This window comes from Cervus elaphus, chromosome 20 (assembly GCF_910594005.1).
Source record: "Cervus elaphus chromosome 20, mCerEla1.1, whole genome shotgun sequence".
Lineage (NCBI taxonomy): Eukaryota > Metazoa > Chordata > Mammalia > Artiodactyla > Cervidae > Cervus > Cervus elaphus.
In genome coordinates, this window is record NC_057834.1 from 45,155,066 (window position 1) to 45,227,154 (window position 72,089).

The 72,089-nt window shown below is 42.2% G+C and overlaps 1 protein-coding gene and 3 non-coding genes across 5 annotated transcripts; 2 read left to right on the forward strand and 2 right to left on the reverse strand.

Moving 5' to 3' along the window:
• Positions 1-809: 809 nt before the first annotated feature.
• PRKAB2 (protein kinase AMP-activated non-catalytic subunit beta 2) lies at positions 810-17,218 on the forward strand. 2 transcript variants are annotated; one of them, XM_043877213.1, is made up of 8 exons: positions 810-969; positions 1,233-1,415; positions 5,436-5,602; positions 6,430-6,523; positions 6,741-6,861; positions 9,864-9,997; positions 10,653-10,721; positions 12,642-17,218. In XM_043877213.1, the coding sequence occupies exons 2-8, from the start codon at positions 1,260-1,262 to the stop codon at positions 12,717-12,719; spliced, it is 819 nt and encodes a 272-aa protein (XP_043733148.1). In that variant the 5' UTR covers positions 810-969; positions 1,233-1,259; the 3' UTR covers positions 12,720-17,218. The 2 variants fall into 2 exon arrangements, with proteins under 2 accessions (XP_043733148.1, XP_043733149.1); XM_043877214.1 differs by lacking the exon at positions 5,436-5,602.
• Positions 17,219-29,688: 12,470 nt separating this feature from the next.
• Positions 29,689-29,812, reverse strand: LOC122678524. The gene has a single exon (XR_006336186.1). It is a non-coding gene; the product is annotated as a small nucleolar RNA SNORD22 (small nucleolar RNA).
• Positions 29,813-39,615: 9,803 nt separating this feature from the next.
• TRNAQ-CUG lies at positions 39,616-39,687 on the reverse strand. Its single transcript has one exon. It is a non-coding gene; the product is annotated as a tRNA-Gln (tRNA).
• Positions 39,688-41,240: 1,553 nt separating this feature from the next.
• On the forward strand, positions 41,241-41,398 carry LOC122678396. Its single transcript, XR_006336083.1, has one exon. It is a non-coding gene; the product is annotated as a U1 spliceosomal RNA (small nuclear RNA).
• The last annotated feature ends 30,691 nt before the right edge of the window (positions 41,399-72,089 follow it).

Consider the following 72,089-nt stretch of genomic DNA (forward strand, 5'->3'; position numbering starts at 1 on the left):
AGATGGAGAAACAGTGGAAACAGTGGCAGACTTTATTTTGGGGGGCTTCAAAATCACTGCAGATGGTGACTGCAGCCATGAATTAAAAAGACGCTTACTCCTTGGAAGAAAAGTTATGACCAACCTAGATAGCATATTAAAAAGCAGAGACATTGCTTTGCCAACAAAGTTCCGTCTCGTCGAGGCTATGGTTTTTCCAGTGGTCATGTGTCATGTGTGTTGGACTATAAACAGAGGTGAGCACCGAAGAATTGATGCTTTTGAACTGTGGTGTTGGAGAAGACTCTTGAGAGTCCCTTGGACTGCAAGGAGATCCAACCAGTTCATCATAAAGGAGATCAGTCCTGGGTGTTCACTGGAAGGAGTGATGTTGAAGCTGAAACTCCAATACTTTGACCACCTGATGGGAAGGGAAGAGCTGATTCATTTGAAAGGACCCTGATGCTGGGAAAGATTGAAGGCGAGAGGAGAAGGGGACGACAGAGGATGATGGCATCACCAACTCAATGGACATGAGTTTGAGTAAACTCCGGGAGTTGGTGATGGACAGGGAGGCCTGGCGTGCTGCAGTCCATGGGATCGCAAAGAGTTGGACACGACTGAGCGACTGAACTGAACTGATCTGAACCTAAGATCCCGGCGCAGGCTTGCCAGGGACGCTGTCCTGGCCACGCACTCCGCTGCCTGCGGCACGAGCGCCCCCGCCTGGAGGTGGAGGCTGCGCGCGGCGGCCCACCACCGAGCCGGCGGCGGCTAGAGAGGCCGGCTGGCCCCGGGCGCCGTCGCGGCGCGGCCGCAGGGAACGCGCGCGGGGCGGGCCCCGCGCCACCGATCTTGTAGCCATTTTAGGAGGAAACCCGGCTCGCTAGCCCGGGGCGAGGCTTCAATTTCTATAACTTTATTGGTGGCTTTTTCCGCAGAACAGCCATCGCACCATTGGTCCCGGGAGGAGGGAGAGCATCGTGGGAGGTGATTGGGGTGGGGGCTCCCCTGGACCGTGAGCGCGGGGGGTGCGGGGGAGTTCCCGAAAGGAGGTTTCTTGAGCAGCCGGCCTCTAGAGGGTTTGGGGGTTCCGGGCGTTCTTGGAGGCCAGGGAGGAAGAGGTCCTCCAGTCGCGGCTTCCCTGGGGCGGGGATTCCCTCGCCTGGGTCCCCAGGCGCAGGGGCGGGGCCGGGGGCTCCCCTGACAAGACTGCCGGGGTGTCCCTTGCCCCATGCTGTTCCCTACGGCAGGTGGCCCCCGACTCGAGCTGCACCGCCATGGGAAACACCACCAGCGATCGAGTGGCCGGGGAGCGCCACGGCGCCAAGGCTGCGCGCGCCGAGGGCGCCGGCGGCCATGCTCCGGGTAAGGAACAGAAGATCATGGTGGGGAGCACGGACGACCCCAGCGTCTTCAGCCTGCCGGACTCCAAGGTGAGCGTCCCCACGCCCCCAGTTGGTGGCGGTCCTGCAGCAGGCTGGGTGTCAGGGCTCCTCCTCCCTCTTTTGCTTTTTTCTTACCACACTGACCCGAATTAAGGTTTTTAGAATTAAAGGTGTTTTTTTTTTTTTTTTTTCTCCTGGGGACGGAGATTCTGAGTGGTAATTCTTTTTGCGGTACTGCCTCAACATAGGATAGAGGCGGAGTTCTTGTTACTGGACTCCTCTGTTTGCCACATTTTTAGGATGAGGCCAACAAACCTCCCCACCCCCCCTCCCCCTTGGTTTTCTTGACCCGCACGGGTGCCCTCTTCTAGAGTATTGATGAATTTGTAGGTTGTGAAAAACTTCAGACTGTAGGTTACCTGAGTTGTGACCATAGGCGGCAGTTTCTCACATCTGCCCTAAGGTAGGCAGGTGACTTACTTTTCCCTGAACACTTCTACTTCTTTGTATTAGTCTCATTTTTGCCCTTCTAAGAGATCAGCACTTCAGATCCTCTTCCCCTTTGGCATGACTGTGAGCAGCAACCCTTTGCTTATATGAATACTTTTTCCTAGTCTTGGGGATCAGTAAAAGACATTGTTTGGTTGACTGCTGTTTTCATCTCATACTTTATAGTTGTTGTGGCTGAGGTGCTTTTTTTCACGTCCAGCTACTACTTAAGTGGGAGAGCAGATAATTTTAGGATTTCTTCACTTCCCGATAGTACTTCATAATATTACCAAGCTGAAAACGGACAGCCCACAGTTTCCTTGAAGACCTGGTTGTCAGTCTAGGACTTTCCAGAAAGTGGCAACTTGTGTTCACCCTGCAGAAAGGATAGATGGAGCTGACCGCAATGAAATTACATCCGAATGTTTGTAATCACTTTTAGAGCTGTCCGCATTAAATACATTAATTCTACCTGGTAGTCTGACTGGGATGAAGTAGAAAAATGGAGGGATTGAGGAGATTGGGGTGTGTTTGACGTTATCACTCATCCCTTGCCACACATCTGAGGTTTTATTCTACTTACTCTTGTAAATGTGTGTGTGTGTGTTAGTCATTCATTCATCTCCGACCCTTTGCAACCCCATGAACAGGCTCCTCTCTCCATGGGATTCTCCAGGCAAGAATACTGAAGTGGGTTGCCATTCCCTTTCCAGGGGATTTTCCCGATCCAGGGATTGAACCTGGGTCTCCTGAATTGCAGGCAGATTCTTTACCATCTGAGCCACCAGGGTAAATAGAAAGTAATTTTGCTGGGTTGATAACACATGAAATGTGGATTCTGTTTTATTTTCTTGGATCCCAATTGAAAACATAATCACAAAGAGAAGTGAAGGTGATTTCTTGGGGTTTCTTCTCTGTTCCTTTCTTCCTTCTTCCACTTCAGGACTTCCTCAACGCTTGGGCTGTCTCCCCAGCCATCTGAATTTACTTCTTCAAAGCTTTCTCAAGGTGATTGTATTTTTATCCATTTCCTACACTGATGACTCAGGATTTAAGTACTGTGTACTTGTCAAACTGTGACTGCAGTAATCGGTGTCCTGAATAAAAGCCAGGTTGCTCGATCTGAAATGGAGCCTATTTTGGATCTTTCTTTCCCTTTCCTCAGTCTTGCCATTTGTGAAATAAGATTGGTTCAAATAATTCCCAAGGTCATTTCCAAATCTAAGATTTTACAATTGCTCAGTTTATTCTATTTCTTTCCTCAGTGTTTCACTTAAACAGTTTTCAATTGTAATTCTAATTGTTTTGCCTCTTTTCCTGATGATTTTGCTGAGTATTTAACTTGGAGTAAACAATCTTTCTGCTTGTCAGCTGCACTGATGCCTACCACAGAAATGTCATATCATACGTGGAAGGGCTTTCTTCCAAAGCTAGGCATATTAATAGTTTGTAGCTTTCGAATTCTAAAATAATAAAGCATATAAGTAAATGATAGAAACAGTGGCAGATGGGCCTGTATTGCTTCAAATGCCACCCTTCTTCAGTGGACTAGTTCAATGGTTTTCAGTCCTATTTGCACATTAGACTTAGCTGGGATTTATTTAAACATTTCATGGAAAATCTGAAACATTTGTCCATGTTTCAAAGTCAGGAGAACAGTGTAATGAATCCTATATAACTGTCATCCAGTTTAAACAAGGATCAAATCATGAATGAATTCATATCATCTATACCCCGATCCACTCTACCCCCACCAATTATTATTATTTTTTTTTTTAAAGTATTTTTTTTATTGGAGTATAATTGCTTTACAATGTTAAGTTCGGCTGTACAACATATATCAGACATGTCTACATATATCCCAAGCCTCTGAAGCTTCCCCCTCCCCCATCCCATCCCTCTAGCCACCAATTATTTTTAAGCAAATCTCAGACCATCATATCAAATACTACTTTATCTGTAAGTATTTTAGGATGTATCTCTAATGATGAGATTTCTTTCTTTATTTTCAACATTAAATTTTAGTATTATTGTCTGGGAAGCTTCTTAAAAATAGATTCCCAGGTTCTATATCTGAATCAGAATCTGAGGCATATGTAATTGTTAGGAATGTAAAAATTTCTATAATTCTAATCCAGACTGTCAGACGAGTTCATTGCTTTGAGAAAATGGAGATCAAGTTTTTCTCTTAAGTCACTTCCTTATATAATGTGAAAGTTCCTTCAGTTCTCTTTGTTTACTAAGGATTATGTTGCTAGTAACGTCTCATACTGTAGTTTTGAGGAATATTCAGAGACAGTATGGAAGGTAGACTGCCCCAGCCATTTTGAAAGTAAAGTGCAAGTGAATAAACTAGTCTTTTTTTTTTAATCCCACATTATTTTATTTGGTATTAATAATATTTTGACTTGATACCATAAAGACTTATTTACCAAAGTCATTTAAGCCACTCTAAAGGGTGGGTCAACAAACTTTTTCTGTAAAGGGCCAGATAGTAAATATTTTAGACTTTGTGGCAGACCATACAGTCTCTGTCACTGATATTCAGTTCTGCCATTGCAGCATGAAAGCAGCTATAGAAAATAAGTGAATGAATGTGGCTATTTTCCAATAAAACTTTATTTATAAAAGCATCTGGCTCACTGGCCATAGTTTGCCAGTTTCTGTTATAAAGGATGGTAATGAAAAGAAACTTGACTAAGGAGTCCGTTTTCTTCTGCAATCCTACATACCTCATTTGATATTGGAACCACTTTTTTAAAGGAAACTGTGTTTTTGATCTGATGCTTCTTATAGCTCCACAATTTTCATCCCTACTCCTGAAAATTACTAGTATAAGCCTGGCATAGATAAATAAGTAAGATTTCATAACTGTTTCTCAAAATTTAGGAAACCAATGATCTGATTTTTATATATTTAATGTCTTTTTATAACCTATTAACTAAAGAGGAGATTATGAATTATTTAAGAATTTTAGTATCTCTAATTTCTATTACAACTGATAGTTGAGATGCTTATATATACATATGAAAATTACATAGCTTAGGACTTCCTTGGGGGTCCAGTGATTAAAACTCTGTGCTTCCGCTGCAGGGGTGAGGGTTCGAATCCTTGGTTGGGGAACTAAGATCCTGCATGCTGCATGGCACAGCAAAAGAAAAAAAATAGATGACTAACTTAATTATTTTTTGTAGAATCATGCTTTATTTTCATATTTTTTCTCTTAAGAGAGAAGCATGTCATGATTGTCTGCCTATGAGTTAATCTGGTAACAGGAAGTAAGGTTTTTTGTTTGTTTGTATTTTAAGGGAAATCCTAAGGCTCTGAAAGGATGAGTGATTCATGCAGACTCAGAAATTAGGCTATGATTTGGGCAGACTTTGAGCATAAGCCATTTGACCATTTGGGTCCTAGATGAGTTTCTTTTCTATAGTTTTGTTCAAAATTTGATGTAGTTGCTCATTTCAAGGCTTATTAATCCTTATCAGAAATGTAGCACCCCTCTCTGCCCTAAGGAGGAGAGTGACCTTTTCAAAATTCCAGGGTCACAATTTAGGGATGACCTAATCCTTCTTACAGCTCCCTGGGGACAAAGAGTTTGTATCATGGCAGCAGGATTTGGAGGACTCCGTAAAGCCCACACAGCAGGCCCGGCCCACTGTTATCCGCTGGTCTGAAGGAGGCAAGGAGGTCTTCATCTCTGGGTCCTTCAACAATTGGAGCACCAAGATTCCACTGATTAAGAGGTGAAGACAAGTGTCTTGGTTGAGTCTACTGGGTCCGGTAGTAGAGACCCAATTTCCTTTCTCAGGAGAGAGACTTGGCTAGACTACTCCTCTCCACCTGCTAGGGACTCTCTCTAGAACATTTTTTGTGACCAGTAACTATATCTGTGACATTTTTTTTAACCTTATAGTGAGTCAGAGATGTTGTACCACTTAGAATGTCATTGCCTCAGAGGGACTTGTAACAGTTTTGTAGGTATATTCTTTAGGATTGTGTTAATAGAAGTCTTTCTGTGCTTGTGGGAAGTCTCCCGTAACTGCCTGAGTCCAGTTGCCCTGACTTCTGCACTAAACAAAACACACTGTAAAGTTCTAGGTAGTAATGTTATTTGTTGCTTGCAGAGCAACAGTGAATTATGTAACTGACTATGGCCCTTTGTATGTAGGTAATTTGCTAGAAAATGCTCACCAAAATGTGGAAAGAGTACCTTGAGGCACTTCTTATTCTGAACCTACTTGCTATCTTTTTTACACTCCTGAGGGATCTGTTCTGCTGAAGCAAAATAGTTGTACTAAGGTGAAACATTCTGGGGGATTAATATCTTTATTGTTCTTTTCCAGATATTAGTTACAAATTAAAGTTATTAGGAAGGCTAGCAAATACATGCTCAAGTGGATGTAGAAAAAGGAGAGTGGGTTTATAAATTATTTTTTTACTCCAGGGGGTGCAATCACTTAGGAATGTGGGAGATCACTGGTATGATACTGTGATTGCCTCATGGCTTTTACTTTATCTTCTGTCTTGTAATAAGAATTTAGTCTGTTTAACTTTCTGTTTTCTTCTGTAGCCATAATGACTTTGTTGCCATCCTGGACCTCCCTGAGGGAGAGCACCAGTACAAGTTTTTTGTGGATGGACAGTGGGTTCATGATCCATCAGAGGTAAGACCTTGACCTCCGAGGGTAACCACTGGCTTAACAGTCTCCTTTTAGCTATCATTCCCTCTGGGTGTCAAATATCATTGCTGTTGGATTTCCCTGTTGATAAAAGATGGTGGTGCCAAGTATAATCCCTTCTAAAAAGAGGAGAGTTGAATGGACGAGATGCATTTGAAATGGGGATTCATGAAATTTTTTTTTTTTCCATTCACTGTTTCAGCCTGTGGTTACCAGTCAGCTTGGCACAATTAACAATTTGATCCATGTCAAGAAATCTGATTTTGAGGTGTTTGATGCTTTAAAGCTAGATTCAATGGAAAGCTCAGAGACATCTTGTCGAGGTAATTTTGTAGTATTTGCTCTTTCTTGATCTTTCCTTTCTTATAATGCATGTTTCTTCCCAAGAGTGGTTTTTGTTTCTTTCATTTTCGACTTAGGAACCTTCCAAATTCTGTGTATATGTTTCTCCTATAAACATTTAGGTCATATTCTCTGAGAATGAAATCTGTGTAATGTATTTTATTTCACAGTAAGTGAAAGTAAATATATTTGATCTACATTAAATTTACATTGTAACCCAAAACACACATCACACAAACCAGTAACATGTCTTGCACTATAATGTTTGCCTTTATTACATGTGAAGTACTTTATTTTCTACTTTATTCTTCTTTTTATAAATGACTAATGTGCTGTGATCTATAGTTTAAGAAGCTATTTCTAATAATATTTCAGTTTTTTCATTGACCTTTGACAGTATCAACTAGCAGGGGCTACTTATGTCTCCTTTGCCTTGTTTAGCTGCCTCAACTTAATCCTGCCAGACTGATAGCTTAGTTGGCAGTTGTATATTTAATAGGCCCTACATATATGGCAATCTTTGGGGAAAAGAGTTATAAAAACCTCAAATTTCTTTTGTGTATATGTTAACTGAAATTTTTAAAGTTTTGGGTTAAAAAAAAAAATCCTCGATAGAGGAAAAGACCTATATCCTTTTGTTTCTCCCAGTATTTTTTCCAAGGCCTTCATCTCTACTTAAATTGGCTATAACACCAGAAAAGTGATTTGCCGTCCACATTCACAGTTACCAGTTTGGTTACTTTACGGTAAAGACTGTGAATGTCTAAAGAACTCTGTTCCCAGTAAGCAAACTTCTCCCTTGTGAGTTCAAAACCTGCCTCTGCTACTAACTAGCTTTCCCATTATGGGTGAATCCTTCAACATTTTTAGTTTTCAAAGTTTCTTATCAGTAAAATCAAAGGCTTAAACTCTCAGCTGAGGAGACACAGTGCCGGAAGTGAGACCTTAGAATCTCAGGACACAAGGGTAGCTTATGCAGAATAATTTCTAAGAGAATAATCAATAGTATAATAATTGCTTAGAAAAATTACAGATATTGTTTTCATTACATAAGGTCAGAAAGTAGGCTGGATATTGTTCTTAACTGGTGGGGCAGAGATTAAAAAGAGATTAAAAAAATACCAAATTAAATATCAAGGCGACTATGACTAAATTTTTGCATTATATGATTCTAACAAAGCAACCAGTGAATGATAGACATATAATCATAATTATATAGAGAGAAGACTAGCATACTGTTGATATTCCTCCTTTCCTTCTTTCACCCAATTTCCTGATCCTCTGAGGAAAGGTTTAGAATACATTTTATTAGTAATCTTGAGTTTTAATCTGCACTCTGTGACCATCTTGCCATGTATGTGACTTTAGCTAAATGACTTTACCATTTTTTTTTTTAATGAAAAGGGAAGAAACACTGTTCTGTGTACTTACCAAGAGTATTTTTGTAGTTCATGTGGCAAAATAACAGAGTACTTTGAAAAGTGTCAAGTTGTATATGTTTTTAAGATATTGTTTAATATAACAGTATTTTTGCTACTCTTCTTTTGCCCCACATATAATTGAATTCTGAGTTCTTATGTTGAACTGGTTTAAAAATCCTTCTTACTAGGAACCGTAAAAAATATTAAGCAAAAAATCATAGTTCTTCTCCTTTTTGTGTATTTTTGTTCTTATCTGCATATACTTTTCCCATTTTTTAAAGATTTAATTTCACATGCCATAAAATTCACTCTTTTAAGGTGTACAATTAGATAATTTTTAGTGTATTCACAGAGTTGTGCAACCATTATCATTATCTAATTCCAGACCATTTTAATCACCCCCAAACGAAACTCCATTCCCATTAGCAGTTACTTCGCAGTCCTTGCTTCTCGCCACCTCTGGCATCCCTAAATTACTTTGTGTCTCTATGGATTTTCCTCTTTTGGACATTTCGTATAAATGGGATTATACACTTTGTGGTCTTTTGTGTCTGGCTTCTTTAACTTAGCATAACGTTTTGAGGGCTCATCCATGTTTTAATATGTATAAGTACTTCATTCCTTACAACTGAATTAAATTCCATTGTATGGGTATACCATTTTGTTGATCCAGTCATTTAGCTGATGGATACTTGGACTGTTTCCACTTTTTGTATGTTACAAGTGATGATGTTATAAACATTTATGTTCAAGTTCTTTTGTGGACGTCTGTTTTCATTTATCTTGGGTAAGTGGCCCAGGAATATAAATGCAGGTCATATGGTAACTTTGCTTAACTTCTGGAGGAACTGCTGTTTTCCAGAGTGGCTTCACCATTTTACATTCCAACCAGCAATGGGAACAGCACAGAGGTTCTCGTTTCTCCACAGCATCGCCAATAATTATTATTGTCTGTCTTTTTTTATTATAGCCGAATTAATGAGTGTGATGTGGTATCTTACCATGGTTTTAAGTTGTATTTCCCTAATGATTACTACATTGTTAGTCATTTTTCCTCGTTATTACACTCATTGTAGTATCAGTAGTCCTAGAATTTATAACCTTTATTGTTGCTTGAGTGGGAAGAAGAAAAATCTAATATTTTCATGTTGTTTAATAGTTTTTAAGCCATTGTCACATCTGTTGTCTCATTTGATTCCTATAAAAACACTGTGAAATAGGGCAGAAATTGTTGTTTTCATTTTATGAATGAAGAAACTGACTATAGTAGAGAGATTTGTCCCAAGTCATACAGTTGATAAATGGAGTAGCTCTCCCCTGAACCTACATCCTTATCTCTTCCCCTATCCTCCAATCGTGTTGCCATGTTGAAGAACCTCATGGTTTATGTTCAGGATGACCCAGACTTTTTCTTTGCCTTATAGTTGTAGACCCAACAAGTCACAAGTTTATGATTCCTGACTTCTACCATATTTAATATTACCCACCATGTATTGACAGTTTTTTCCTGCATCTTTACTAGCTGTCCAACTTGCCTTTATATTTGAATCAATATCTTCCAGACCTTTCCAGCTCACCCCCAGGGCCTTATGGTCAAGAAATGTATGTGTTTCGATCAGAGGAGAGATTTAAATCCCCACCCATCCTGCCTCCTCACCTTCTCCAAGTTATTCTTAACAAGGACACTAACATATCTGTGAGTATTCTAAAAATATTGCTGGGGCATCTGAGGGTTACTAGAATCATTTGAGCCAAAGTCTAGTAATCTTAGAGGTTGGGATTATTACAGAGGTCTGTTGAATATGAATCATGTATGTATCAGTAGCATTACAGGTTCCTTTTTCCAGGGCTGAGTTGTGACTTTTCCAAGTACTGATATCAAAATTCATAGTTTTCTTCTGGTCCTAATGTATCAGCTCAGAGCTATGGATTGCTAGAAACAGTTTCTAAGACTTTTATTCCAACATAAGAAGTATTTATCATTTGGCGATATCCAAAAGAAGCATATTTTGCATATAATTTATATTTCTAGTCAATTCACTTGATTCCCACTAAGATTATTTTTGCCTCTTAACACAAACCTTCCATATGTGTTATGGGTAAGGTCTATTAAAAAGAGGATGAAATAGGTACTGAAGCTTAGAGTTTCTGCCCGGGACTCAGAATTTTTGTGATTTTTCTGTGATGAGAATATATTATTGATGTATACTAGAATAAGTGAATTATTTAAAAGAAATAATACCTTCTAGTTTTGAGTTTCTCAACAGTTCCAAAGATCTTTGAGGAAGAATAAACTGTTTGGTTTAAGACTGTACATTTAACCCCATTTAGTCTTTTTTTTTTTTAAACAGTGTGACCCAGCCTTGCTCCCCGAGCCCAATCATGTCATGCTGAACCATCTCTATGCATTGTCCATTAAGGTAAGTGGTGGGCCTGCTTTTTCACATAGCTCCCAGAAACAGGAGGGCAAGAGTTGAACACATGTTCTCTAGTGGTTTGCTGAAGCTGGCAGTAATGGTCCAATTATAGGAGAAGAACTTTCTTTTTTTTAACCAAAGGGTGAGTTTGTTTATTCTAAATCTTAGTCTTGATATCTGAGTTCTGGCTAGCTGAATTGCCCTGTGATTAAATTGACTTTTTTGTTTCTTGGTTTCTTTCTGGGTAGCTATAACCTTTGCACCACCTACTTAATTAAGTGTGAGTTCATAGTAAGTACTAGGATTTCATTTGCAGAAAAAGCAAGTTTACTTTCCAGTTCAAAGAATGTTTAAATCTGATATTAAAACCTCCGGTTTTTAAAGGTGCACATGACCTGCTTTCAGGTGCCTGAGTCATATATACCCCAGTGCTTGCATCTTTCCTATATACTACTTAAAGGAGAAATGTGACCAGACTTGCCCTGTGCACCGCCAACCCTGCCCCTACCCCCACCCCGCCACTCCCCAGCTCTTAGAATGCTTCTTGGTTTCTTAGAATGCTTCTTGATTTCTCTGCTGCTTTAGATTCTGGATTGAAAATATCTGTTCAGTCCTGTAATGTCTTTGTGGTCTGGCTATTGAGATATTTTATATAGTTCTGTAGTTACCAAACTAAGCTGAGCATCAACAGAATTACTTGGGGGAAGTTTGTGAAAATAACAGATTCAGAAGCCCTATCCCCAGGGATTCTGAATAAGTGCATCTAGGATGGGCCTCACTAATTTTTTTAAGTTGCTTATGTTTCTTAGATATGCAGCCAGATTAGGGAAATCACTGATACAGCTGTCTGTAACAGATTATGAGGTACTTATAAACATATATTATTGAATTTAATTTTCCTAATAAGCTTGTGAGATTAAGTATTATTTTTAACTCCTGTTTTAGAGATAAAGAAACTAAGGCTCAGAGAAGGTCACATTGCCAGTTAGGACCAGAGAGAGGACTGAGGTCCTGTCCTCCCATCGTCATTCCATGTTCTTTCCTAGAGATTATGGTGCTGGTTTTTCGAAGTAGGTCTTTTTGTCACCTGCTCCTCATTTCTACCAAACTCTTTCTGGAGTTAAATTTTTTACCTGCCTGGCTTCTGTCATGTTTAGGCTGTGATCTGTATACTGTGGTCACAGAATGTCAATCTGGTAAGTATTCATTGTGGATGATACCTATCCCTGGTTCTCTCAAGATTGTTTAAGCTGTTTGGAATTGCTTCATTGGATGGAGTGTCTTTCCAAGGAGGATTTTAGGGTCTACTTTGTTCAAGGATAGAAGATGATTGCTGAGTCCCCTCTTGATCAGTGAGGATGTTTTTTAAGTCCAACCCCAGATACTCAATGGAAATTAGACCTGTTTTGGGGTTTGGAAATGGTTTTTCAAAAGGATCACTGCTGTTTCTTCTCATTGCTTTTACGACTTCCTTCTAGAAACGGATGTCACAATATTTCTTTTTTTCCGTGATAATTTTAAGCCGAATATTTGAATTTGAGGTGGAAAAGGAAGTGAGGTAGAACACTAATATTTCTTTAGCACCTATTTTCTGTCAGATTCTGTGTCGGATATTTTCATCTAATCATTGGAGCCATCTTAATGGTTGGTATTATCCTTTTTAATGAAGAAAAAAGACTTGGAGACAGGAGTCGGATACAGCTTAGCAACTGAACAACAACAACAAAGTAATTACTCAAGGTCACAGAGTGTAACAGTAGGTGTCAGGATCAAAACAAATTGATTTGACTCCCAAACCACCTTTTTTTGATAATATCAAAGTGACTCTGTTTAAAGTGAGCAACTGTGAGGGATAAATGGCTGGGAACAGCTGTCTCCATCCTCAACTAATGAATTAACTGCATGTGTTTATTTCCCTTGCAGGACAGTGTGATGGTCCTTAGTGCAACCCATCGCTACAAGAAGAAGTATGTCACTACTCTTCTGTACAAGCCCATCTGAGGGATCCCTTCCTGCCTCCCAGGATTCAGGAGAAGCATCTCCCTTGCCTTTCTGGACTGGACCAGTCTTAGCTGGGACTGGAAGGCTGATTTGCTTTGAGGCTAATATGTGTGTTTCAGTGCCTCTGAGTAGGATGCTCTGCTTTTGCATTTGATTGCAGATGAGAGCTTTATGAGTTTATGGAATTTATTTTAACACAATATATATATATATATACATATGAAGGGAAAGTTAATGGAAGCCTCCTAGCTAGATGTATTGTCCCTGCCTATGGGAACTCACCAAGACTTGTTTGGGAGAGCTTCAGGAAGAGCCATTACAGGAATCTTTTTTCCTAACATGAATGAAGAACACACTTTCAGGATCCTTGTTGGGTGGGGATTCTATCACTGCTACTACCTTGGCTCTCCAAGGAATGGACTTGTGCCAGACTGCTGCCCTACTTACAGCTGCCTCCTTGCAGGAGCAGCTTTTCTTGCATGGGTTCTCTGTATTCCCAGAGAATGTGGCACAATCTGTGCTTTTTAAAATGATACCAGATGGCCCATAAGAACCCTTTTCCCTTTCATTTCACATTCTTGCTTTGTTAGCCTCCTTCAAATCCTATACCTGACCCTTCCCTAGCACAGAACTTGGTGGGTAAGTGACCCCTTTCAAAGGCTTTGTGAGACCTGACCCACCTCATAGACTAGGGCTGCCAGGATGTCTCCTTTTTAAGCCAGCACAGGCCCATGACACTTTGTTACCACTTACTTTAACTTCTACTGAAGAAACTCTGGCTTAGTATGACATGAAAGGCAGAATGCGGAAGGTCTCCTTTCTTGTTCTGGTTTGGTGCCACGGTTAAGGCTGTATTGGCACATTCCCATGCTTTTTCCCACCTGGTTTGGCCCTGCTTCCATGTTTTCTTTCACAGAGTAGACAGCTTTGAAGGTGAGAGTAAAACTAGTGAAAACTTTCATGTCTTTTGTCCTTGGAAGATTTTTATGTGCCTATATTTTTCTTTTCTCCAAAAAATGCCCTTTCATTGGTCTAAAGAGACTGCTTTTGGAGAACTTCAAGCTTTTGATAAATAGCTCACTATATTTTCTTCTCTAGTCTAGCCCTCTACAATCATACATTAATGAGGCTGACTCTGTGTACATCATTACAGTAAACATTGTTCTAGATACAGGCCCATTCAGGCTCATTTTGTGCACCTAAAAGTTTCCTTCAACTTAACGATTCATTACGCCAAGAAGCAAGAAATTACCCTTGGTAGTCTCAGCAATGAAAAGTATTGCTTTCATGTGCTAAATGCTAACAGTCATCTTGTTCTTCTGTATCTTTTCCCAAAAAGTGTTTGATGATGAAGAGGGGTCAGTGATTTCCATTTGTGGAGTAAAACGTTTCTATTCAATCCACTCTTGAGATTGAGAGATAAGATATTTTTCCCTAAGTTTCTGTGGCTCTTACATTACAAATAAATGCAAGCCAAACATTCAGTACTGAAGGAGGCCAGATTTGATGCTTGAGAGACTCCTTGAGATGAGCCCAGTCCCACTGAAAGGGTACCCACATGTCAATTAGCTACCTCCTCTCTTTCCCATGTAAACTTGATGACATAGTTGTCTTTGGGTATGTAGAACTCTTAGATCATCTGTGTGAGCAGTATGGTATGGGATTGTTGTCTTGCTGAGAATGTAAATTACTAAGTGCTTTGGTGGTTAATTGCTGAGAGTAAATACTGCTTTAGTCACTTGAGGCCACTCTACAGCAAAATGCTTTTGTGGAGAACGTTTTATGGTTCTAGTCACTTTTAGAATGGTGTGCCATTCTAAAATTCTGTTAGAATCAACTGTCAGGATCTATACTGTCTTCAGTTATACTAGAATTTTGTATTTTTCTAATACCCAGTAAACAAGTGAATCACTTAGGATTTAAAATCTTGCTTGCTACATGGAAGATTTTGTTGTACTTATATGTCTTCTCAACGGTATTATCATGTAATCATCCATGTGTTCATGTATTAAAATTTCTATTCTGCACAGATATATCATTAGCGTGGGGTAGGAAAAGAGATTCCTCCCAGTTTTCTCAGATGCTTCTATGAAATGAATAGGTCTGTCTTCAGCAACAGCAGGTTTTGGTGTTGGTGACCTTCCAATCTTTCTAATCTGGAAATGTGCAGAAGGTGTCAGTTTTCCAAATTCTGAGGTAATCAATCTTTCAGCCAGATATGAAATTGGAGCCTACCAGCAGTTTTGGAAAGGGACAAATAAGAGGAATTGGATGGACTTACGCAGCCCTGTCCCTTCTCTGTGCTGTTGATAACATCCCATGGCCTTGATAATTCCTATCATACTGTCCTCAGTCTGTCTCCAAGAAACTGTTCTGGAAGGCTGAAAGGGAAGGAGGAAAGTACCCCAAAGTACAGCTCACTCATTCTTTTATATTGGTTAAAAGGATAGTTTATTTTCTGCAGAAGAATTTGACAGAGTTTGAAAATGAATAAAGAGTAAAAAATTGGGGTTTTTTTTTGTTTGTTTGGTTGGTTGGTTAGCTTTTGCCTATAAGAGTTTCACAGACTTAAAAAATAAGAATGTAACTCTTTGAGGAGGCTGACTATTAAAGAGCTTATCATGGTATAGGAGTTGTGGGAAGCAGAGTAACTGAGCTGAGGAGTGATACTAGGAAAATTAAGGCTTAAGTAACCCAGAACTAGAAATATCCTTTTAAAAATTAAATCAGACACATCCTGGTGTCTTTGGATCTCATTGTATAGAATTTACCATATAAAAAAATCTTCCCTTTGTCTCTTGTTTCTGTTTTCTACACTTTCTTCTATATTGTGCTTTAACTTCATGTGTCAGGCAAACTTTACAAGGGTCTAAAGTCAAACGTTACCTAAAGCAAATACTAGTCATCTTGTTAAGGAAGATGTGTCATGGAAGGAAGAACATCTGTGTCAGGATTATTAGCTTGCTTTAAGATTAGAGTTGAATGGGATTTAATCACTAGGCAAAACCCCTGAAGGGTATCTGGCCTCAAGAGTGTTGGCTTTAAAAGAAAACAATGCTTATATATGGTAGAGAAAGCCTATAAAAGAATTCAAGAGAAGTTTCTGACAGGATCCTATAAACCCAGGCCCAGTCACTTCACTCTGATTATTTCTAGTCTCTTGTGCCTAATGGATCTGAGATAAAAAATTTTTGAAAAGTGTTGGTACTCCGTGTATGCTGCTAAAATGAAGTTAAGTTGAGAAAGAAGTTTTACCTCTAGACTGGGCTTATATTAATCTGGGTATAAATGAAGGAGACATATTAACGACAGACTCCCCTGCTTTTAATTGGGGAAATAGGGCTTTTAAATTTTTGACCTCAACTAAAAGTTATATGCAATAGTCTATGTTTGTGTATGTTTGCAATATGTTCTATTCTCAGAGATCTCTAAATCTTCATGTTCTAGTGATTTGGGGCATAGACTTAAGAGCAGATTCACCATTGGTTCCTGTGTTATTCTGACTCATTCTTAAAGCTGAGTCCTTGCTGTCTTTTACTAGGAACTGCTGACTCTAGTTACCCATGGGATGGAGGACCTGGAAGGGATAGGAGTTAGGGTCTTTTAAAACTCTGTATCTAGGCATTTGTCTTTCCTTAAGCATCGATCACAATTGGAGGTTGAAGGGCTCTCATTTCTACAGTGAACTGGAACTTTCAGAGTAAAAAGGCCAAATCTTTAAAAATTATAAGAAAAAAGAAGCAGAGGAAAAGGCTCTAAGAGTCTGTTACTTACGAAATACGGTTCTTGGCAATGGAATCCCTCCAGGATTCAAATTTGGGCTTTGTCTTGATTTGCTTTACTCAGTTGTGCTTTGAATTGAATAAATTATTTAAAAGTTAAATTTTGTATTAGTTCCAACATGAGTGGAGTTGAATTTTATGTAGCACAGTGCTTTTGCAATATGATTGGTGTGAAATACTGAATACTCTGTGGATTTTGTAGTCAGGTTAAATGACTGAGGAGTACCTACCCTAAGTATTATGTACTGATCATCTAACTTCTTTTCTGTTCCCATCTACAGAACACCTACCCAGGTTGTGGTTTTAGAGCAGCCAAAGCTCACTAATGTTGATTAGTCCTAATCTCCACACTGGGCCTCATATGTGAAACTTGCTTAAATTTTGGTAAATTTTAGAATGTTGGTTGTTACTTCACCATAGCACTTTGAATGAATACAGCTCTGTTATAAAGGGGGAATAAGACTATAATTTGAAGGGAATTAAATATGTCAGTCCTCCTTTAAATGGTGCTTTTTGTAATCTTTAGTGCTGAGGGACAAAGCTGCTTTTCAATATTTCACAAAGGAGTGGCTTACAAGAATGGATTTTAAAGCTTTTCTCCAAATGTAATTTGTCACTGGATTCTGACATGTCTGAAAATTATGTGATGTAACACATACTGAAATGTGAGTTTTTTCCCCCATAAAACTGTTGAATAAAAGTATTATACAGCAATAATATTTGAGTTCTTCATCAATTACTGATTTTACCATCAAGATGTATCTGTCCAGGTAGCCTCAGGACCTGAAGAATGTAAGTTGCCACATGGATATTTTTAAATAAAGAGAAATGTATCGGGGAATACGTGTAAATCTATGGCTGATTCATATCAATGTATGACAAGACCCACTGAAATGTTGTGAAGTAATTAGCCTCCAACTAATAAAAAATTAAAAAAAAAAAAAAAAGAGAAATGTAATAGGTATATGGGACACATGATATCATTCCTCTTCTTTTTGACCCAGGCTATGCCAACATTAACTAGAGGAATGCAAACGCTGATTTGATTTTTAGCACTTTCTGTAAACTGCACACTTGGCTGTCATCCTGTCCTGGATTAGCCTAATGGTTTTCATCCCTGGCCACACATTAACATTACCTGTACAGATTCTATAAAAATACTGATGCCAGTCTCCTACTTTGATTTTTGTTTAGTCGCTATGTCGGGTCTGACTGTCTTGTGGCCCCACGGACTGCAGCCCACTAGGCTCCTCTGTTCATGGGATTTCCTAGGCAAGAAAAATGGAGTGGGTTGCCATTTCCTTCTCCAGGGGGACTCAGGGACCAAACTTTTGTCTCCTGCATTGGCAGGCAGGTTCTTTATCACTGAGGCACCGGAAAAAAGTGAAAATGTTAGTCGCTCAGTCATGTCCGACTCTTTGTGACCCTATGGACATAGACCGCCAGGTTCATCTATTCACGGAATTCTCCAGCCAAGAATACTGGAGTGGGTAGCCAGTCCCTTCTCCAGGGGATCTTCCCAACCCAGTGATCAAACCCAGGTCCCCTGCACTGCAGGCAGATTCTTCACTGTCTGAGCCACGAGGGAAGCCCCCAGGAAGCCCCCAAACTCCAATTAAATGAAAATCTCTCCCATGGGGTCCATGTATCTATATTTGTTAAGCTCGCCAGATGATTCTAACATATATTCAGAGGTGACCATTATCCTGGAACTTCCCTACTTATTCTTTCTCTGTCAGATATGTACTTATATGTGAAAGCAGGTTATATACTTCATTCTGACAGCAATCACTTCTCTCAGATGGCTTTGCCCAGGGCCATGGTTATAATATCCATTTTATTTTCCATCCCTTTATTTCATGGTGTTTTTATGTAGCTAGCATCTGGACTTTTCTTCAAAGAACACAATCAGGCTATTCTGTATTTGCTGCTCTGAAGTCACCTGAGTTAAATTTCCTCAAAAGAAAGAGGGGCATGACCTGGTGGGAGTGACTAGAGGGTGAGAACAGAGGGTTGGCGAAGCGGAGATGTACAAGGACAGGTAATGAAGAACCGTGAGAGTAGAAATGGACCAAAACAGTTACCCCCAAACCTCAACAATAAGTCAGGAGACTGCATGCAGACCACAGGTAGAGAGTGGGGGGTGTAACGGGGACTCAGCCTCTAGCAGAATAGTCTCCTAAACATGGACCTTGGTCACTGAACAACAAAATGGCACCAGAATTCTATCAAGGCTCAAACTTTCATTGACATGTTTTCTAAAGCATTTCCTTCTGGCCCAGTTGATTTGGAGTTTTTTGTTATATCCCTTCCAAACTCCTCTCCTCCCCTGCATCAATAATTCCCCATGACAGGTGGTTTGGAGACCTTGTGAGTCTCTCCGTGGCCCTACTTGGTCACCATTCAGCAGCGCATATGGAGATCTCGAGTACTACCTCCCTTTCTCTAATCCATCCCCTGGCTTCAGGGCACTTACATTGGAGATGAACTTCTCTGTTAGAATTCTTCAGGCACTCAAGTCGTACTCTGAAGAAGACTCTGTCTTGAGAGTATTCTCTTCATTGACTTTCTAGGGAGGAGGGCAAGGTTCTCTGTCAGAAGGTCCACATGCAATAAGATATTTTAAAACAAAAATGGGTTTTCGCCAAATTCTCAGCTACTCTAGAATTGACTTCCCTTGACTACAGCTTCCAAAGCCCTCCTGCTAATGATAGCTTGTGATGAGAATATCAGGTGAGAATTCTGAACACCTGAAAGAGCCACAAAGATTACTGCAGACCGGTATACCTGGATCTTGGGGGTAAAAATCTTAACTCCCAGCCGACTGATCCTCAAAACTCTGACTACAGACCTAACTTAGTTCTTGTTTTCAGGGATATTTGTCATCGATTACAAGTTCTGGGTCACGATTACACGTTAGGTGTTGGGATTGGGTAGTGGAATGGGTGTTGCATTCAACCGGATCTCAGAAACTATTTCTCGGGGGTCAGGGAACAGACTGGGGATATTTTGAATGTTTGGAGTCTTTTGTTGTATCCACAAATGGAAACATGAAGATGGTATTTCTCTTTCTCTCCCAGTTGGCAGAGCTGGCAACTGGAGGTAGTCTGGGAGAGTGACCTAGAGTTAGGAAATCTGCAGAGAGTAAAGGAATCCAGGGATCTACCTGATCAACAGCCAGTCTGAACACAGAATGGATTCTGAGAGTGGCGTCTTGTTTTTAGATTAACAGGGAACTGTGGCTGCAACCAGGACTGAATGAACTAACATCCAAGAAGGGAAGTAGAACCATCCAAGGCAAACTGAAATCACTAGCCATCTTACTCCCTGTATCTGTTTGCTGATGCTGGGCGTGCGCTGAGGACTGAGCTTTTCCCAGGCAGAAGGTATCTGATGGGGATGAAGTGAAACCAATAAAGCCGTTAGTGGTATGTGGTGATGGAGGGATGAGTTGAAAACTTGAATGGCATCAATGCACAGCTATTTTTCTCTAAAGGACACTTACTGAAGTCTGGACTGCATAGGAGGCTTTAGAGCTACCATAAGAGCTCATCAAAAGCAGAGCAAAATCTCCCCAAACTCCTGGTTCTGTGGTAATAAAACCAGCTAGAGAAAAGGAATTTGTTGGAAGCACATGGTCCCAAGACATTTGTCAAGTATTGGACTAATGTGGGGTAGGACACAAAAGAACTATTCTAAAAATTCTTGAAAGGCCAAGTGGTTTCCAAATAACTGCATTCCAAAACAAAACTCAAGAATACCTATAGGAGGGCTTCCCTGGTGTTCTGGTGGTTAAGCATCTGCCTTCCAATGTAGGGGACACAGGGGTCCAGGAAGATTCCACATGCCATGGAACAACTAAGCCTCTGAGCCACAACTACTCAGCCCATGTGCCACAACTACTGAAGCCCACACACCTAGAGCCTGTGCTCTGCAACAAGAGAAGCCGCTGCAATGAGAAGCCTGTGCACTGCAACAAAGAGTAGCCCCTCTCACCACAACTAGAGAAAGCCTGTGTGCAGCAATGAAGACCCAGTCAGAGACACACAAATAAATCTTTTTTAAAAAAACACCTATAGGAATACAAAAATATCCAGCACATAAATAGTCACAATTTTGACATCCAATAAAAAATTACCAGACTTTTATTTCTGGTCAAAATAGAATAACAGGGACTAGATTTATCCTCCCATCAAAAACAACCAAAGACGCAGACAAAATATATTAAATAATGACTTTTAGACATTAAAAACCAAGCAACAAAGGACTTTAATCCCTGAAATACAGGAAATGAATTTAGGCTGAATACTTTAAGAATTGCCGAGGCTGGATACTTTGAGAATTTCCAGTTTGGTAAGTTTGCAAAGACCAACAACACAGAATGCACAGGGTAGAATACCACAGAGAAGAAAGCTGCACAGAGATAGAGTTTAATAGATCAAAGGCTAATCTCTTCCAGAAACACTCTCATAGACACATAGAAATAATGTTTTGCTACTTATTTGAGCATCCTATTTGGGCAAGTCAAGTTGACACATAAAATAAAACTTCACAACAGAATAATGCGGTTAAATCTCAAAAACACTAAGCTGAGCAAGAGAAGCCAACAGAAAAGAGTACACACCATATTATCCAGAAATCAGGTCAATGATGATCTAAGGATGGAGTTATTAATGGTAGGGATAGGAGACAGAGAAGGCAATGGCACCCCACTCCACTACTCTTGCCTGGAGAATCCCATGGATGGAGGAGCCTGGTGGGCTACAGTCCATGGGGTCCAAGAGTGGGACACGACTGAGCAACTTCACTTTCACTTTTCACTTTCATGCATTGGAGAAGGAAATGGCAACCCACTCCAGTATTCTTGCCTGGAGAATCCCAGGGATGGAGGAGCCTGGTGGGCTGCCGTCTATGGGGTCACACAGAGCTGGACACAACTGAAGTGACTTAGCAGCAGCAGCAGCAGCAGCAGCAGGGATAGGAGAGAGGAAGAGATTACAAAAGAGCAGGAGGAAACAATGGGGGATGCTGGTTATGTTCATTAGTGAGGCTTCACAGGTATATATATATCACAGGTACATATCCCTGGGTCAGGAAGATCCACTGGAGGAGGAAATGGCAACCCACTCCAGTACTCTTGTTGGAAGAACCCCATGGACAGAGAAGTCTGTCGAGGTACAGTCTATAGGGTCGCAAACAGTCAAAAGCAATTGAACGACAGGCCACCATACATATATATACAAACATATGTGTGTATATATATGGAAAGATCAAGTGTGCACTTCAAATATGTTTAGTTATTATACGTCAATTATACCCCAGTAAATTAAAAAAAAATGTTAAGAAGTAAAAAATGGTGAAATACATATGTTTTTAGAAAACAAAAGCTGAGGAAACACAGCATTAGCAAAGGATATTACAAATATACTAAAAGTACTTTTTATGAAAGAATGAAAATAATCCTAGTTAGAAACACGGCAATTCAGAATGGAATAAGAATAATGAAAATGGTAGATGTGTGAGCAAAAATATTTAATGACTTCAGGAATTTACAATAGTTTGTCAAGAGTAAAGCAAAAGTAAAATTTGGTAAAGGGAGTTATAGTTTTCCAAGAATCCTAGAAGTATTGTGAAAGTAATCATTTGTATAAAAATATACTAAATCATAAATGTTGCATGTTGATATTTCTAAGGTAAAATCTCAAAGAATGGTAAAGCAAGTTAATAGGAGAAAACATAATAACATAAAATATTTGTCTAATCAAAAAGAAAGCAAAGAAGGAGGGTAAAGTGGAACATAAAACATATGGTTTGGTGGTTTCTTTTTAAACCTTGATTGTGTTACAGCAACTTGTGTGCAAATCATGGCTTCAGGCCATTAAAAAAATATGGTAAACGTAAAAACCAAGTAATAAAGAGGTGGACATATATCCAGTTATAATAGTAATTATATTAAATTTCAATGAACTAAAAGATTAGAATTGCCAGACTAGGTAAGAAAAAAATCCTGTCCTTCAGAATATAAAGATTTTTAATTTGAAGGTAAGAAAGTAACTTCATATACATGCTCAGGAAGACAGAGGGGATATTATAGAGTACATGATTTTCCTGGAAACACTCTCAACCTCGGTATTAGAAATTGTTTTGTTTTCTTGTTTGGAGGTTTTCTAATTTTTATATTAATAACAGACATCCTAATGAGTGTGAAGTGAAACCTGAGATTTTAATTTGCACTGCACTAATAACTATTCACATTGACATCTTTTCATATGCTTATTGGCCATTTGTGTCTCTTCTTGGAAGAAATGTTCTTTTAAGTCCTTTGCTCATTTCTAAATTGTTTCCTTTTTGTTGCTGAAAGAGTTTTTTATGTTTTCTGGATATCAATCCCATGTCAGATACATGATTTGCAAATATTTTCTCCTTTTCTGTGGGTTGTTTTTTACTCTGATGATAGAAGCCCTTTGACGTACAAAAAATTTTAATTTTGATCAAGTCCAACTTATCTGTTTCTCTTGTTGCCTGTGCCTTTGATGTTATATACAAGAAATCATTGCCAAATTCAGTGTCATGAAGCTTTCCCCCTATGTTTTGTTCTAAGAGTTATGATTTTAGCTGTTACATTTAGGTCTTTGATCAATTTTCCAGTAGTCACGTATGGATGTGAGAGTGGGACCATAAAGAAGGCTGAGCTCCAAAGAATTGATGCTTTTGAATTGTGGTGTTGGAGAAGACTCTTGAGAGGCCCTTGGACTGCAAGGAGATCAAACCAGTCAATCCTAAAGGAAATCAACCTTGACTATTCATTGGAAGGACTGATGCTGAAGCTGAAGCCACAATACTTTGGCCACCTGATGGGAAGAGCTGACTCATTAGAAAAGACCCTGGTGTAGGTGGAGGATAGGATGACAGAAGATGAGATGGTTGGATGATATCACTGACTCAATGGACAAGAGTTTGAGAAAGCTCTGGGAGATAGCGAAGGACAGGGAAGCCTGGCATGCTGCAGTCCATAGGGCTGCAAAGAGTCAGACATGACTGAACGACTGAACAACAACAGCAAATGTGTATGGTGTTAAATAAGAGTTCAACTTTGTTCTAGTGCAGGTAGATATCCATTTCCCTCAGAACTTTTTGTTGAAAAGGCTGTCCTTTCATTCACTGAATGGTCTTGGGATCTCTTATTGAAAATCATTTGACCATATAAGTAAGAGTTTATTTCTCAATTCTATACTATTCCACTGTTCTATGTCTGTCATTATGCTAGTACCACATTGTTTTGATTACTGTCACTTTGCAGTAGGTTTTAAAATCAGGAAATGTGTTTTCCAACTTTGTTCTTAATTTTCAAAATTATTTTGGATATTCAGGAGTCCTTGAAGTTCCATTTAAGAATTTTAAGGTGGATTTTTCCATTTTTGCAAAAAAAAAGTTAGAATTTTGATATGGAATGCATTGGATCTGTAGATCATTTGGGGTAGTATGGGCATCTTAGCAATATTGTCTTCCAATTTATGAACATTGGCCATTTTTCTATTTATTTTTGTCTTCTTTAATTTCTTTCATCAGTGTTTTGTAGTTTCATTGTATAAGTCTTTCATCTCCTTCATTGATTCCCAAGTATGTTATTCTTTTTAAGGCAAATAGGATTGTTTTATTAGTTTCCTTTTCCAGCTGTTCATTGTTAGGATACAGAATCACAACTGATTTTTGTGTGTTGATTTTGTATCCTACTATTTTGCTGAATTCATTTATTATTTCTAACTTGTGTGTGTGGAATCTTTACAGTTTCTTAGATGAGATCATATCATATGTGAACAGAGATAATTTACTTCTTTTCCAAATTAGATGGCTTTTAGCTCCCTACCTTCTTATCCCAAGAATCTTCTGAGAGATTCTCCACACTCTCTGAAGACATAGGAAAGACCCTTCTTAGGAAGACTCTGCCTTATACCATCCATTCCCAGTGACATTCTTCTGTGGTGAGCTCTGATGAGTATGGGATTATTCTCGAAAACTCTCACTGTTTCACCTTCCCATTGGCAAGACATGTTTTTGCCTTGTACTATATGCCCCTCCTCTATGCTGTTAGAATATCCAAAGGTTAGGACAGTTGCCACATTCTGATAAAAGTACCTGTTTTGAGCATTTATGTCTTATAAATTTGAGGTTCTCAAGGAGAACTCTGTGACTCCAGTGCCTAGCATGGTGTCAGGAAAATTAATTACTCAATAAATATTCATGAAATAATGTGTATAAAATCCTTTGTAAACTGAAAGTACAGAAGAAAATAATTATTACTATTTCTTTACACACAGTGATCCTTTTTTCCTTAGCCCCTCCTGATCCTAGGAAGAAGAACCATTAAGGTAAAATTTGTTACACTTCTTCAAGCATCTTTCATTCCTGCTAATCCAAAAGTTATTCGGTAGGCATCTACTACGAGGACAGCCCGGAGGTTGAATTTTGGAGTGTGCAGCAGAGTCTTGTGGTTATATACTCCTCCCCTTGGAGGTGATGCTTTCTAGCAGTGTAAATAAGCCTTGGCTCCATCCTGTGGGCCTCCTTGGCCAGGTGCACAACTCACTATGGGATAAGTACTCTCTCAGACCTCACTGCTCAACACGGGCTGCCGCTTAAGGAGTTGGATAATATTGTAGGCAATTTTTGTTTTCCCCTCAAGCTTTCCCAACCTAGCCTGAAGACTGTCCTTATTCTCATCCTCTATGGCTGCCAAGAGACTGCCACCAGCTCATCCTACTATAACATATGCTTTTATAATTCTCTCTAGCCCTGCAAATACTTTCTTCCAACTAGTTACTCAGTCATATATCCTCAGGGCATAGGCTAAGTATAATGTTTATTCAGCAAACTGAGGACTATGCCCTGGCTTTGGCTGAAGTGACTAGTGGCTATTTAACACACACAAAGTTCATCACGGTTCAAAGAGAACACTAGAGCAGAAAGAAACTGTCAAGCACACAAGATAAGACCAAGGCCTGACTGACTCAGCTGGCAAAAATACAATGAGCCACTTTTACATTCAGTTTATTACTTACATAAACAGTGAAAAAAGAGTAGTCAAATGTACCAGCTCCCTGGGCCATTGTCCTGCACACAAAAAGTCACCACCAAAACAAAAGGGGACTATGACTGCCATGTGAGTTGTAGGATACCCACTGCTGAGGAGCCAGTTTTAGACTGGAACTAAATGGTTTTATCGTCTCAGCTATGCCCTGAGAAAAGAAGGCAGAAAGCATCATTTCTCATCAAAACTTGGTAGGCATTGATAACCTATCTCATGAGGGACTATGAAGGGAAACACAAAGGCAAGTGGGATATTCAAGGCAACTCCAGGATCTTCAAGCCAGTGGGATCTTCAAGCCTCCTGTCCTCTCGTGTTCCAGAGGATAAAAAGGCATTCTGCCAAAGCTCAGATCAGCTGCAATTTAAGCCTGTGTGGCCTATGTGAATACAAAGTCTCCAGGGCACCATGGCAGGGGTGTTCCTCTGCAGGAAACTTGGAAAACTGGAAAAATTAAGGATAACAACCTAATTTTATAGATGAAGAAACTGAGGCTTACAAAGATTAAGAAACATGCTAGAGCTCCCACAGCTTGTTGGTGGCATTGCTATCTTTATAAATCTGGGAGCCTTAAGACTTCCAAGCCAGTGCTCTTTGCACTCTAACCACACAGACTTATATTGGAATATCAGAGTGGAATAAACCATGATCTTCACGACAGAGGATGAGATGGTTGGATGGCATCACTGACTCAATGGACATGAGTTTGGGTAAACTCTGGGAGTTGGTGATGGACAGGGAGGCCTGGCATGCTGCAGTCCATGGGGTTGCAAAAAGTCAGACACAACTGAGCGACTGAACTGAACTGAACTTCTCACTTTTCAGATGAAAAAATCAGAAGATTCCTGTCCAGGAAAAACATATCCTCATGGATTTCATGGGTGTATTTTTCATGCTCAGTCACCTTTCAATCCCTAGCTGATGAAATTAGACAAAAGAACACGTAAATAGTAATTAACACTCATCACAATTGCAATATATTTAGTAATTATCATATAATGTTTGACTATTAGAAGATAATCTTTGTGAGAGTAAGATCTGCCTTGTTTTTGCCCCCTTACTATACAGGTCCTTGCCACATAGAATAGTCAACAAATACTTGTTAAATGGATGAATAAAAGACATTATAAACAGATAATTTTTACATTACATTATAAACAACCAATATTCCTTAGTTCCAAGTGTGTATGCTAAGTTGCTTCAGTTGTGTTCAACTTGTTGCAACGCTATGGACTGTAGCCCACCAGGCTCCTCTGTCCACAGGATTTTTCAGGCATAAGTACTGGAGTGGATTGCCATCTCCTCCTGCAGGGGATCTTACCGACCCAGGGATCAAACCCGGGTCTTTTATGTCTCCTGCATTGGCAGGCTGGTTCTTTATGACTAGCACAACCTGGGAAGCCCAAGTGATTCCTCACAAAATCCTTTACTGGGCCTAGATTTAAGAAATAAAACCATGGATTTGAAAAAGATTTTATTGGATTTGAATACCAGATCCACCACTTTAAGTAGGCAATCTTTTTGAGCCTCATTATCCCGTTTTACAAAATAGAGAATATAACATTACATATGGATCTTTTAGATGATTTTAGATATGTGTGTGTGTGTGTGTGTGTATGGATGTGTGTTACTGAGTCCAAGCTCACTCTGTTCACTGCATGACAGAGCAATAAATCCAAGAGACATGGTGTTCAGGCAAGAAATACAACTTCATTTGGAAAGCTGGCAGACTGAGAAGATGGCAGATTGTCTCAAAACAACCATCTTATTGGGGTCTGGATGCCAGGTTCTTTTATAGAGCACAGATTTGGGAGAGGTGAGAAAATAAAGTAAAAATGCTACTAATCTTTCAAATATCTTCTAGAATGGCAAGACTCAGGGAGGGGATGTGTTAATTTCTTCTATCTGGTAGCCACCCAAAGGTGGAAAGGGTCCTGATCAAAGGCACATTGGCATAATATTCAAGCAGCTGAGGCAGCATTCTGTGAGGCAGTCCAATATGGATAAACAGATCCTTTAAGTGAACAAAAGCAATGGGAAGCAAAAGTTAAAGTAAACGAAACACATCCAACATGGAGTCATAATTGGCTCTGAAGCTGAAAGCTCCGGAGAAGGCAATGGCACCCCACTCCAGTACTCTTGCCTGGAAAATCCCATGGATGGAGGAGCCTGGTAGGCTGCAGTCCGTGGTGTCGCTAAGAGTCGGACACGACTGAGCGACTTCACTTTCTTTTTTTTTTTCCCAATTATTTTTATTAGTTGGGCGACTTCACTTTCACTTTTCACTTTCATGCATTGGAGAAGGAAATGGCAACCCACTCCAGTATTCTTGCCTGGAGAATCCCAGGGATGGGGGAGCCTGGTGGGCTGCCATCTATGGGGTCGCACAGAGTTGGACATGACTGAAGCGACTTAGCAGCAGCAGCTGAAAGCTCAGCTTCTCTGTACATCAGGACTGAATCAAATCTCGGAGACAGAGTTTTGGGCAAAGTAGATGCAAAAAGGCAAAATGGTTGTCTGAGGAGGACTTACAAACAGCTGAGAAAAGAGAAGCAAAAGGCAAAGGAGAAAAGGAAAGATATACCCATCTGTATGCAGAGTTCCAAAGAATAGCAAGGAGAGATAAGAAAGCCTTCTTAAGTCAATAATGCAAAGAAATAGAGGAAAACAATAGAGTAGGAAAGACTAGAGAAGAGAACTCTTCAAGAAAATTAGAGATATCAAAGGAACATTTCATGCAAAGATGGGCACAATAAAGGACAGAAATGGTATGGACCTAACAGAGGAGAAGATATTAAGAAGAGGTGGCAAGAATACACAGAAGTACTGTACAAAAAAGGTCTTAATGACCCAGATGACCATGCTGGTGTGGTCACTCTCCTACAGCCAGACATCCCAGAGTGTGAAGTCAAGTGGGCCTTAGGAAGCACTATTAAGAACAAAGTTAGTGGAGGTGATAGAATCCCAGCTGAGCTATTTCAAATCCTAAAAGATGATGCTGTGAAAGTGCTGCACTCAATTTGCAAATTTGGAAAACTCAGCAGTGGCTACAGGACTAGAAATTTCAGTTTTCATTCCAATCCCAAAGAAGGGCGATACTAAAGAATGATCAAACTGCCGCACAATTGCACTCATTTCACATGCTAGCAAGGTGCTCAAAATCCTTCAAGCTAGGCTTCAACAGTACATGAATTGAGAACTTCCAAGTGTATAAGTGGATTTAGAAAAGGCAGAGGAACCAGAGGTCAAATTGCCAATATCCGTTGGATCATAGAAAAAGCAAGAGAATTCCAAAAAAAATCTACTTCTGCTTCATTGACTACACTAAAGCCTTTGACAGTGTGGATCACAACAGACTGTGGAAAATTCTTAAAGAGATGGGAATACCAGACTACCTTACCTGCCTCCTGAGAAATCTGTATGCAGGTAAAGAAGCAATAGTTAGAACTGACATGGAACAGACTGGTTCCAAATTGGGAAAGGAGTATGTCAAGGCTGTATATTGTTATTCCACTTATTTAACTTATATGCAGAAATATAAACATCATTCGAAATGCCAGGCTGGATGAAGCACAAGCTGGAATCAAGATTGCTGGGAGAAATATCAATAACCTCAGATACACAGATGACATCATCCTTAAGGCAGCAAGTGAAGAAGAATTAAAGAGCCTCTTGACGAAAGTGAAAGAGGAGAGTGAAAAAGCTGGCTTAAAACTCAACATTCAGAAAACTAAGATCATGGCATCAGGTCCCATCACTTCATGGGAAATAGATGGGGAAGCAATGGAGACAGTGAGAGACTTTATTTTTGGGGGCTCCAAAATCACTGCAGATGATGACTGCAGCCATGATATTTAAAAATGCTTACTCCTTGGAAGAAAAGCTATGACAAACCTAGACAGCATATTACAAAGCAGAGCTATTACTTTGCCAACAAAGGTCCGTCTAGTCAAAGCTATGGTTTTTCCAGTAGTCATCTATGGATGTGAGAGTTGGACTATAAAGAAAGCTGAGCACTGAAGAATTGATGCTTTTTTTTTTTTTTTCAGATAAATAAACCAGTCATTTATTCCCCTCTTTTTCTTGTTTAGAAATTCTCATGATCCCTCAGACAGTTCCCTCTGGAATGAGCTTTCCTCTTCTCCACCAGCCAGCCCCAGTGGGTTCACCTTTACAGGCTCTGGGACTAGGACAGGAAGTAGAATTGATGCTTTTAAACCGTGGTGTTGGAGAAGACTCAAGAGGCCCTTGGACTGTAAGGAGATCAAACCAGTCAATCCTAAAGGAAATCAGTCCTGAATATTCATTGGAAGGACTGATGCTGAAGCTGAAACTCCAATACTTTGGACACATGATGCAAAGAGCTGACTCATTGGAAAAGACCCTGATGCTGGGAAAGATTGAGGGCAGAAGAAGGGGGTGACAGAGGATGAGATGGTTGGTTGGCATTACTGACTCAATGGACATGAGCTGCAGCAATCTCCGGAAGATGGTGAAGGACAGGAAAGCTTGTTGTGCTTCACCTCATGGGGTCCCAAAGAGCCGGACATAACTTAGCAACTGAACAACCACAATGATGACCAGTCTTAAATGTATCAAGTAAAGTTCACAATGTCCTTAGGATATACCCTACTATGAGTTTATAGACAAGCATGCTTTCAAATTTTACTTGGATTAATTATATTCTATGTGGCTATATTATCATTTAATGTATAATTAAATTCATTTATTCTTCTTTTATTTTTTAGTTTTAAGATCAGCTTTTTTATCCTCTTTCAGACTATGTAAAACAGTGACATGGTTAAAAAATGAAAATTGTATCAAGATTACACTTAGAAAAAAGCCTCACCCATCTCCATATCTCAGACTCCATTTCCATGTAACCCTAGACAAAAACATTTCCTAGATAAAAACTTGTGCTGCTGAAGTGAGCACAAAGAATACTGGAGTGGGTTACCATGCCCTCCTCCAGAGGATCTTCCTAACCCAGGAATCAAACCGAGGCCTTCCACATTGCAGGCAGATTCTTTACCATCTCAGCCACCAAGAAAGTCCAAGAATACTGGAGTGGGTAGCCTATCCCTTCTCCAGGGGAACTTCCTGACCCAGAAATTGAATTGGAGTCTTCTGCATTGCAAGTGGATTCTTTATCAATCAAGCTACCTGGGAAGCCACCTGTTTCCCCTTTTCCTTACACAAAAAATAGCATCCTGTTTTGATAGGTTGGGACCTGGGACCCTTTACTGGAGTGCTTTCACCTGGACACACATCTCCTAGAGCAACAGAATACAAAGAAACTATAGCGTGCTAAACATAACTGCACACCTTCACAGTTGGAGCAATTATGAACAATAAGATACAAAAAGGCCACAAACCAACGGCCATTTCTGAGGTGCCTGGAACAAAAGCAGGGTAATGCACCTGTCCCCTGCACACAACACCACCAAAGGGGTGGAAAAACCACCTCTAAGCTAGATCCCCAGACCAACTCATGGACCACTCACATTGTTAATCCTTTTAACAACCCAAGCAGCTTCCCTCTGGGAGCAAGCCAGGGAACCTGTTTCTCATTTTCACTCCCTTGTACTGTAGCACCAGCACCCGTAAAGCTTTGCCTGAAATTCTCATCCGAACTCTTATCAATTTCTATTGACTGATGAGTCCAAGGACTGGGATCGGTAACACTGTGTACCTGCTCTTTTGTACCTTGCCTTTTTTCCCTCATAAAAACACATTCTGGAAATAACTCTGTACTGATTCATAGAGATATTCCTCACATTTATGGCTTCAAAGTACTCCAGGTGTGTATGCATTAATTGGTCATTCCTAAATATGGGAAGTGGGGGCCAATTATCATAAAATTATCAACCTTTATGATCACACTCATTTCACAAGCACAGATAGTGTGAGTAGGGGGAAGGTAGTTTTGAGAGCTATTTAAAGGATAGTATGAGGATGAGGATAGATTTCCAGAAGAACCCACCTGTAGGAGATTGCTGCTCAGCCCACTAACCAAGCCTTCCTCTGCCCCAGTTGGTCCTAGTGAAGCTCCAGCTTCATCCCCAGGGATCCTCTCAGAACTCTGGCACCTTCTCCGAGTTCTCTCCCCAAGGAGGCTCTCCTTTCCTCCCCAATTAAATTGCCTCTGCACTGGCATCTGAAGCATATTTCTTTCATTTTTAAATTTTCCTTTCTTTTTTAGACAATAGCAACACGTGTATATATTCTCTTTGTAAGTTACATGATAATAGAATGTATAAGGAAAAAAGTTCTTCTCCACACTAACTTTCCTAAGAGTATCCACTGTTAACAGGACATAAACCACAGCTCTGGCTTGTTTATACTTCCCTGTTGAATCTGACTAATATACTTCGGTTTAAGGGGCTCCAATAGTTTGCGAATACCTGATGCGAAGAACTGACTCATTGGAAAAGACCTTGATGCTGGGAAAGATTGAAGGCGGGAGGAGAAGGGGACCACAGAGGATGAGATGGTTGCATGGCATCACCGACTCCATGGACATGAGTTTGAGCAAGCTCTGGGAGTCGGCGATGGACAGGGAAGCCTGGCGGGCTGCAGTCCATGGGGTCGCAAAGAGTGGGACAGGACTGAGCAACTGAACCGAAGGGGCAAAACCTTTTTTCTCTTCTCTCCCTTCCCACACAAAGTGTAAGATCCCAGCCTCTACTCAAGACTTATGAGTGTCTAGATGCTCAGATGTTGGGTTGTGCAAAGATGGTGGCAGGAGATCTTCGACAGAGTCTCTGAGCCATTGGAAATTTTAAAATGAGAAGGTTGGCTGCGGAAGGTTGGAAGTTCTATGATCTGTTCATCCTTCTTCTGCCTGAATTCTAAAACTAGAAAGTTGCTTTTTCAACCCCCGCTTGTAGTCAAAAGGGAGGAGCATACTTTTTTCCCTCCATGTATCTATCTATTTTAGTTGGTAGTTTGTTGGCCTTTCAATGTCAAGGTCCTGAGAATCACCCAGTTCTTCGCATTTTCCGGCATCTACATTACTCCATCAGTGTGCGCTGTACCAGACATAGCCACGAGGGGGAGAAACGAGGAGCCCCTGATTTTTCTCAATCTAAGCCCTAAATGAATGACAAGAGTGCTGGCGGTTCACTTTCGTGGAATTTGACAAATCAGTCAGCAGCTGCGCCGAACACAAGATTCTTAATTTTGAAGCCACTCTAGTTCCAGGATGGTCCCAGGCGGGCTAAAGACCAGCGCTGCCCAGGCCTCGAGCACTGGCTAAGGACGCTCAGCCACGCTGTCCAGCACAGACCCCCAAAGGATCCTGATCCGAGAAGCAATCAGGCTTCTCCCATGAGGAAGATGTTCCTCACCTTCCTGTCAGACTAGCCGCTCTTCCCCATGTTCCATGTTTTGACAGCCTGTGCTTTGTACCGGGGCGGGAGCAAGAAAACTGAGGACGAGTGGTAGGCGACGAAGCAGATGAAGGAAGCGGGAGGAAGGAGGGGGAAGACAGCAAGGAACGCGGAGAGGAGAAAGGGGGGCAGTAGAAAACAGGATGGGAGGTGGAGGAGGAGGATGGGGCTATCCTACGGAGTCCCAAGAACTGTTCTGGGGGAGTCCAGAGCTCCCAGGGCAGCGAGAAGAGGACAACTTCAAAGGGGAAAGGAACTTTTTTTTTCCCCCCCTCACTGGAATTTTACCTCGGGGCAGAAAACTCTAGAAATGCCGGCAGAGCTGGTGCATTTGGGGGAGGCCTAAAAGCCCTTCCCTGTCACTCACCCAGAATGGATTTCGTCTCATTCAACGACGTCGAAACCTGAAGAGACGGCCGCGGGCGCCCCCGGGCGTCGCGGAGGAAGCGGCTTGGGACGGGATGAAGAGAGCCCCGGGAGAGAGGCGGGTCCTGGACCCGCGTGGCTGCGTGCTGCCAGGCTCAGATTTGGGAGAGCGAGGCGGCCATGGGGTAATGGTGAGCACTCTGGACTCTGAATCGAGTGGTCCGAGTTCGAGTTTCAGTGGGGCTTTTACCTTTAGGCCGCGCCCAGTGTCTTTTACTCCTGCAGCCCGAAGCTTTGAGGGCCGGGTAGGGCCGAGTCCCGGACCTGTTAGGTTCCCACTTCAACTTGCTCCAATAAGACACCATTGACAAAGAAGGTCATGACCTTTTCCTTCTATTCATAGAAGAATTTACTTTGAGACTTTCGAAGGACCCTCTCACCGAGTTAAATTGTCTTCTACCACCAGGAACATTGATCTACTCAAGAATGTCTTCTGCTCAGAAAGTCTGAAAGTTACTCCATTTTTTTTTTTTTTTTGCTACATTTCCTTTTGCTTTTTGTGGGGATACTGTAGATTAGGTAAATCCTTTGTAATGTATGTGGTTGCTAATTTAGTCATCCTGTTGGCGTCCTTAAAGTTGATTGGCAGGTACCCTCTCCTCCCCACTTCCCCTTCTCTTCTCTTGCAGGACCTGAGGAGGTTCAGGACACCTGAGACCACAAGTAAGGGACTACAGGCTGGAGATTCCAAGGCCGGTGATGTGCACATCCAGGGATTTGAGGTCTATTCAGTAGATGTGTAAAGGAAAATTTCATGGAGGTGATCAGCAGGTTTCTCCTCAGCAATCTACACATTTTTACCTAACTCTTCATTCAGGTGCTTCCTCCTCTACTTGAGGAACATTTAATCTTTATTTAATATTTCTTTTTTACATGAAATGTCAAGTTCTAAATAGGCCCTATTCTCCTATCTATATCTATCAACCATTTCCAGCTGCCAGTACAGTAGGCATCCTGCATCTCCATCACATCCCTACCTCATCAGTTCAGTTCAGTCGCCCAGTCCTGTCTGATCCTTTGTGACCCTATGGACTGCAGCACAACAGGCTTTCCTGTCGATCACCAACTCCTGGAGCTTGCTCAAACTCATGTCCATTGAGTCAGTGATGTCATACAAACATCTCATCCTCTCTTGTCCCCTTCTTCTCCTGCCTTCAGTCTTTCTCAACATCAGGGTCTTTTCCAAGGAGTCAGTTCTTCCCATTCAGTTCAGTTCAGTCGCTCAGTCATGTCCGACTCTTTGCAACACCATGAACCGCAGCACGCCAGGCCTCCCTGTCCATCACCAACTCCTGGAGTCTACCCAAATCCATGTCCATTGAGTCGGTGATGCCATCCAACCATCTCATCCTCTGTCGTCCCCTTCTCCTCCTGCTCTCAATCTGTCCCAGTATCAGGGTCTTTTCCAATGAGTCAGCTCTTCCCATCAAGTGACCAAAGTATTCTCGGCCTTTTAGCTAAGATCAAGGGTAGTATCTTCCCATTAGGTGGCCAAAGTATTGGAGTTTCAGCTTCAGCATCAGTCCTTCCAATGAATATTCTGGACTGATTTCCTTTAGGATGGACTGGTTTGATCTCTGTGCAGTCCAAGGGACTCTCACGAGTCTTCTCCAAACACCACAGTTCAAAAGCATCAATTCTTTGGCACTCAGCTTTGACATACTCCTTTCCCAATTTGGAACCAGTCTGTTGTTCCGTGTCCAGTTCTAACTGTTGCTTCTTGACCTGCATATAGATTTCTCAGGAGGCAGGTAAGGTGGTCTGGTATTCCCATCTCTTTAAGAATTTTCCACAGTCTGTTGTGATCCACACAGTCAAAGGCTTTGGCGTAGTCAATAAAGCAGAAATAGATGTTTCTCTGGAACTCTCTTGCTATTTTGATGATCCAGTGGATGTTGGCAATTGGATCTCTGGTTCCTCTGCCTTTTCTAAGTCCAGCTTGAACATCCATACATGATTACTGGAAAAACCATAGCATTGACTAGATGGACCTTTGTTGGCAAAGTAATGTCTCTGCTTTGTAATATGCTGTCTTGGTTGGATATAGCTTTTCTTCCAAGGAGTAAGCATTTTTAAATTTCATGGCTACCATCTGCAGTGATTTTGCAGCCCAAGAAAATAAAGTCTGCCACTGTTTCCATTGTTTCACCATCTATTTGCCATGAAGTGATAGGACCGGATACCATGATCTTAGTTTTTTGCCTGTTGCATGACGATCCAATGGATATTGGCAATTTGATCTCTGGTTCCTCTGCCTTTTCTAAATCCAGCTTGAACATCTGGAAGTTCTCAATTCACATACTATTTAAGCCTTGCTTGGAGAATTTTGAGCATTACTTTGCTAGTGTGTGAGATGAGTGCAATTATGTGGTAGTTTGAATATTCTTTGGTATTGCCTTTTTTGGGATTGGAATGAAAACTGACCTTTTCCAGTCCTGTGGCCATTACTGAGTTTTCCAAATTTGCTGGCATACTGAGTGCAGCACTTTCACAGCATCATCTTTTAGGATTTGAAATAGCTCAACTGGAATTCCATCACCTCCACTAGCTTTGTAGTGATGCTTCCTAAGGCCCACTTGACTTTGTGCTCCAGGATGCCTGGCTCTAGGTGAGTGATCACACCATTGTGGTTATCTGGGTCATGAAGATCTTTTTTGTACAGTTCTTCTGTGTATTCTTGCCACCTCTTCTTAGTATCTTCTGCTTCTGTTAGGTTCATACCATTTCTCTCCTTTATTGTGCCCATCTTTGCATGAAGTACATAAATTGTGAAATTCCAGATGTTCAAGCTGGTTTTAGAAAAGGCAGAGGAAACAGAGATCAAATTGCCAACATCCGTTAGATCGTCAAAAAAGCAAGAGAGTTCCAGAAAAACATCTATTTCTGCTTTATTAACTATGTCAAAGCCTTTGACTGTGTGGATCACTACAAACTGTGGAAAATTCTTAAGAGATGGGACTGCCAGACCACCTGACCTGCCTTTTGAGAAATCTGTATGCAGGTCAGGAAGCAACAGGTAGAACTGGATATGGAACAACAGACTGGTTCCAAATAGAGAACGGAATACGTCAAGGCTGTATATTGTCACGCTGCTTATTTAATTTATATGCAGAGTACATCATGAGAAATGCTGGGCTGGAAGAAGTACAAGCAGAAATCAAGATTGCCGGGAGAAATATCAATAACCTTAGTTATGCAGATGACACCACCCTTAGGGCAGAAAGCGAAGAAAAACTAAAGAGCCTCTTGATGAAAGTGAAAGAGGAGAGTGAAAAAGTTGGCTTGAAGCTCAACATTCAAAAAACTGAGATCATGGCATCTGGTCCCATCACTTCATGGCAAATAGATAGGGTAATAGTGGAAACAGTGACAGACTTTATTTTGGGGGGCTCCAAAATCACTGCAGATGGTGACTGCAGCCATAAAATTAAAAGACGCTCACTCCTTGGGAGGAAAGTTGTGACCATCCTAGAGAGCATATTAAAAAGCAGAGACATTACTTTGCCAACAAAGGTCTGTCTAGTCAAGGCTATGATTTTTCCAGTAGTCATGTATGGATGTGAGACATGGACGATAAAGAAAGCTGAGTGCTTTCTTGAACTGTGGTGTTGGAGAAGACTCTTGAGAGTCGCTTGGACTGCAAGGAGATCAAACCAGTCCACCCTAAAGGAAATCAGCCCTGAATATTCATTGGAAGAACTGATGTTGAAGCTGAAACTCCAATACTTTGGCCACCTGATGAGAAGAACTGACTCATTGGAAAAGACCCTGATGCTGGGAAAGATTGAAGGCGGAAGGAGAAGGGGATGACAGACGATGAGATGGTTGGACGGCATCACCGACTCAATGGACATGAGTTTGAATAAACTCTGGGAGTTGGTGATGGACAGGGAGGTCTGGTGTGCTATGGGGTTGTGAAGAGTCAGATATGACAGAGTGGCTGAACTGAATTGAAGTTGCATGAAATGTTCCCTTGCTGTCTCTAATTTTCTTGAAGAGATCTCTAGTCTTTCCCATTCTATTGTTTTCCTCTATTTCTTTGCACTGATCACTGAGGAAGGCTCCTTGCTATTCTGTGGAACTCTGCAAGTTATGAGTATGTCTTTCCTTTTCTCCTTTGCCTTTAGTTTTTCTTCTTTTCTCAACTATTTGTAAGCCCTCCTTATACAGCCATTTTGCCTTTTTGCATTTCTTTTTCTTGAGGATGGTCTTGACCACTGCCTCCTGTACAATGTCATGAACCTCCATCCATAGTTCACCTGGCACTCTGTCAGATGTAATCCCTTGAATCTATTTGTCACTTCCACTGTATCATAAAGGGTTTGATTAGGTTATACCTGAATGGTCTAGTGGTTTTCCCTACTTCAATTTAAGTCTGAATTTGGCAGTAAGGAGTTCTTGATCGAGCCACAGTCAGCTCCTGGTCTTGTTTTTGCTGACTGTATAGAGCTTCTCCATCTTTGGCCATAAAGAATATAATCAATCTTATTTCAATATTGACCATCTGGTGATGTCCATGTGTAGAGCCTTCTCCTGAGTTGTTGGAAGAGGGTGTTTGCTATGACCAGTGCATTCTCTTGGGAAAACTCTGTTAGCCTTTGCCCTGCTTCATTTTGTATTCCAAGGCCAAATTTGCCTGTTATTTCAGGTATTTCTTGACTTCCTACTTTTGAATCCCAGTCCCCTATAATGAAAAGGACATTGTTTTTTGGGTATTCTAGAAGGTCTTGTAGGTCTTCATAAAACCGTTCAATTTTGGCTTCTTCAGCATTACTGGTTGGGTCATAGACTTGGATTACTGTGATATTGAATGGTTTGCCTTGGAAATGAACAGAGATCATTCTGTCATTTTTGAGATTGCACCCAAGTACTGCATTTCAGACTCTTTTGTTGACTATGACAGCTACTCCATTTCTTCTAAGGGATTCTTGCCCACAGTAGTAGATATAATGGTCATCTGGGTTAAATTCACTCATTCCTGTCCATTTTAGTTCACTGATTCCTAAAATGTTGATGTTCACTTTTGCCATCTCCTATTTGACCACTTCCAATTTACCTTAATTCATGGACCTAACATTCCAGCTTCCTATGCAATATTGTTCTTTACAGCATCGGACTTTACTTCCATCACCAGTCACATCCACAACTAGGCACTGTTTTTGCTTTGGCTCCATCTTTCTGGGGTTTATTCCGCACTCTTCTCCAGTAGCATATTGGGCACCTACCGACTTGGAGTTCATCTTTCAGTGTCATATCCTTTTGCCTTTTCATACTGTTCATGGTGTTCTCAAGGCAAGAGTGCTGAAGTGGTTTGCTATTCCCTTCTCCACTGGAACACATTTTGTCAGAACTCGCCACCAAGACCTGTCTGTCTTGGGTGGCCCTACACGGCATGGCTCATAGTTGCATTGAGTTATACAATGCTGTGGTCCATGTGATGTTTGATTAGTTTGCTGTGATTGTGGTTTCATTCTGTCTGCCCTCTGAAGGATAAGGATAAAAGGCTTATGGAAGTTTCCTGATGGGAGGGACTGACTGGGGGGGAAACTGGGTCTTGTTTTGATGGGCGGGTCCATGCTCAGTTAAGTCTTTAATCCAATTTTCTGTTGGTGGGCGGGGCTGTGTTCCCCCTCTGTTGTTTGACCTGAGACCAAACTATGGTGGAGGTAATGAAGATAATGGCGACCTCCTTCAAAAGGTCCCATGCACGCACTGCCACACTCAGTGCCCCTGACGCTGCATCAGGCCATCACCAACCCATGCCTCCGCCGGAGACTCCTGGACACTCACAGGCAAGCCTGGGTCAATCTCTTGTGGGGTCACTGCTCCTTTCTTCTGGGTCCCAAAGTTTTGTCTGTGCCCTCCAAGAGTGTGTTTCCCTAGTCCTGTGTAAGTTCTGGCGGCTCTATGGTGAGGTTAATGGTGACCTCCTGGAAGAGGGCTTATGCCACACCCAGGTCTGCTGCACCCAGAGCCGGACCTCCGCAGGAGACACCCAAACACTCAAAGGCAGGCTGGCTCAGTCTCTGTGGGGGTCTCCTGGTGGTCTGTCTACCTCATGCTGGAATTTTTTCCTCTGCCTCATGGAGTAGATATCTCCTCTTTGTGTATCCCAGCAAGCTGCCCTACCTCAGGGAATTCTCTGGCCGTCCAGTTAGGACTCTTCCCTACCAGGGTAGGGGGCACAAGTAAAAGAGGGTTTCCAAAGAGAAAGGTCCCACCGAGACTCGAACCCGGATCGCTGGGTTCAGAGTCCAGAGTGCTCACCATTACACCATGGAACCACAGCCAGTCTGGTGGCTCACTCTTCCACTGCCGAGCCAGGTGGCGCGCAGCACCGCGGGCCCAGGACCCGCCTCCCGCCTGTCCCTCTAGTCACCCGCCCTGAGTCGCTTCCTCCGCGACGCCAGGGGGCGCCTGACTCGCCGGCCCGCGGGCGTCTCTTCAGGTTTGGACATTGTGGAAAGAGTTGAAATCCATTTGGGATGGATGAGTAACTTTTTGCTGTTACTAGGAAAGTTATTAGGAAAAGGTTACTAGGCTTCCCCCAAATGCACCTGTTCTACCGGCCTTTATAGAGTTTTCTGCCCTGAGGTAAAATTCCCCCCAGGAAAAAAAAGTCCCTTTCCCGTTTGCAGTTGTCCTCTTCCCGCTGCCCTGGGAGCCCTGAACATACCCAGAAGAGCCCTTAGGACTTCGTGGGATGTCCCCTCCCTGGGACCTCAGGTCCAAGGGTTTAATCGTGGGGCTCTGCCGGCTTCTTTGGAGGGGGTGGGCAGAGCGTTCTCTGTGTTGGGAATGCGATCAGAACCAGAGCGACCGCGGCCCCCACGCTGCTGGCGCCCGCGGGGTGTGGTTGGGTGTGAGCAGTTTCTTCTGGGCTGTTTCCTCCCTCACCTTCCTTCTCTCTCCTTCCTTCCAGGTTCATCCACTCCCCGCCCCCCACCCCGCGTCCCCAAGACTGCGGCGGTCGCTCGGTCCTCAGAGGGAAGTTCAGCGCGGCCCAAGGGCTGCTGTCTAGACGTTTTCACTCTCCAGGCTTTTATATGGTTCAAGGGCCAGTTTTAAAGATTTGAAAACCGGCCACTTTGGAAAGCCTTTCACACCCTTCCATCCCGCCGAAAGGAATGCCCAAGAAAGAAGGGCACATGTCCAACTCCAGCCCAAGAGGCTGTACTGTCACCTGTCACCTGGGCGGGGGCTCCGCAGGCGGCGAGGATCAGGCGGCCAGGGCCGTGCGCCCTCCGTTGGGGTGTGGAGGGCCACTTGCTGGTGTCAGTGCCCAGACGTCGGCATGTTAAGACTCAGCACTCTGTTGTTTGCGTTTTCAGCACAGGAGGCAGCTACATTATCCTGTAGCTCTCATATCGTGTCCATACTCTTTTTTGCTCTGTGCGTGCAGGTGGGGCAGCTGCAGAATCTCATTCCTCCTAGATCTTCACAGAGTTCTGTCCTGCGATGGTTTCTTTCAGCCTTCACCACATGCTAGTTCTCTCTCTGCACCATCTGGAGCACTGGGGCCACCCTGATCTACATGATTTCACATCCAGATTCCAGAGGAACTGCTAGGCTGGCAAAGGTTGAAGGCCCAGGCATGGAAATCACCAACTGGTCAGACTCCAGATTGGTGTCCCCCAACACTCAGTAATAATTAGCAGTTACAGAATGCCACAGAAACTATGATTTGAAGGTGTTACATCCTTTAAAAACATTAATACACATTACTTCTTAGAACAGCTTTAGGTTTACAGATAAATTGAGCAGCTAGTACAGAGTTATCTCACTTGTGGTCTATTCTCCCTCACACAATTTCCCCTATTATTAGTATTCTGTATTAGTAAATACAGGACAGCAGAAATACCATGAGCAGGCAGGTGGTATTCCCAGTGTGAGGCTTAGCCATTGCACTCTGTAGTGCTGACCTGATTTCCACAATGTGGGAAACATGACTGCATAATTTGTGTTAGTAAGGAACTGCATTCTCACTCTCCCCTGACAATTAATGGTTAATAACAGAACAATTCAGTATATTCAGGAATTTTGGTAAATTCTTGGAGGACATTTCTGAGATGTGTTTTCCTGGAAGATAAACCTTCCAGCTCCCCTTCTAAGTCATTTGGGAAAAAAGTCTGCTGCATTCCTTTCAAATGGCAGGCTGTGAGTTGAGGACCAGCAAGATTTAATGAGGATTAAGGCCATAATCAACCAACTGGGTATACTTCCTTTTGGATCTCATTCCACTGGGACTAGAATGGATCAGGTTACTCCTTCACTGCAGAAATGCCAGAGATTTTGAACTCAGCAAGACCTGTGTGGCCAAGTGACTACCTCTCCCAGCTGAGGAAGAACAAATGTTTCTGATATGTCACCTGGCTTTCCCTCTTTATTTTTTGTAATGCACCACCAGAGGTTGAAATCTGGCTGAGAACCAGGGTTACTGAGCCAGGAAAGACCATACAGCTTAGGGGAAAAAAAAAGGAAAACCAGGACCACTACTGTAAGCATCATTTGTCACTTCTTCTGATGAACCCATCACCACTACATTTTTCATGACTTCCTGGTTACTGGACTGAAGTGAAGTGAAATTTGTTCATTCGTGTCCAACACTTTGCTACCCCATGGACTATACAGTCCATGGAATTCTCTAGGCCAGAATACTGGAGTGGGTAGCCTTTCCCTTCTCAAAGGGATCTTTCCAACCCAGGTCTCCTGCATTGTGGGCAGATTCTTTACCAACTGAGCTATCAGGGAAGAAGTTGAGACAATACTTTATTCATCTCTGTGTTCATGACTCCTGGTGCTGAGTCAAGTACTGAGGAGGTTCTCAGCAATTATCAGTCACAGTTTGAATACAAGTGTTTGAAAATTTCCAACCATCTCAACTACATTCCAATTGTACTGTCAGGGATGCTCTGCTTTCTCCCACTATGTAAAAAAGCCCCTTCTTTAGAGAGGAGTCTGCCCTACACTATCCTTGCCATACAACACTCATCAGTGTGACTCTGAGGGAGATACAACTGTTCTCAGGATTCCTCAGTGGTTCACACTGTCATTAGGAAGAGATGTCCTTGATCTACCCTCCTGCCCTCTTGGCTGCTACAACAGCCTACCTAAGGAAAGCAAGCACATTTTATTGAAAATATCCACCTCTACTCTTTCTCTCATGGCTTTGATTTTCTCAGGGAAACACAGCATTTAAAAAAAAAGGCACTCAACAAATATTTAAGAGATATTGTGTGTAAAGCCTTTCAAACTCTAAATGCAAAAGAATATTATTAATATCTCTGCTTCAGATATAAATGTCCCCTCCTTACCTTGGCCCCTTCTGGCAATACGGCAGAACTATTTAAAGTAAAGATGGATATCTCCAATTCTTCTCTAAATATCATTTATCCATCTTGGCCCACACTTACTTGGAAGGCTTCTACTGTGAGGGCAGCTCCAAGGTCTAGACAGGGCAGGTCTAGGGCAGAGCCTCAAGGTCCCATCCTCCTCCTTCTGGAATTGGTGCTCCCAGCAGTCTAAACCATCCCTGATCCAGTGTGTGGATCACCTCGGCAGGTGCACAAGTTCCCTGTGGATTAAGTTACTCTCCCAGTCCTTCCTGCTCAGCTCAGACTGCTCCATGAAGAGTTGGATGATGCTATATGTAGTCCTCTGTTTCCCTTGATTTTTCTGAACTCAACTTGTCACTTCCTTTCATTATCACCATTTCCTTGGCCTTATTTGGGTTATTCTCATCTTCCAAACTTGCTGATTTTCTTTCATTTTAGTGTGTGGGCTCAGTTGAGGCTCCTGCAGGAAACACAGAAAGGACCAAGGTCAGATCTTGGCTGCAGTTCCCAGGACACATTTAACATGCATCTCAGCCCCTCATGCAACTCTGAGAAAATGGAACAGGATGGAATTCAGAGAATTTGAATAACAAGCTTATTTTACTGATGAAACTGAGGTCCAGATAGATTAGGGGATTTTCCCAAGCTCCAACCATGCAAATCTCCAACCCCTTGGTGGCAAGAAAGCCACAACAAAGCCGTGGACACAAGCTTCTCTGTCCAAAGCACATGATACACCATTTAGGAATGCACAGCTGAATTTCAATGGACATTGAATCAAACATCAGTATTCCCACTGTTTAAACAAAACTATCTGAAAGACCTTTTCTGAGACAATTCTTTTATTACAGTCCCTTAGTCCTATTATTTATACTCAGTCAATTTTCAATCCTGGCCAACAATGGGACAAAGGAACACATGAATACAAATAAAATTTATCAAAGCCATAATTAAATAATATTTATGTGAGTTTCTGTAAAATGTCTGGCTCCTGTGTTAAAAGATCATCTTCCTGAGAGCAGGCGCTCTGCCTGCCTTATTCACCCAATCCCCCTCAAGAGCCTGCCATATTAAAAAAAAAAATCCTGCCAGATGGAATAGTCAGTAAATACCAAGTGGATAAGTAAGTTACCAGGAATAACTAATTTTTACTGGTGTTTTAGTCCCTATCATATTCTCAGTCAGATCCTGTCTCAGGTCTGTTCAGAAGCAATAAAAGCACAGCCATAAGTAAAACAGTACAAGATGCAAACACCAACACACCATGTATCAAGTCTGCTTTACATGGTGATTTCATTACCCTCTTTGAGCAGATTGATCTTATATACAACAGAGGAGAACACATAATGTAATAGAGAAGACAGCATTAACTTTGCATGAGTAAATGTAATATCATGCAGCAGACAGGCTCCAGTTACTGAGCATTAGCTACACAGGTAAAGAATATCTATATCATAGTCACTGTGGTGCTTCCTAAAATTCTCTGGAGATAAGGTTCAAGAAACTGCATTTCCGACAAAATTTCCAAGGAGACTGTCATGTAACGAAAAGGTTTGACCTCTAAACAGTATAGAATAGAAATCCCCAAAGCCCTAGTGGCAACAAGAATGACTCAGATTAAGCAAAGCAAGACTTTTGTCAAGGTGGCCTCTCAAGGGAGAATGTCTCCTTTTCCAGGAAGGGTACCCACCTGAGGTGGGACACAAAGAGGGCCCTGCTTCCCCAGTCTGAGCTGTTAGTGCCTTCATTGTCTTTTAGGTTTTCTCCTCTGCTCTCATTGGTGGGGTATCTCAGCCCTCATATGGGTCATTTCTTTATGAAGATCTCTGTGGCTCCCAAATATGGCTGTCGCTACTCTCTGTGTCCCTACGGCGAGCTGCAGCACCTCTACCGCTCCAGGAGACCCTCCAAGACCAGCAGGAAAGCAAATGGGAACAGGTGGGTTAAGTGGTCTGCAGTGCCTATGGCTACAAGCTGTGGAGAGGAAGAACAGGAAGGCCACTGCTCTGAAGAGACATAAGGGGACTTCCTTGGTGGTCTAGTGGTTAAGAATCCACCTGCCAATGCAGGGGACACAGTTTGATCCCTGGTCCAAGAAGATTCCACATGTTGCTGAGCAACTAAGCCCATGTACCACAACTACTGAAGCTCCCATGCCTAGAGCCCATGCTCCACATCAAGAGAAGTCACCACAATGAGAAGCCTATGCACTGCAACTAGAGAGCAGCCCCTAATTGCTACAACTAGAGAAAGATCGGCACAGAGCAAAGACCCAGTGCAGCCAAAAATAAATAAATAAAATCTTAGAATACGTAAATAAAGAAACATAAGAAAAAAAGGACCTCAGTTATTTTATTCTCCTCTTGGAGAAAGAGATGGCAGAGGTAAGTTCTGGGGCTCCACAGTTCTAGGCTTTCTCTTAAGTCACCTTTCTTCAGTTGAGCTGAAAGAAATCATGACTGACAGAAATCGGGTCAATAAAGAGTGTCGCAGAGGAGCATGAGACCGTAAGGGGCAGCCCCTCATTAGAGATGGTCAGAACAATGACATGGTCAATATCAGCCCTATTAAGGTGGGGAGGACATACTGAATGATTATGTAAGCAGAGAACCCCCAAATGATCAAAGAATCACAGTAAAAATCTTGTGCTCACCTTTATGTGACTGTTTTCAAGCGCTTGTAATGTCAAGGACACCAGGAAGGGCATGTTGGAGGAATGTCTCTTTAATGTTATGAACCAAACCTCTAAAGAATACAGAGAGTACAGTACTTAATTCCACATAACATTATCCAAGAATTCATCATCTATTTCTATTTCCAATGGCAGATTTTTTGTTTTAGCTTCTTGTTCTGAGCCCAACAGGCAAGGTTTTAATATCAAGAAACATTTATTAGCACAGGGTGAACAAGGAGAGCAAAGGAACAGCTACTGTTACTAAGTTCTCCCAAAGTACTCTGAATGCAATCTTTCCCTTATTTTGACTGAAATAAATAAAAGATCTATTTTTAGAATGAAAATTAAAATTAAATGTCTCTGTTCTCCAATTTTTATTCTGCTCATGCCTGGTCATGGAGACCAGGGTAACTGAGTTCCCAATTTGGTACAGTCTGGGCTCTTTGTCAAAGGAAGTCAAGTCAATCCAACCTCAAATCTCTTCTGTGAGTCAGCTCCTTACCCTCAAAATTCAGAACAATGAGTGAACCAAACAGGCAGCAGCACCCACCATGCAAGTAAGTGATATATCTGCACTGCACCTGGCTGAGATTACCCGAGAAAACAGAGTAGTCAAAAAATAGAAGAGAACAGAGAAAAATATGATTTAAGCTTTTCCAGGACATCACTTTAGTCAACGAGTGTGAACTCAAAGAAATCTCTCAATAAGGGGTTAGCTGTTGGCAAAGATAAATGGTAGGTTCAGAGGCTACTCAGTGTGGCAAGAGTATGGAGAAAAAGAGTATTCTTATAAATGATGGAAATATGTCTTGGTAAAGCATCATTTCAAGGAAATAGGGCAGGCATTAGCAAAATTAGATATGCATCTACAAATATACTTCTAAACTGGGCAATTCCCATTATAGGAATATATACTAGAGAAATACTTACACAGACAAAGATGGAGAAATATTTGGCCCTCTACATCTGTTAGGAGAACTATTGACTGGAACTACCCACCCTCGCCAGGCACCATAGTAGCCACTTGCGTGAGTTCTCTTAAACAGGAGGTCCTGGTAAGCAATGTGGAACTGTTAATAACAAGATACTGAAATGGAGCAGGACCATATGGTCCTTGCCCACCAACCATGTCCTCTGCCTGCCTTTTGCCTGTGGAAAAATTTAGTCAAATAATAAGTTTAATCAGAGAAATGAGAAAAGCTGAAACAAAGGAAAACAGTCTAAGGAGGTTAAGTAATAATAATGTAGTCATTAAACACAGGCAAGGACCTTTAGCTCTTTCTCAAGTGCTCAATAGATAATATTATCTCAGTAGATAATATTCTGAGCCATATCCTGTGAGCTGTCTTATAGATACCAAAACACCAGGTGGAGAAGTTAACTGCATGATGACCAGACTATATCCAGGACTTAAGCTGCCACAATTTCAAGAATTGACTGCATAGAAAGGGGAACAAGTGTACCATGGAACTGAAGATTAACTGTACCTAAAACAACCAAGATGATGCTGGTCACATCACTGATGACCAACTGATGTTGATTGTTAGAGATGACTGTGCTGTTTCTGCATGTTACTTCCCTCCACGCATCCCCCCACCCCCATCTATAAAAGCTCTCACCCACTACTTGTGGTGGGGGCAACCTTTGGACAGATGTCTGCCACCCTCCCTCCCAGTTGCTGGCATCTGAAGTAAAACAAACTTTCCTTTCCACCAACCGGGCCTGCTTATTGGCTTTTGATCGATGAGCAGCTGGACCCCTCATGCATACCTTTCAGTAACAATACCACCAGCCAGAATTTGGGAAAGGTCAAAAGGAGAAAGGATACTCCAGGCCATATGCCCTACCAACCTCCAAGAATCCTTCTGGCTGGATCCATCTTGGTTGAGTGATGTGCATGCCACCAGTAAGGACCCTAAGAGTTATTGGCCAGAGATAACCTGGTAACTAACCCATTCACCATAAAATCCGAGACTGAGAGTCACATGGCATAACAATTCTCCCGTGTTCCCTTACCCTGCTGCTCTCTGCCCAGGGGCCACTTCCTAATAAAGTCTCTTGCTTTCTGTGTCTCCTTAGACAATTTATTTCTAAGTGTTAGACAAGAGCCCACTCTTGGGCCCTGGAAGAGGGCCCCCTTCCTGTAACATATCCATGGGTTAGGCATCCAAAAATTCAACTGCAGATTAAAATATTCAGAAAAAATTTCCCAGGAAGTTCCAAAAGCAAAACTTAAATCTGTTGGGCATATTTACATAGAATTTACATTGTATTAGGTGTTTAAGTAACCTGAGATGATTTAAAGTGTACAGGAGAATGTGGATAGGTTATATGCAAGTATTATACCACTTTATATAGTGAACTTGAGCATCTGCAGATTTTAGTATCAGTGGGGGGTCCTGAAACCAATCCCAGGAGTATACTGAGATATGACTGGATTAGATATAGATATCCTCTGAAGTATTAACTATATAAATAAACACTAGAGCCAATTTCATGTCTATTAATTGGAGACCATTTATTTATAGTAATCCATTCATATTCTGGGTCTGTAGTTGTTTAAAAGAACAAAACAGATAAGAATGCTGACAGTGAAGGACTGATACAAGCTACCATGTATCGAGTGTTTACTACGTGCTAGGCACTGGCATGCTGCGATTCGTGGGGTCACAGAGAGTCGGACAAGACTGAGCGTTGAACTGAACTGAACTGAACTGAGGCACTGGACTAAATGCTTTACCTGCATAACTTATTTAAAACCTTGGGAAACCCATGTAGGAAGAACTCCTATTTGTCCCATTTTTAAGCAACAAATTGAGCCACAAAATATTCCGGAAACTTAGTCGAAGTCACACTGTAACTCAGTCAAGTTTGAACCTACAGCTTAAGATACCAGAGTGCTCTGATTTCTCGTTATAGAGATTTCCAATGAGAAAGAAAAATACCAGTCTCTGATGCCCTGAGATCACCTGACACTTAGTCTGACTGATTTCTTCTCTTGTTGGAAATAAACAATCTCAGATACAGAATATCAACTTAAGGTTTTTCTGAGACCTTGATAAAATCAATAAAAGAAGGCACCCTCATAATTTTGCCCAGAAAAAAATAAGGTCACTGGGCAACCTACAAAATCTCAAACATCTTCCTCTTTTCATAAGGAAATGACTGCTACTTCCTTACTCCAATCATAGAAGTTCCCATACTAACAGTATTCAATATGGAGCAAACCGTGTTTTTTCCAATCTTTCCCCAAATCACAAATCACCCAACCAAGCCCAAATCCTATAATAGGATTACACCCAACCACACCTTGAAGCCAAGTATCCTGAAGGCCAAGTTCCTCTGGAAGTTTATTTTTAAATTATCTATCAAAAAATATTATTCGTTTTCTTGTCCAACATCTGATCCTCTCAAGACTGAGTATCAAAGAAAAGGGGGCCACTGAAATGAAACAGGACCCTGTGGGGCTCTCCTATTTACAAAAGCCTTTCCATGTTCCTCATTTCATATTTGTAAGGGAAAAGTTTCAGCTTCCTAGACCTTCACTGGGTTTCAAAGGGCAGATTCAAACAGTTACTAATTAGAGTGAGGGAATGCAGAGACTAAAACAGTAAAGAAATAATAATACATGTTCTGAGTTAAAGTTAGCCAAAAGGGAAATATGGGCAACATTTAGACATGGAGGTGAAGCAGCTGTTATTCTCTGAAGGTCGTTCACAGTATCGGGCAGATACCAGATCACCACAAATCCCAAAGCCCTACAGATACTCAGCAGCAGGTGCCAAGAGGTGACAGCTACACTGAGACACACCTTTCCACAGACCTCCCTAAGCTTCATTTTGGTAGCTGGAAGCACTCAGACTGTTGGATTGACAGGTTTGTTGACTCTTCAACTTCTCTCCTGAGTGGACAGGACTGAGCTACTCAACAACTTCCCTCCTGAGCTTTCACTTCCCCAATTCTTTTCACAACTGGAAAGGAAGAAACAATAATGCAGCCATGGGGCAGGGTCCAGGTTCCAACTCAAGGAACGTACATAACTACCTGATACATACCTCTTAATTTCTTCAGGAACTAGGGCCTCACCCACGTGGGAAGGATGGTGGGAGGATGGTAAATTCAGGCGGAGCACAGACCCTAGAACCCCAGATTAGTTAGAGTCAGAAGACTGATTCCTGGAACAGGACCCTGTTACCTCACCACCAGTGCAGGAAGATCACATACCCTGCAGCTCTCCCTCTAAATATTGCCTATAAAAACTCTTCCCCAAAACTTATCAGGAACTTTGAGCCTTTTGAACAGGAGTCCCCTTTCTCCTTGCCCGGCCCTGCAATAAGCCTTTCTCTGCTCCAGACTCCTGCATTTCCTTTTGTTTGGCCTTACTTGTGCCTCCAGCACCCAAACTCCTGTTACACAATCCAGCAGAGTCTGAAGGGCATGGGTGCGCATAGTGTGAAGTGTGGCACGGTGGTCGCTTCGGTTTCCACCCTACAACGAAGCCGGCAGCGCCTCTCCCCATTCTACCCTGGGGTCCCAGGGAGAGGACATCCCACGAAGTCCCAAGGGTTCTTCTGGGGACGTTCAGAGTTCCCAGGGCAGCGGGAAGAGGACAATTGCAAAGAGGAAAGGGACTGTTTTTTTGTTTTTCTGGCGGGAATTTTACCTCAGGGCAGAAAACTCTAGAAATGCAGAGACAGCGGGTGCATTTAAGGGAGGCCTAAAAGCCCCTCCCTGTCGCTCACCCCAAAAGGATTTCAACTCTTTCCACGACGTCCGAACCTGAAGAGACGGCCGCGGGCCGGGGCCCCCTGGCGTCACGGAGGAAGCGGCTTGGGTCCGGGTGACAAGAGGCGGGGCGGGAGGCGGGTCCTGGGCCCTCCCGGCTGAGCACGGCTTGGATCAGCTGTGGGATAGCACACCCAGTCGTGATTCTATGGCGTAGTGGTGAGCACACTGGACTGTGAATCCAGCGATCCAGGTTCAAGTCTCGGTGGAACCTTTCTGTTTTACTAGAAGAAGACTTTTTACTCCCCTAATAAGACCTGTTTCCCGGCTCCCGCGTCCGCGAGCAGCGCGGAGCGCACAGGCAGGCAGGTGTGAGATCATCCCGGGCGTCCCCGCTGGACCAGGGCGGCTCTGCCCGTCACTGGCTGGCGGAGGCCCGGCCCTGCCGCCACGGGGCGCAGCGACCGAGTCATTGCCATCTCCCGGTCGGGTCCCTTGGGTCTCGCGGGTAAAAGGCAGAGACAGAGCCCAAGGAGTCCTGCCCGCCTAGGGGGCTTCGCACCGCACGTCTTATAACTGCATGGCTTGTCCTTGTGAGTAAATGGTGGCGGGGGATGCAGGGGGCTGCGATGTCGCTTATCAGCCAGGATGGCACCTTTCGGGTCGAGGGTTCCAGATCTGAATGGGAAGAACTGTATTTTATTCAGGTGCCCTATTATTCCGAAGTTTAATTGATGCTATTCCAGTTTAGTTCGATTTTATTCAGAATTTCTTGTTCCTAGGTCTTCATTGGACGTGGAAAGCCACTGTTAGGCTAAGATTTGAAGCTTGACTCCAGGTAATCTCGTCCTTTCTTCTCAAGTTCAGCCAGAAAGAGGAGAAAGTTCAAGGATCCAGCATCTGGGGAGACCAGGGGTCCCTGACCCACCTCCACCCAGGCCTTTGGGACACCCGCTGATCTTATAGTCAAGGCTAGACTATAAGGAATATACCTTGTTTGATTACATGTGAGTTGGAAGCCACATTCATTTTGTTATCATTATAAAATGAATTTCTAAGGTGTCACCTCTAGACATGGAGAACACAGTGTAAAAATTAATCTGTTTAAGCCTTCTGTGGAACAAGCATATGGATAAGAACTATACCAAGAGACTATAAAACACAATAATTTATATGTACCCCCAGGACAGTGACAAAATAAAACTGCTTTCCTCAATCATATTGCAATTGTCATTGTTGGTATTTCTTTATTATTTTGTCTATAATGCACAGAAAAGTAAAGGAGACTATGAGATACCACATTTCTATTACTTCCAGTGTCATTAAAAACAAAACTACTGGTATTAGTGGAAAGAGATTCAGCTGAAAGATAGACACTCAATAAAAAAACCCTGTAGTTCTGAATTCAAATTATGAATATAAGAATGAATACAAACAAGTATGAATATATATTTGCTACCTCTGTCCACTGGAAAGATGTAGAGATAAAACAGTTTTAATGGATATCTTTAGGTTAAACAATTTGATTTGGAAATAATGTTTTGCACCAAGAGAAACCAGAGATTCTTAGAGAAATGACTGACTCCAAGTCAGAAAATAGTCAAGATGAGACAGAAGCACCTTGTCATACTGATATCAAGAAAGATCTCAAAGATAATTAGAAACTTACCAAAGGATGAAGGAGCCAACTTAAAGTCACTTTCACTACTAAAAGAAGGTAATTGAAGTATCAGTAAGGGCTATATTACAATGAATTGAATTACTTTAATGTGCTTTAAACTTCAAATTCATATTAGCACAGGGGGGGAAAAAAGAAATAAGCTTATTGGTGACCACAGTGGATGCTTGGGAAATTGCTCATTAAGTTGCAGTTTTCTTTACAGAGGGTACCACTAAGTAAGTAAGCAGTATTTAGGGGAAGGTTCTTTTCATACAGTTGTTCCAGTAAATAACACATAATGATGGAATATCACCATTTTGCTCCACATAATCAGTTAATGGGCATACAGGTTGAACTCAAAGCACTGCTAATATTATTTGAAGAAACATACGGGACTTGATGTATCTCCTGATCAGAGATACACACCACTTCTGAAGCAGTCTTGCCAAGATATTAAACATGAATCTCCTTAATCTCTATGACAAATAGAAGGGGGAAACGTGGAAGCAATAACAGATTTAATTTTCTTGGGCTCCAAAATCACTGTGTATGGTGACCGCAGCCATGAAATTAAAAGAAAGGTTGCTCCTTAGAAGGAAAGCTATGATAAACTAGACAGTGTATTAAAAAGCAGAGACATCACTTTGCCAACAAAGGTCCATAAAGACAAAGCTATGGTTTTTCCAGTAGTCATGTATAGATATGAGAGTTAGTCATAAAAAAGGCTGATGCTTTCTAACTGGGGTGCTGGAGAAGACTCTTGAGAGTCGCTTGGACAGTAAGGAGATCAAATCAGTCGGTCCTAAAGGAAATCAACCCTGAATATTCACCGGAAGGACTGATGCTGAAGCTGAAGCGCCAATACTCTGATGCTGGGAAAGATTGAAGGCAGGAGGAGAAGGGGACAACAGAGGATGAGGTGGTTGGATGGCATCACTGATTCAATGGACATGAGTTTCAGCAAATGAAACTGATGTTAAAGGACAGGGAAGCCTGGCATGCTGCAGTCCATGGTGTCACAAAGAGGTGGACTAGACTTAGTGACTGAACAACAAGTAGGACTGAGGAACTAGGTTTTAACTATATTTAATTTATAATTCATGTGAAAGTAAAGTTAAAAACTGAAGACATGCACAATATTTTTCTATTAACACAGCTTTAAAACTCTGGTAGAATTACATTTCCTTTACTGTGTAGTATTAATTAGCATGTAGAAGATTATATTTGTATTATTGTGTGCTTATAAAGGGGCTTCCCCAGTGGCTCAGCAGTAAAGAATCCTCCTGGAGTGCACGAGCTGCAGGAGATGTGGGTTTGATCCCTGGGTTGGGAAGATCCCCTGGAGGAGGGCATGGCAACCCGCTCCAATATTCTTGCCTGGAGAATCCCATGGACAGAGGAGCCTGGAAGGCTACAGTCCATAGTGTGGCAAAGAGTCAGACATGGCTAAAATGACTTAGCATGCAGGTACTTGCTTATACTGCTTATACTTTTTTAGCTTTCAGTGGGGCTACTAGAAAAATTTACATTACGTATGTGGCTCACATTTTCTTTCTTTTTTTTTTTAATAGCACGGCTCTAGATTTTACCACCAAAAAGGAAACACAGAGGACAAGAATTTCTTAAATTACACTCAGGTATACAATTTAGATTGCCGTAATGCTACAGAACAGACAACTCAGATTCTTCAACAAATGATATTAAAAAAAAAAAAAAAAAAAAGGAGAGTAAGAGACCAAGAGAGAGCTAGAGCAAGAGAGTAAGAGCAAGAAAGAGAAAGGAAGGAAGAAACCAAGGGTAAACATATACGTAAAGACTTAAACACATATCCTTCTGATTACAGTTTGTGGGTTTTATTTGGATACCATGAAAGGATACTAACTTAAAAACAATAATTGGAACAACTTTGAACAATATTTTATGATATTAAAGATGTTTAATTAATTTACAAATAAATGTACTGCTATGAGGATAATACTTTCAAAAATAGTTCTCATTTAGAGAAACATGCTGATGTAACTGGGGCTTCCTAGGTGGCACAGCGGTAAAGAATCTGCCTGTCAATGTAGGAGACACAAGAGTTGCAGGTTTGATCTCTGGGATGGGAGGATCCCCTGGAGAAGGAAATGACAACCCACTCCAGTATGCTTGTCTGGAAAATTCCATGGACAGAGGAGCCTGGTGGGCTGTAGTCCATGGGGTCGCAAGCAATTGGACATGACTGAGCACACACTGGCATAATCACAGATGAAATATGATGTCTGAGATTTGCTTTAAATGATATAGGAATAGGTAAGTGGATGGACTATAGTAAAACAAGTTCAGCCATAAGTTGATAATTGTTCTGTTATGTCTACTTTTATGTGCTATTGAAATTCTGCATTTGAAAAAGAATGATAGGAGAGCACAGGTCTACCTGGAATAATGGTAGCTGAATCTCTCAACATGAAATTCAGAGGGCTAGGGACTAACATAAAGAGTCAAGGACACCGCTCAAAACCCTGCCCCAAACAACCAGGGGCCAGAGAACACTATAGATTCCAATTGGTTTGTATTCAACTAGGTCTGGGAGCCACACAGCAGTAGCAGGACCAGCAAAGACTCTGCACATAGAGGAGAGGACAGCAGGGAGGGAGTACTTGGGAGGGAACTCAGGTAAAATTACTCACAGAAGGAGTATGTGGATAAACTCATAAGATGTCTGAGACCTGGTTGACTATAGCTCTGGTGATTAGGGAATTGACAGGAATGGGTTTGACAGTGCAGAGGACCAGAGGGTGGCAATCTTGAAGAGGCCCAATTACTGGGATCAAGTGTGAGACCTAGCAGAAGGGAGCATCCTTTGGATGCTTGTGGTGAAGAAAAAGAATGGTACAACTGGCAGAATTTAAAGTTCCCACTGAAGGAAACAGAATCCCAGAATCAGGAGACATATGATACCTTTCCCCAAACCTTACCTCTGCTAGAGTAATTGCACAAGAAAGACCAAGAACTAAGAAATCAACTATGCCAATCAAAGCACTAGTTTGTTCCTACCTAGAACTAATCATGTAGCAGACACTTATTCCAAGGTGACAAAAAATATAAAAAGAGTCAAAATTTTAGTTCTTGAAAAGATTCCCTTCAAAATCACCCATAAAACATAGGATAAATGTAAAATAGCATCTGTATCTGAATTGTTTCTGAGCAAAACATCTGTAGAAGCACACAAACACACACATGGGGAAAAGCCCCAAAACTTCAAATAAGAAATACACAACACAAGATAGAAGTATACAAGAAAGAAGAAATGAGAATTGCCAGAAATTAGAAAAAATTGAAGGAAAATAATATTCTCTGAAAAAGAGGCTAAATGACAAGGTACCTAAGGGATCATATTTGTCTGAAATTATAAGGGACAATGAACTAAAAAAAGTGAAAGATCAAACAGAATAGAAATGAATAAAAGATAATGAGAAAGGGTCAGAGAGAAAGTCATAAAGACCTGGGAGAAACAGAACTGGAACAGTCAGTTTTAAGACCTATCCCACTAGAAGCTGATATATTAAAAAAAATTATTTTTCCTGTGAAACTCCAGGTCTCCTTTTGCCCTCAGTGGGAAGAAACTCAATTTACATTCTACATCTCAACAGAACATAAAGAAAGATGATTTTTTAAAAAAAAATCAATAAATTCATTGTGGACAAGTCATTTATATTCTCCTAAGCTGTTCATTCAGACTTAAATTGAAGAAAGTAGGGAAAACCACTAGACCATTCAGTTCAATTCAGTTCAGTTCAGTCCCTCAGTCGTGTTCGACTCTTTGCGACCCCATGGACTGCAGCATGCCAGGCCTCCCTGTCCATCACCAACTCCCGGAGTTCACCCAAACCCATGTCCATCAAGTCAGTGATGCCATCCAACCATCACATCCTCTGTCGTCCCCTTCTCCTCCTGCCCTCAACCTTTCCCAGCATCAGGGTCTTTTCCAATGAGTCTGCTCTTCGCATCAGGTGGCCAAAGTATTGGAGCTTCAGCTTCAACATCAGTCCTTCCAATGAACACCCAGGACTGATCTCCTTTAGGATGGGTTGGTTGGATCTCCTTGCAGTCCAAGGGCCTCTCAAGAGTCTTCTCCAACACCACAGTTTAAAAGCATCAATTCATCTGTGCTCAGCTTTCTTTATAGTCCAACTCTCACATCCATACATGACTACTGGAAAAACCATAGCTTTGACTAGACAAAACTTTGTTGACAAAGCAATGTCTCTGCTTTTTAATATGCTGTCCAGGTTGGTCATAACTTTTCTTCCAAGGAGTAAGCGTCTTTTAATATCATGGCTGCAATCACCATCTGCAGTAATTTTGGAGCCCCAAATAATAAAGTCAGTCACTGTTTCCACCATTTTCCCATCTATTTGCCATGAAGTGATGGGACCAGGTGCCATGATCTTAGTTTTCTGAATGTTGAGCTTTAAGCCGAGTTTTTCGCTCTCCTTTTCCCTTTCATCAAGAGGCTCTTTAGTTCTTCTTTGCTTTCTGCCATAAGGGTGGTGTCATCTGCATATATGACGTTATTGATATTTCTCCCAGCAATCTTGTACTTCTTCCAGCCCAGCGTTTCTCATGATGTACTCTGCATGTAAATTAAATAAGCAGGGTGACAATATACAGCCTTGACGTACTCCTTTTCCTATTTGAAACCAGTCTGTTGTTCCTTGTTCAGTTCTAACCATTGCTTCTTGACCTGCATACAGATTTCTCAAAGGCAGGTCAGGTGGTCTGGTATTCCCATCTCTTTCAGAACTTTTCCACAGTTTATTGTGATCCACACAGTCAAAGGCTTTGGCATAGTCAATAAAGCAGAAATAGATGTTTTTCTGGAACTCTTGCTTTTTCGATGATCCAGCGGATGTTGGCAATCTGATCTTTGGTTCCTCTGCCTTTTTTAAAGCCAGCTTGAATATCTGGAAGTTCACAGTTCACGTATTGCTGAAGCTTGATTTGGAGAATTTTGAGCATTACTTTACTAGTGTGTGAGATGAGTGCAATTGTGCGGCAGTTTGAGCATTCTTTGGCATTGCCTTTCTTTGGGATTGGAATGAAAACTGACCTTTTCCAGTCCTGTGGCCAATGTTGAGTTTTCCAAATTTGCTGACATATGAGTGCAGCACTTTCACAGCATCATCTTTTAGGATTTGAAATAGCTCAACTCGAATTCCATCACCTCCACTAGCTTTGTTCATAGTGATGCTTCTTAAGGCCCACTTGACTTCACATTCCAGGATGTCTGGCTCTAGGTGAGTGATCACACCATCATGATTATCTGGGTTGTGAAGATCTTTTCTGTACAGTTCTTCTGTGTATTCTTGCCACCTCTTCTTAATATCTTCTGCTAGAGGTGATGGCTTAATTTTAACTGCACCTGCACTATTTGGTGGAATTCCCCTTTGGTAGAGCTCATCTGGTCCCTTCAGGATGTGCTGACCACAATCCGTACCTCAGCCCCTTCCTGTTAGGGAGGGCTGAGGCCATTTAAATCTGGCTTAAAACTCAACATTCAAAAAACTAAGATCATGGCATCTGGTCCCATTACTTCATGGCAAATAGATAGGGAAACAAATGAAAACAGTGACAGACTTTATTTTCTTGGGCTCCAAAATCACTGCAGATGGTTACTGCAGCCATGAAATAAAAAATGCTTGCTCCTTGAAAGAAAAGCTATGTCCAACCTAGACAGCATATTAAAAAGCAGAGACATTACTTTGCCAACAAAGGTCCATCTAGTCAAAAGTTCCTCTATGGTTTTTCCAATAGTCATGTACAGATGTGAGAGTTGGACTATAAAGAAAGCTGAGCACCAAAGAACTGATGCTTTTGAACTGTGGTGCTGGAGAAGACTCTTGAGAGTCCCTTGGACTGCAGAGATCAAACCAGTCAATCCTAAAGGAAATCAGTCCTGAATATTCCTTGAAAGAACTGATGCTGAAGCTCCAATACTTTGGCCATCTATGCGAAGAACTGACTCATTGGAAAAGACCCTGATGCTGGCAAAGATTGAAGATAGGAAGAGAAGGGGACAATAGAGGATGAGATGGTTGGATGGCATCACCAACTCACTGGACATGAGTTTGAGCAAGCTCCAGGAGTTGGTGATGGACAGGGAAGCCTGGTGTGCTGCAGTCCATGGGGTCTCAAAGAGTCTGAGACACGACTGAGTGACTGAACTGAACTGAGGCCATTTCCCAACCATGAGTCTCTGCCGCCACCATCCCTGACTCTTCATCTCATCTCTAGCTCCCTGCCTAACACTATGAGGCACTTCTCAGAGGCCTACAGGAGCCTGACAGATGATGGCCAATAGAAACAGCCAGATAACATTCCTCCAATGAATCCTGGTGGACTTCATTCTATTCTATCACCAGCTGCTCCATACTGAGACTTGTGGGGTGGGGAGGGCTGATGGTTAAACAAAAGGGATTAGTAAACCTGGAGTCATAGCTGGTTTTGATGGGTGGGTTCAGGTTCAGTTCGGTCGCTCAGTTGTGTCTGACTCTTTGCGACCCCATGAACCGCAGCATGACAGGCCTCCCTGTCCATCACCAACTCCCGGAGTTCACCCAAACCCATGTCCATCAAGTCAGTGATGCCATCCAACCATCTCATCCTCTGTTGTCCCCTTCTCCTCCTGCCCTCAATCTTTCCCAGCATCAGGGTCTTTTCCAATGAGTCAGCTCTTTGCATCATATGGCCAAAGTATTGGAGCTTCAGCTTCAACATCAGCCCTTCCAATGAACACCCAAGACGGATCTCCCTTAGGATGGGTTGGTTGGATTTCCTTGCAGTCCAAGGGCCTCTCAAGAGTATTCTCTAACACCACAGTTCAAAAGCATCAATTCTTTGGCACTCAGCTTTCTTTATAGCCCAACTCTCACATCCATACATGTGAGGGTCCAGGACTGGTCACAAAAAACAAATGAGAAGTCCCACTAAAGAGAGATATAACAATCCCTCCATCAATCTGGGACCAGACCAGAAGGTGTTTGCAAAGGGAAAGGGAGAGAGAGTGAGGGAGAGTGAGCATGAGGTGCTCTGAGCACTGAGCAGAAATGAACTCAGAAGGAAGGAGACTGAACCACCCCCCAGGACACAGTCATGTTACACATACCCTCAGAAATCATAAAGGCAGCTTGAACTACAGCATAAGTTTTGCTGAAATTCACATGTAGCAGTCAAGTAAACACAGGCTCTGGCAGCACAATGGACTCCTAGAAATTCTGTGTTTTGAAGACCAACTTTTAAAAAATATTTATTTATTATTTTTGGCTTCCCATGGTCTTCGTGCAGTGCATGGGCTCTTCATCACTGTGCATGGGCTCTTCATTGCTGTGCATGGGCTTTGTCTAGTTGCTATGAGTCGGGGGCTACTCTCTAGTCAGGTGCCGGGGTTCTCCATTCACTGGTTTCCCTTATTGCAGAGCAAGGATTCTAGAGTGCTCAGGCATCAGTAGTTGTGATATGAAGGCTGTAGAACAATGGCTCAGTAGTTGTGGCCCACAGGATTGGATGTCCCGTGGCATATAGGATCTTAGTTCCCTGACCAGGGATCAAACCTGTGTCCTCTATATTGGGAGACAGATTCTAACAACAAGATCACAAGGGAAGTCCCAAGGCCAGTTTTTCAAATACTGAGATGTGACATGAATTTGTTTGTTTCCAGTTACTTTCTTTGCTATGAAATACCTATCAGTGTGGTAAGGCCAAACAGGCAGAGGCAGATATGCATCTCATGCTGGGTTTAATAAAAAGGAGAGTGCAGGAAAGTGCAAAAAAATCCTGTGACTCATTAGTAGCCCTGCATCAACTGACTGAAGGTTACTATAATTGAGAGGGATTCATAAAGGGGCCTATACAAGTACACAGTGAAAACAGACAACCTTGTTACAGGGACAATTTGTGGTTGTCTGAATAGAAGAAATAGGCATATTTAGCACTTTCCAATTCCCCTGCATCTGAGATGACCAGATGTCACCACTGAACTCAGACCCATGTTTCTCCATAGTTACCTAGAACAGATGAGGTCTTGGTCTTCCTCTTCCTCAAGAAAAGCATGATTTTCTACTGATAAATTCAGACAGGGCCAGAAACATTAAGCAGCTCCCCCTATGTAAATTAATAATGCAGGGTCCAGTACTACCACCAGGACAACAATCTCACCAGTGAGACAACAGAATATTTTAGAAGGATATTCCAGGTGTCTCAGGTTGTATCTCTCAGACTCTACTTGGTTTGCTTTCCCAAGACGTCAGGCAAGATCTCCCTGACCTTGTAGATTCTCACCACAGTATCCTCTTCCAAGTCTGCCTGAAAAGTTAAACATTCATCTTCCCCACAGAGTCTGGGGAATAGCTCACCTGCATTCTAGCAGAATACTGTAATACTCAGGCTTTTCTCATCATATGCTGGCTACTTTAGCAGAATGATGAATAGAATCTACAAAACCTCAAACCAAAGTGAACCTTGGTTGCTCCACTGAATCTCCAGCCATTCATGGGGTGGGAAATGCCAGGGCCCTGCCTGGCTTCATGGAAACATTACAAGCAAGGTGATGGGAGAGGTCTTTGTGTCCTGTGGTCCAGATGACTGCTTCGCTAAGACAGCCATCTTAGAGGAGACAGACACCAAGAGTGACAGCAATGACACCAGGGAAACAACAGATGGTTTAAGCTGTCAGCATCTCTGGAAAGTCACAGAAATTCAAGGGACATTTTTGGGTATGAAAATGGGAATATTGTGGGCAAGAAGAGACATCTCACTGGAATCAGGAAAAAAGACAGTCATCTCTGTGCACCTGCACACATACAAGTGAGTGAGTGTTTCACACCAGCCTTGGGTCCGTGATCTAACTTGGGGCCTGACCCATAGGCTTCACCTGGATGAAGAGGAGAGCTAGGCTCTCAGACCTACCTGATGTCTTTGCTTAAAACTCTACCACAGTCTAATTCAAATCACTGTCTACAGAGCTTCCACATAGGGATGACAAATCTTAGCACCCCAGAGGCGAGGAGTACGAAGCATACAGAGTCTACCTGGGCATCCAGGTGGAGTTCTATCACAAGAAAATACTCACTGGTTACATCCCGAGTATAAGAGACATCCAGGTCCTCAAGTGAGAAGATGGCTGTGCTCCTATAAGGCCAGAAGGAGTCTGACAGGTTAGGAAGAACTGAGTAAGTCAGATAATAGTCATCCAGAGAGTTCCGAGGCACACCATTCTCTCTCATCTGTGGCAGCTATCTGCCCAACCTGGTGGGGGAGGGAGAGAAAAAGATTAAGCCAAGACTGATCAGAAACTGTACAGTTCGACCTGGTTCTGATGGAATGTCTGAGTGGTGAAGCACGCCAAGGGTCTCATCCATTAGAGACAGAGAATTCTGTTTTGTGTGTGAGACACAGCGTGGTTTTACAGGGGCAGAAGAGATAAAGAACAGTGGGAACTCTGTGCTCTGGCCAAATAACAAGCTGATGAAGAAAGAGACTGAATTATCTCTAGATGGTACAGTCATGACTCACAGAGACACAGAACAGTGATTTTCACCTTTTTGTTTAAACTGCATTGTCACATGGAGTATCCAAGTGCATACAGTTTGGGGCAGTCTGGTTTCCCAGATACCTCATGCTGTCAAGACCTCTCTTAATATTGTGGCATGATACAATATTATTGTCTATTTACATTTCTTGTTATGACATACATGCCAGTGTTCTAACACCAAACAGGCAGAAAGCAGATATGCATCTCACTCTATAAACCACATTGGAGATAACAAGTGAGTGCAAAAAAATCACTCTGACTTAGTTCACCTGGGTCAACTGACTTGGGTTATAAACTTGAAAAGTTAATAAGAAATGGGAAACAATATAAGTACCACAGTGAAAGCAGAAAACATTACAAAAAAGGATAACTGGTGGCTGGCAAGACTGATGAGACAATGTATTCAGCACTTTCTGTTTTTCCCTCGATCAGAGGGCTACAGATGTCATCACTGTACAACAGCTCACAGATATTCAAAATTACCTCAGGGCAATAGCCTTTGGTCCTCTTAGGTCATCGTGATCATTTTGGTTTTCTGCAAATAAATTAACAGGAGAGTTATATCAGGCAAATTCCCTTCACAAATGCCCAATCCTGTGCCTATCTTCACAATGTGGTAACAGGGTACTGTGAGGGAAACAGTCCAGGAGGCCATAGACAGAGCCTCATAAGGAGGTGTTGGATTTCCTTCTTGAGCCATTGGACAAATTTCCTTGATATGATATGTCATTGGCAGAGTATCCTGGTCCTGAGTCTGTGCAAACAGCTAAATATATCCTTTTCCTCACAGATCCTGGGGAACAACCTAGCTATATCCTAGAGGGTTGCTATAATATTCAGGCTTTTCCCATCTGAAATGCTGTTTGTTAATGGCATAAGTGATTACACATTGAGATTAGATGAGAGTGGAATCTACACACCATCAATCAAATGAATCTTCAAAGCTACAAATGGTGGCCATTCATCAGACTGGGAAGTTCCAGGGCTCTGCCTTACCTCAGAGAAACATACCAAAGGTGACCATGTGGCTTACATTTGGGTTTCAGAAGACTTCGAACAAGATAAGTCAAATGAAGGGAGAGAGTTCATGGTTTGTTAGAAGTGAACCAAAGTAGTGACATCTCCAAAGAGATGTAAGCAAGACTGCCAACAGTCTTGGACAGGTGTAGGAACTCAAGGACATTGCTCAGGAATGAAAATTAGAGCACTTCATGTCAGATAGGAGACTCGTTCAAAATGAGGAAGCCTGAAAGTTACTTCAACTGTTGAGGTACCCGTGAATCTGGCAGAACCATGGGTAGAGTGGTTAACCACAGGGACAAACATGACTAGGAATTGAGAAAAGTTCACTCATAGAATGTCTTATTTAAAATTCAATTAGAGAGTCTGGTTCAAAGCAGGCTTCAGTTTGTAAGCATAGGGTCTATCTATCTAAGGGGATTAATTCTCTTAGAGTAGGCTAACAAAGATAATGCAGACTACCTGGGAGATCAATTGGCATTTCATCCTCTTTAGCATGGGAGAAACCACAGGCTCCATCCAGAGCAAACCCCACTGTCTCTTCATCATGCAGATTTTCCATTCCTGTAAGGCTGGTTGCAGGCAGAATCTTCCTGGACAACTGAAGGTACTGAAACACATTCATCTTGGGATTGCTGAAGTACCTCCTTCTTTGCAACATCATGCAGGTTCACGCTGTGTCAGGTGGAAAAGGGATGACAGACGATTAAGAGGATTCGACTCCAAGCCATCCTGGTTGCTTTTGATGACAGACATGAGGAGTGGTTACAGAAGGCAAAAGTGCAGTCCCCTTAAAGAGGGAAGTAACTCCTCCTGTATGTGAAATGGGGTGACATGAGACAGTAGGTTGCTGGGCACTGGCAACACAACCAGCGGTTGAAGGAGACTGAATTTTCCCTGCATGCTAATCATGACCCCCAGCACACAAGAGGACTAGGATAGTGGTTCCCACTTTTCTGCACACATTGTGTTGATCTGGATATGCAGGATCCAAGTGAATACAGCTTTTGAGGAATTACAGACTAGATATTCTGCCTTCAGGAACTATTTTCTCAGTATTTTGATAAAATACAAATTTTTTCTAGTTTCCTTACTTGGAAACACATATTGACCAACATGTTGCAGCCAAACAGGCACAAGGTTGATATGAATCTCATGCTACTTTTAACTACTCAGGAGAAAATACTTGATTACAGGAACTCCCAAGTTTGGCTATTCCACCTGGATCAATTCACTGTACATTAAGAAACTGAATGCACTCAGCCTGTGAAATGAAAATAGACAATATTGTTAAAGAGATATTTGGCTGTTGACTAAATAGATAAGAAAATTACTTTTGGCACTTCCTGTTTTCCCTTGACCTTGAGGTCTCCTGCAGTCACCACTGACATTCATGGCCCACTGATCTTCAGAATTACCTGGGAAATGTTAAATCTTGTCCATTTGCTTGCTCGTGATCATTTTGATTGTCTAGTAAGAAATTCAAAGATAACAGGTCATAATAAGCAAATCACACCTCACACATACCTACTCGGTAAACACATTTACCACAGGGACATTAATATTCTCAGTGCAGGAACATAATACTTTAGCAAAGATATTCTAGGACTCTTAAGTCTTATAAGAATTAGACTGGACTACTTCTAGACCCATAGGGGAAATTCTCTCCTTGATCTCATAGAGCTCTCGCCCAATATCCTTTGTTCTGCATCTGTATAAATAGTTAATAGTGTATTTTCCCCAGAGATTCTAGAAAATGCGCTGAGTTATTTTCTAGAATTATTTCTACAATATTGGTTTGTCCCATCAGATTATGTGATTGTTGATGGTTTAGAGGAATTCATACTTGAGACTAGAGTGATGGGTGAATTGTGAAAAGTGAAAGTGTGAAAGTGTTAGTCACCCAGTTACACCTGACTCTTTGCAACCCCATTGACTGTGGCCCATCAGGCTCCTCTGACCATGGAATTCTCCACACAAGAATATTTGAGTGACTGCCATTTCCTTCTCCAGGGGATATTCTACATTCAGTGTTCAAACTCAGGTTTTCTGCATTGCAGGCAGATTCTTTACTGTTTGAACCACCAGGAAAGCCCAGTGGTTAACCCTCAAATCAAAAAGAATCTTTGGTGCTACACAGAAACCACGGCCATTTGAGGTTTGAGGAAGTGCCAGAGTCCAGCCTTGCTTCATGGAAACATCCAAGAAAGGCAATGGTACAGTTGTGTCTGTCTTGGCTGTTGAGTGACTGCTTAGTGAAGACTAGCCCACCTAGAGAAAAGAGAGACTGGGGATGAGAGGAGTGAAACCAAACAGGGATATCACCTCACCTAATAAAGAGGCAAATCTGCCATCATTTCTGGAGAGGCCAGGGACATTTACAAAAAAAAAAATAATTAGATCATTGAAGATAAAAAACACATTGGATCCAAACTAGGTGTGACACCTCCTTTGGATTTCCAGCTGAGGTAGGTGAGAGTTGTCACAATAGATTTGGGTCAAATGTTTGACACTGGCGCCAGGGTAACAGAGGCAAGACCAGGGCCAAGAAAATGATGAAGGCTTGCTGACCGACCTGATGTCTGTGTTCCATAATAGGTCCTTTCTCCTGGTTTCAACTAAGATGTGTCTATACAACCTGTCCTCACAGATGACCTTCCTCAGTCTATACAGATTGTGGGGACAATGAACACAGAAGCTACCTGGGAGATTGGTTGAATTTCATCCTCTTTAGCATGGGAGCAACCACAAGCTCCATCCAGACCAAGGCCCACTTCTGGTTCATCAAATGCAAATTTGTCATCACTGTAAGGCTGGTGACAGTCAGAACTTTATTGGAGAATTGAAGGCATCAAAACACGTTCATCCTTGGATTCCTCAGGCAATTCCTTCTTTTCAACCTCCTGCATTTCCATGCTGTGACAGATGGGAAAGGGATAACAGAAAATTAAATGAAGAGGATCTGACTCTAAGCCATTATGGCTGGTTTTGATGGGACACATGAGAGTGGTCACAGAAGGAAAAAGTGCAGTCCCCTTAAAGAGAGAAGAAACTATCCTCCTGTATGTGAAACTGATTGTGGCTGTCTGGGAGTAGGAGGGAGAGTACAGCAGGTGCTCCACATACTGGCCACAAACCTCTGATGAGGAAGGAGACTCAACCATTCCAGGATGGTCCTTTCAGGAACAGGAAGCACAGATGAACTTCCACACCAAGTGCTTCCCCCCTGGTCCTAAGCCATGTTGAATTTAAGATGAAGTAGTCAGGTGAATAAGGGCTTCTCTGTTGGCTCAGTGGTAAAGAATCCACCTGCTGATGCAGGAGACATAGATTCAATCGCTGGGTCAGGAAGATCCCCTGGAGGAGGAAATAGCAACCCAATTCCATAATATTGATGGGAAAATCTCATGGACAGAGGAGCCTGGTGGGCTACAGCCCATTGCTTTGCAAACAGTAGGTAACAACTGAGCAATTGAGCACGCACAGTCAAGTAAACACATCTATTAAGGCATTAGAGACTCCCAGAAATATTATGCCTCCTTTTTAGGAATTGAAAGGTTTCCAAGGCCTCTTTCTATTACTATTGCCATGTGACAACCATTTTTTTTTTCTAGACAGTTGTCCTCATGTTTAATTTTTCTAGTTACTTCTGTACTAATTCCTTTGCTGATTATCTTCCTCCTACGGATCTTAAACAACTGTGTAGGAATAGATATTTCTCACACTTTGGACCTCCTTTAGGAGAAAACAGATATTCTCTATGTGTACAGGAAATCCTAAGAGTGGTGCATTTACCCTGGCTCTTACATACAAATAGCACAGAGACAACAGATGACCCAATTACAGGGCCAATCATATGTGGGTTGAAGTAAATTAATACCATCTGCAGTTGTGCTTAGGCTTACAGCTGGCATCTCTGATTCTTCTGACCTCATTTACTGTTCTTTCTGTGACCCTTTCCATATTTTTCCTACCCATTTTCCTACCCAGTTCCTGACAGTTCATTGTTACCTGGCATGAGTGTTTCTTGTCCTTGTTCATCCTCTTCATTTTCATAAATTTATGCAGACAAATTCAGAAATATCCATTGAGATTCTTGCCACATCACCTATTACAAACACAGGGACTCATATGGTCACAGAGTCATAAATATCTATGTATGAGTTAGTACTGTATGGAAGTTCTAATTTGTTAGAACTTTGTTTTTAAACAACTGTCCTAGCAGGGATTTCTGATCCATCAGGCAGTCTGTTTCTAAACTGGTAGATCCTCCTCAGGGCACCTTCTGCCTGAAATTGGGCAAGCATTTAAATTGTCTTTTCTTCCTTATATCACCTCACATTGTCCACCTTCCATCTCCACTTCTACAACTGTATCATCCATCCTGCCACAAATTCTGCTAAAGACACAGGCTCTAAAAACTTCCTCAGGTCTCACAAGATGCCCTACTTTCTCTAAGGAGAACAACCAAGTCCCACATCCCTCCATCTGGGAACATCCTGGCCCTTCAAGGTAGCTTTTGTGTGTTATCAGGGGAAGTCTCTCTATGGAAAGTGCTTCAGTCTAATCCACTTTCCCAACACCCAGTTCAACTCTATCAAGTACCTTACCCAACACCACAAAATGAAAGGCATTCTTTATTCTGCAGTGCATTTGTACATATTCCCAAATTTCATCACTACAGCTATCATCAACAGATTATTTGATCCATTTTACAGATGAAAAAACAGGTATTGACATAAGAAAAATCAATCACTCACACACAGTTATAAGCACAGCACTCAGCCTGGAACCTGGGAACTTCCATGTTTAGTCCAGGGCTTTTTTCACTCTAATAAGCTTCCTCCTGTCATCTCGTCTTATCTCTGCTTTAACGCTATCTGGATGCTGCCTCTTGCCCCAGTGGCCATTGTCCATCAGGGAGGAAGCAGACAGTTCAAATACTATGACCTCCACTCTGTGCATTTCTGCTCTGTCCTCCCACTCAGCCAGTCCTGCTCCTATCATATCCCCAAATGGGACATGAAACAGGAAAGCTGATTAAAAAAAAATTCCTAGTGGAGTTGTGGAGTTCATCTTATGAAATGGGGACCTAGGAGAGGATCAGTGCTCTCAGGGTCTGTGGCCCCCTCACCTGGGCTGAGCTTGTAGGCAAGGTGCTCTGCCAGCCAGTGTCCCTCAAGCAGGCTCTCTCGGAAGCCCTGCCCCTGGTGGTTGTCCAGGTCACTGTGGGTGAGGAGGTCCTTGAGGTGCTGACTGAGCAGGACAGAGTCATCTTTCCCATCCCGTAGTGTCTGCTGTAACTGGGTCAGCTCTCTCGCCTGACTTCGAATTAGGGTGTCACACGTCCTAGGTGAGACAGAACAGACAGTTGTTAAAGTCAAAGAGGTAGATGAGAGACTGTTAGGGATTTCTGTCATAACATCCCCAAGAAGCCCTTGAAACAGAATTCTGGCATATATTTGATGATCAAACTATGTCATAGAGAAAGAAAGAACAACAAATGTGTCCACTGTATCCGAAAGTGCTCCTGAAGATTCCCTGAGATCCCATTCATCTTGTTCTTCTGTATTCAAAACCTAATGTCTTTCTAAACCTGTGTTGTGAAGTTGTCTCTTCAGTTCCTTGCTCAGATAAGGCCATTTCCATTTAAAAATACACAAACAGTATCATACATTGAGTGACACACAGTCAGATATAGAGTGTGGAGAGGTACAGCTAGTGTGGATTGGAAAGAACAAGAGAATGTCAGGGTCAAGAAAGGATGACAAGCTGTAGTCAGTCAGGAGGGAGTTGTGATTTAAAGGCAAATGAGGTTTTAATTGCACAACACTGAGAATGTATCAAATGCCACAGAGTTGAATTGTCCACTTGAATTTGGTGAATTTCATGATACGTGGTTTTAGGTCAATAGTTTTTTAAAAACAGAGTAACTGAAGCCCTGAATAACAGTTGGAATCCATAATCCACCAATTGCTGGAGCCGGGTGGGCTATGGGCCATGGGATCGCAAAGAGTCAGATACAACTGAAGTGATTTAGCATACATGCACCTGTTTTATGACAGTGTCCTGTGCCTGCCATGAACACCCCTGCCCTCCTTACCTCAGCCTCTCATCAAGCGTTGGCTTCTCTGCTGGCCTCAGTGCCTCAAAAGGCAGCTTCTCCCCCATCACAGACTCAACATTGTCCTTACATGGTTTACACTCTGAGGAAAGAGAGACACTGCCTCAGGGGAAGCTGGCCTTGCTGCTGTGGTCACTGCCTTCAAAGGAGGAGGACAGGACCCCAGAGGCAGATGTAACCTCAGTACCAAGGTCTACACAGCCATGTCCATATCTGATTCCCCAGCCTCCCAACTGAGGTGACTCCCCATTTTAGAACTGAGGAAAGAGAAGCTCCAAGGCACAGAAAGCAAGTAGACAGGATGAACTGCCATTTGGCAAAGTCAGAATTCACAGCCCCTGAGACTGACCCTGAATCCCAGGCCACTGAACCAGGACCTGCAGCCTCTTAGGTGAGACACTGAGCAGGGGTCTGGGGTGGCGATTCCTGTGTGGTTGGGAAGGCCTATAGGGCTAAACTGATGGTTCCCCTGTGACATCACAGTATTTCAGTAATGAACAAGTATCTTGAGGTAAAAAACTCACCTGGACACACTTGTGTGAAATAGAATACATGAAACCATAAGGACCTGAAAGAATTGTGCCCAAACACTGATAATGTTTGTGTTATTAGAAATAGTAGAACTGTGAACTGTGTTTACACTGAGCCAGGCACTACTGTCAGGGCTTTATCAGATTTACTCAGTATTCATTATAACTCAAACAATAGTTACTATTACAGCATCACACGGACAGAGGAGGAAACAGAAGCACAGAAAGATTCCCAATGTGGATGTGAGCCTAGGAAGCCTGGCCCAGAGTCCATGCCCTTCACATTGTGCTGTGTGACCTCCCACAGGGTCCTGGTGAGACATTTCTTCTTTACCAGCCTCACAATTCCTTTCTTAGAATAATGTTATGATTATAAGGAAAGATGTAAATAAAACTAAGTTTGTCCTTTCCCCAAAGCTTATCCCTTTACTTTCTTAAATAACAGGCTTTACTTTTTACTTTTCTCTGTGTCAGTCATTTTTCATTAATTCCCTCATAGATTAATGGAAAATGATTACACAGACTCATGTTGTCAAGATTACTGACATCCCCTTGCTGTGCATGTACCCTGCTCATGACTTCTTTCCTCACTACAGGCCCTTCTCCCTGAACAGGCAACAGTGCTTCCAACTGCCAGGCTGACTGCGGGTAGAAAGGGCCTCCCCCACACTCTGCCTGGGATTTTACTGTGGCTGGTGATCTCTCCCACTTACCATCATGCTCATGTTGGTCACACATCTTATGCCACAGACTCAGGGTCACCTGGACTCCTGGTCAACCTGCATCACCAAAGTTTCACCAGCTCAGGTAGAAATAGAGGGGGATGTATAGATGGTCTGATTTCCCCAGAAACACCCTCAACCTCATCACAGAGTGTCACATGGCTTTCTTGGACAGGAAAGACACCCTACACCCAGGAAGCACGGCTTCCTTCTCACCAGGGAGGCCCTATCTTGATGGCGTCACTCATAGAGACCATGGTTTCAGTGAGGAGCAGCCTCATCTTTAAGTTCCTTTAAATCTTATGATCCCTTGCTTCTCACAATATATAACCACCACATTACTCCAGTGTAACTAGCACAGGGCTTTGCCAATGGAACCTCAGGGAAGCTTGAACTGATGGAGTTCATTAGTCCCAGAGGTTTAGCCAACAGGAATGCAGGATCAGATATGAACAGAAAAAATTCCAGTCAACACACTTTAGCTTTCTCCCCAGAGACACAGGCAGTTCTGTGCTTGCCCCAGGAATCACAATCTGGATGATTGTGACACTGGGTGATTGAGATACAGATACACAATCTGTATCTCACCCACAACTCACCACAAAGTTGGAAAAGTGCCTCCACTCCTTGTGCCTCAGTTTTCCATCCTCAGGGAACTGAGGGGAAAAGAGCCACTTCTGCCTTTCCTGGATTGTGGTCAGAATGGAATTCAAAATGACAAAGGCAACAGGAGACAAAACCTGAAGACTTAATTTCTTAGAGAAGAGAGTGACCATTCATTGCTTTGGTGATCATGACCCTAAGGACTGTATTGTATTTCTGCAGCTGGTAGGCAGGGGGTAAGCAGTTGCTTGGGATATGAGGAATTTCTCTGTGAGGTCTTGAAAGTCCTTGTTATTTATCAGATGCAACGGAAGCTTCTGGTTTATTTCAGTGCGGGTAAGTCCTGCCCTCAGGTCAGATAAAGAGAGAAGAGGTATTGCCATGGTGATGTGTAGCAGATGAGGGCAGAGTCAGGGGCGAGGAGAAGACACTCAATATACAGGGGATTAAAGACAAGAAAAATCACATAGGTTTAATCAGCACTGAGGAATGACAAAAAACTGGAATTCTTAACTTACTGTTGGGAACAACTAGAGGGTTCTTAACCACAAAAAGAAGGTTTAAGATGCCAGAGCTCAGAGTCACAGGTGCTGTATGGGGCTCAGACTCAGACAAGAGTGAAGGAGGGGGACCCAGCATGCTAGGTAACTGTCTGGAGTTGCTGTAACAGAACTGGTAGGGGGAGAGGGTCATGGAGTCTTGGGGGCCCCTGCCTTCCAGGTGCCTAGGTGATGCTGATTCACAAGGTCTTGTGAACATCACCACTGATAGCACCCAAGCCCTCAGAAGCCACTCTTTTGTTGTCTACACACAGCCTGACACCACTGACCTATCTCTTTCCAAAAACTACCTCAGCTGAGTTCCATTGTTCATTCTTCTGTGTATAAAAATATTTGAGGGAGAAATACTTTGCCAGCAGGTCTTAATTTCTGTTGGGCTGTCATAAAGTCACCTCACCTTCTCTTTAAACAGATCTTAAGGTTTTTCCACAGGTGAGATATGTCAAACTTGGAGACTCTCATGAACTTCTTCTCTGGGTCTTTTCCACTTTTGTCTGTCCTTAAACCTGTAGGAAAAAATCAGAGTATAATACTAAGTGAATGAGCAATTAATTTTTAAAAATGGTTTCTGTCCAGACTCAATATTATTTTGCCACATCCCAGTGTTATGTCAGATTCTTGTCTTCCTTGGGCAGCTTGTTTGCTTTAGAGTAAACTTAAGTTTGACAACCCTACCTTCTAAACCCTCCTCTATATCCGGGTCACTCTAGTTATTTTTAACGTCACTTAAACACTACATTTCAAACTTTTACTCATGGATTTCATTGTACCCCCGTTAAGAGCTCTTTACAAGCTGTCAAAATGATTAAAAGAGTTTATGTGTATATCCTTGAATATTGGCATGATGATCTATTTAGTAAGGTCATGGGTCAGGGATGGTTGATGAACTACAGTGAACATGGAAAATTGTGTTCAGAGACATAGAAGATGAAATTGAGGAGAGAGGGACAGGCATGCCCTCAGGGAGTGATGGTCTTAACCAACTCCTTACTTCCTCAGCATCTCTTCTTACCTGGGTCTTGTGAGCCTAAGATTTGGGAGACCCTCTGTAGCATTGGTATCTTCAGTTTAGCTGCAGGACTAACATGGATGGTGGGTGAAATGGGTGTGACCACGAACCACTGAGCATTTGTCCATGTCAAGGTAAAGGTAAGAGAACTGG

Excerpts from the sequence above, each read along its gene's own strand:
- PRKAB2 (XM_043877213.1), top strand. The coding sequence starts at position 1,260 with ATGGGAAACACCACCAGCGATCGAGTGGCCGGGGAGCGCCACGGCGCC. Across the intron at positions 1,416-5,435 it reads TCAGCCTGCCGGACTCCAAG|CTCCCTGGGGACAAAGAGTT; the intron begins GTGAGCGTCCCC and ends TCCTTCTTACAG. Across the intron at positions 6,862-9,863 it reads CTCAGAGACATCTTGTCGAG|ACCTTTCCAGCTCACCCCCA; the intron begins GTAATTTTGTAG and ends AATATCTTCCAG.